At 40.5% G+C, this 60,970-nt stretch overlaps 4 protein-coding genes across 4 annotated transcripts in view; 2 read left to right on the top strand and 2 right to left on the bottom strand.

Moving 5' to 3' along the window:
• Positions 1–336: 336 nt before the first annotated feature.
• On the top strand, positions 337–7,098 carry ildr1a (immunoglobulin-like domain containing receptor 1a). Its single transcript, XM_084923679.1, has 9 exons — positions 337–618; positions 1,230–1,400; positions 1,859–2,008; positions 2,371–2,490; positions 2,649–2,795; positions 3,134–3,256; positions 3,370–3,551; positions 4,442–5,068; positions 5,213–7,098. Exons 1-9 carry the CDS (start codon positions 573–575, stop codon positions 5,249–5,251), a joined length of 1,605 nt encoding a protein of 534 aa, XP_084779805.1. The 5' UTR covers positions 337–572; the 3' UTR covers positions 5,252–7,098.
• A 1,612-nt stretch (positions 7,099–8,710) lies between these two features.
• Positions 8,711–26,650, top strand: tmem39a (transmembrane protein 39A). The gene is made up of 9 exons (XM_084923459.1): positions 8,711–9,014; positions 14,182–14,395; positions 16,096–16,318; positions 16,554–16,637; positions 16,766–16,920; positions 17,573–17,930; positions 18,053–18,240; positions 18,339–18,459; positions 23,847–26,650. Exons 2-9 carry the CDS (start codon positions 14,283–14,285, stop codon positions 24,084–24,086), a joined length of 1,482 nt encoding a protein of 493 aa, XP_084779585.1. The 5' UTR covers positions 8,711–9,014; positions 14,182–14,282; the 3' UTR covers positions 24,087–26,650.
• LOC146393939 (serine protease 23-like) lies at positions 23,847–30,014 on the bottom strand. The gene is made up of 2 exons (XM_084923562.1): positions 29,698–30,014; positions 23,847–28,970 (listed from the first exon to the last, which is right to left on the bottom strand). Exons 1-2 carry the CDS (start codon positions 29,724–29,726, stop codon positions 27,770–27,772), a joined length of 1,230 nt encoding a protein of 409 aa, XP_084779688.1. The 5' UTR covers positions 29,727–30,014; the 3' UTR covers positions 23,847–27,769.
• A 26,063-nt stretch (positions 30,015–56,077) lies between these two features.
• Positions 56,078–60,970, bottom strand: part of LOC146393938 (coiled-coil domain-containing protein 81-like) — a 12,910-nt gene continuing 8,017 nt past the window's right edge. The window contains exons 7-13 of the mRNA XM_084924703.1: positions 59,012–59,107; positions 58,595–58,764; positions 58,427–58,505; positions 57,975–58,085; positions 57,726–57,832; positions 57,490–57,615; positions 56,078–56,216 (exon numbers count right to left, since the gene is read on the bottom strand). Coding sequence (XP_084780829.1) covers positions 56,078–56,216; positions 57,490–57,615; positions 57,726–57,832; positions 57,975–58,085; positions 58,427–58,505; positions 58,595–58,764; positions 59,012–59,107 — 828 coding nt within the window. The remainder of the gene's footprint in view (positions 56,217–57,489; positions 57,616–57,725; positions 57,833–57,974; positions 58,086–58,426; positions 58,506–58,594; positions 58,765–59,011; positions 59,108–60,970) is intronic.

Genomic DNA, 60,970 nt, shown 5'->3' with positions numbered 1-60,970 from the left:
TTATTCATTCATGAGTCACACAGCTGTTTTGAAGGGATTTCGAAAAACATTTCCTAACACCTGGAAGAGCAAATATTTTCTTAATAGGAATAAGCTGAACATATTTTTTCCTAATCCAGTGATGGTTTCTCTCCAGCCCAGTCAAAAGATTGAATCTAGAGTTCAGAACACATTTGTCACAGTGTCATACAAACAAAATACTCCTACAGCCAGAGAAAATCAGATAAGACCAGTGAGGTGTTACAGGTAGTATCTGTTTATGCGCTTGCAAATAATCGTGGCATTTTCCTGCTTTACACCTGCCTACGCCACAGGAAAGCTCACCTGTTTCGGGGTGGAGCCACAGATGAGCTCAGTCTCAGGGATCAGCTACAAACATTGGCTACTCTTCAGTGGCACTCGTAGGCGGAAACAATGAGTAGTTTTGGTTAGGCCAAAGTGAAGATAGAAACTCGTGTTTTGTGGATTTTTTTGTGGTTAATTATTTATTTTTTTTAATCTTGGGAGTGTTGCCTCTCTGTTTGTATTTGGAGAAGGTTTTGGGGTGAGGGGGTTTGTACCCTTTGGTAATCATGGAGAGACTTCCTGTCGCTGTCGTACTGCTGTCGCTTCTGAAAGGTAATTTTTTTTTTACATGTTAGCTTCATGTTTGTGTAAAAACAAGTGTACTAAACCAGTTTATCAAGAAAATGTTAAAAAAAAAAAAAAAAAAAAAAAAAACACTTACAAAAATGAACATAAGTTTAAGTATCGGTCACATGACACAGGTGTTTACATGAAGCAATCAAACATGACCGTGTTACTCGTCTTTATAACCGATTTAAACATTTGTCTGTCGGAGATTATTAATATTTGGGTCACTTTAGAGATACTTGGGACCCTGACCATTGAGTCACTCTTTAAAGTTAAGCCAACGATTTTCTTTATTTCCACTCTGGAAAGAGTCACTGCGCTATGCCCACACTTAGATGAAGTCATCGGGTTTCATTCCACCTTTTCAGTGTTTGTTTGGTAGTTTCACAGTAGGCCACTTCCTGTGTCTTTGTCTGTGCCACCTGTTTTTCTGGTCCTGCTACTTTGACATTAACTCCTTGGCTCATAGTAGCTCTCACTCGTTGTCTCCTTTCCACTATTCTTCTTCCTGGACTTTTGCTGATAAATAATGTAACCTAATGGATCATTGTATAGTACTATATGTGGTTAACTCTCTGTCTGTTGTCTTTCTGCAGTGTCAGTATGCGTTCAGGTGATCGTTCCCTACACGCAGTACAGCACGCTTATGTTTGCCAAAGTGGTCCTCCGCTGCGACTACTCCACCTCTGCAAACCCCCAAAACGTTATTCTCACATGGACTTTCAAGTCTTTCTGCATGGACCCTGTACTGCAGTATTACTCCACAGGTACAAAAGCAACTGTCACCTGAGGGGTGGGGGGTGCCGCCACAGAGTGGGATTAAAATGCCAAAAAACTTTCGGCAATGGTGACAAAGATGGAAATCTATGTAGATGTAGATTTAAATGCATATACATTTCTTTGCATTTCTGCCCTCTGCATTAATTTGATCTAATTCTTGTTTTGTTTTTTTGTTTTTTGTTTTTTCAATCAGTTCTTTATTTTATTTTATTTTTTTTACTCTCACCTCACTTGGTGTGGTGCTTCCTACTGCACACATTTCATTTTTGCTATTCCCAAGGCTGCAATGATCAATAAGAATAATAATTTCATCTATGATCATTTGTGGGTTGTACCTGATGATCTTGTCTTTTGTGAACCACCAGTTTTATCCCAAACAGCCAGTAACATGTTTTGGCCAGTTGTCAGTCTTTGCACTATTAAGCTTTTACATCTGGTTTTGCAGCATACCAGGCTCAACTACAGTTAGGACAAGATCCATCAAATGACTGTCCAGACCGTGACCGGACAATACGCACTGTGGTCCAGAAAACAGGAAGCAACCAGCCTATACTGGGAACAGAGTACCAGGAACGGAAGATTTCCGTCCAAAACCGTGAGTTCACCCCAAGATGAGCCTAAATGTGATTTGGGTTTTTTTGTTTTGTTTTGGGTTTTGTTTGTTTTTTTAAGCTGAAGCACCTGTATAAATCTTTTAAATAGATGCTTGGTACAATATGAATTGGTAGTTTTGTTCAAATAACTGTGAGAACTTTTTTTTTGGTTGTTCTTCCTTCATTTTCATTATGTGATCATTTTTGCAGAAATAAAGGATTAATAGTATGTTATCCCGATGGCCTTTTAATTTGTAGAGATGGAAGTGAATTGACGAATGCTGTCCAGTTCTTTGAGCTTCTGAAATTAGGGCACAACAGAGGAAGTTGAATTTAATCATGTATGTTTGCATTGTCTGGACAGAGGCAGATCTGGTGATCAATGAGGTGATGTGGTGGGACAACGGGATGTATGTCTGCAATGTTAATGCTCCTGGAGACACCAGTGGGATCACTTCCAAAGAAGTCAAACTCATTGTATACAGTAAGAAAGAAAATATGAATGCATAAGATTAAACACAAATAATTGTGTGCGCTGCAGCTTCTGTTAATGTTATTAATGCTGTAACATACGCAAAAACCTAGTCTGCTTCTTAAGACACAGAACACAGAGCGTCTCCCTTTTTCTTCGTCTTCCTACAGACTGGTTGACTGCGTTGCTCATCATCATCGGTGCCCTCCTTCTCATCCTGCTCTTATGCATCTGCTGCTGCCAGTGCTGCCCTCAGATATGCTGCTGCTATGTCCGCTGTCCCTGCTGCCCACAGAGGTGCTGCTGTCCTGAGAAAGGTAAAAGCTTTCATTTAAGGGCGCTTCAACAACAGAAGTCAAGGAATAAGGCAGCTTGGGAGTTGAGGAGGAAAAAAAACCAAGCATGAAGGAAGGGAGAATATTTAATTGCCTGTATATCTAGTGAATGTTTGATTGCTGTTTCCATTGCTCCACTCAGTTTGGTCATTAACAGATCCTTTCTGCAGGCCTTCATTTGTGTTTGAAAGTACCTATTGCTAATAGCCTTAGTGAAATCAAACATGTGACCTTATCATGCTGCAAATAAAAAGCCCATATACTTTGAGATAGCCTCACTGGATCTGTACATACTAGAAATTGTTGTTCTCACGTTTTAGCTGTGATGCAGCATCGTATGGTGAAGCAGGCTCAGAAGGCCATGAATCCTTGGTTAGGAGGACAACCAATATATGCACCACTGAGCTCCGCCCCCAGCCAGATGAACCCAATGCTCTACGCTGGTACATGCACACATTAATCTGCACATATTAAAGTGACAGACTTAAATAGGTTTTAATTTGCTGTTTCCTTAAATTTTCTAAATGCTTTTCTTTCTTTTCTTTTTTGTCTTCAGGGTCTGTTGCAGGGAGCAGCATCCCTTTAAAGACTATGCCTCTCCCTCCTCCTCAGTCTTCAGCTTACAGCATGCCCCCTCCCAGTGTCCAAGGTAACCGCACACCAGCCAATAACAATCACATGCTCGACTACCTGGAGAACCAAGTGAGGGGGTTGGACATGACCAGTCCTCTTCTACAGGTATGTTCCCATGACTTTTAATGTAAACAAAAACACATTTGTTGGTTTACAGCAGGGGCCTGGAGTTGTCCTTGAACCAACACAGCTGATTTAAATGGCTAAACTAGCTCCTGCAGTTCTCCAGAGGCCTGGTAACGAACTAATCATGTGATTCAGGTGTGTTGACCCAAGGTGAGATCTAAAACCTGCAGGACACCGGCCCTCGGGGCCTGGAATTGCCCACCCCTGGTTTACAGGCAACAATCTGTGAATTGTAATGGCTCCTATGCTTCATGGGCGTTGCACTTGTCTGAATAATTTTGCTTTCTGTATCGTTTTTTGAGCTAACACAAGTCAGTTGCGACGACTTTTTATGACTTATGTCTGACTGATGTCATCAGAGAATTAAAGTGTGACCGTTTCAGACGGGCTCATCAAACCCACAGTGAAGAGAGAGCTTTTTGCTTAGTTTTAAACACGTCTTTCACTTTTTATGTCAAGAATGCATATAGTTAGAGACATCCAGACTTGACACAACACGTTAATCACAGCATTGTGTTAGAAAATTAAATATTACACTTTAGAAGGTCACAACTGACTTGGTGTCTTCAACCTCGTAATTTTAGTTTCCTCAGGAAACAAAAATTCTTAAAATGGTGGAATATTTTCTGCTTTTCTAAACCTGAAGTTCCCTGTAGTGGTTCACTTCATTTCTGAGGCTTATCATATTGACTGATTGACGATAAGTGCCTGATATATATTTTTTATTTATTTATTTATTTTAATGATGCAATTACCATAACAGTATATACTCTATTTGTAGCATTGAACCTGGGCACAGTTTTAGTTTTGTTTTTTGTTTTTTTTTAAGTTTTAGTTATATTTATTTCTTCTTATCTCTCCTCTTTCAGTCCCAGCCACCCCCCCCATCTCACGCCCAGCACTATGCACCTCCTGCCCAGCAATATGCGCCTCCTTCCCACCACATGCCCGTCAATGTCCCATTTTCACCAGGCCCCCCCAGCATGATCTCTGCCCTCAACGATGGCCCAGCAGAGCGTCGTGTCATTACGCTTCCGCCAATAAGGGAGTCGCAGTTAGGCAGAGTTCCACCTCCTGCGCCCAAGACCCGGCCACCGAGTTCCAGTGAGAGCAGCCGCAGTGGCTACACTCGTCGCGACGAGCAAGGGGGAGCGGGCAGACGTTACCCGTCACCTACCAGATCTAGAGGTATTCCCCGGAGCTACAGCGAGGAGTCACTGGATGGGCGGGGTCGCAGCCGGGCACGAGAAGGCATGGACCGCCCTCGATCCCGTTCCAGGGATGACTTGTTTGACAGCAGGTCCAGAGGGAATTACTCTCCCCCAGCAGCACGACACTCGAGGAGAGGGTCCTGGAGCTCAGATGAGGGAAGCAGCAGAAGAGGGGCGGTGGGAGGTGCAAGGAGAGGAGGTGGAGGCTGGTCCGATAAACCTCCCAGTTACACAGAGTACGAGCCGGGACAGAAACCAGGAGCACGAAGAAATGATTATTACTCTGTAAGAAATACTTTGCTTTAGTTTGCAAACTTGCAAGTACACCAATGCACTTGTATCACACATTTCTCAAACATGCAGTCACCATTATAAATAAAACCTCTGTTTGCTAGTGCAGTGAATCTAAAGTTAGTATGTCTCTCTCAGGACAAGGCATCCCGCAGTGGCAACAGCATCGTCATCTGAGCCCTCCATCTGCAAAACACACTGACTTCTGTTTCAGAGAGCAAGCCAACTCATCAGCCTGTTGTCTGGCTCTGGATAAACTCTTTATATGCCCATATATATTTTATTTTATTTCTTTTTTTAATCTATGAAATGACTAACTCTTTGTACATCTGATGAAGGACATAAACTCTGAGATTGAAAAATCCAGATATTCGTCATGCTTTCCCCTCTTACAGGTGGATAGAGGTCAAATGGCTCATGAGAGAAGGGAAACCTTTTAAATTAAATTAAACCAAATGATGTTTGTAACTCTGAAGAAATTGTGGTAATACTCCCCTCGGCTGGTTTGTTAGTCTAAAGAAATTATTCAGAAGGAAATTTGGACTAAAAGCTTGTTGCGTTTTTTTTTGTTTTTTTTTTGTGCTGAAGCTCTATTTATTTGGTAGTTAATTCTTATAAGGGATAAAGTCATGAAACAAACGCTACAAGGTGCAAAAGAAAAGTCTCTCAGGGTGAGTAAGCATTTTTGTTTTTGTTACATTATAATTTATAGTTTAAACCACATCAATATGATTACATTTTATGCTTTTGTTAAATCACAAAATATTGCTTTCACATCTCCATGTCTTTAGTGTCTTTTGTATTTGCTATATTTTAAAAGAAAATGCATACATTACTTGGCTATGGTTAGAAAATGCATGTGTACATAACTTGTATCTAGGAGATACTAGGAGTAAATTAGTCATACAGCCAATGGAGTGACGGACCTTTTTGATTCATTCACTGTTATTACAAGCTATTTTTTCTCTTTAAAAAACTGTACAGTCACTTTGTCATAGTACTTCAATAAGTCTTTGACATCTGGGGTACAACGTACCTGTGAGTTGCTCTTCTTCCTGTTTGAGCAACTTGATAGTCACACATGTTGTGTCGATAAGGGCTTCAAATCTTTGCAATGTTCCACATGTAGAGAGAAATCATCAAAGTAGGTTGCCATGTCTTATCACACTGCCACTGTTTTCTTGACAGCCATAGTTTTTAATATTCTGAACTATTTGCATATCTAAATATAGCCTAAAATGAAAAAGCAATATCAAAGTATGTATCCAAAACCTATAAATTATCAGACATCGACTATACACCCCAAACCCCAAAACGATTCACAGTAGAACTGTAAAATAAAGCCTAAATATGATGCAAATTAAAGCTGATGGCAGGACGGTTTATGTAAAGGTCAAGGTGTTGCAGGAGAATTAGTTTTGGGGTGGTTTTTGTTTGGGGGCTTTTCACATACTGGCAAAGCAAGTCAGTTGTTTTTGTGCTTTAATGTAGATTTTTTTTTTTTTTTGTCTTAATGTCATTTTCAGCAGGGTTTTTTCTTTTTCTGTTATATGGTGCTTTTATTTTTTTTTTAAAATGAAACTGTTTTCTGTAAAGTCATTGTACAAACATACTTCCCAAAAATTGGGAACCTGTGTAAAATGTAAATAAAAATGAGAATGTAACAATTTGGAAATCTCAAAAGTTTTATTTTATTCAAAACCGAACACAGAAAATGTGAAATGTTTAAACTAGGACACTTCACCATTTCATGGAAAACATGAGCTCATTGTCAATTTGATGGCAGCAGTTCATCTCAGAAGTCCTGGGACAGGGGCAACAAAAAACTGAAAGTAACTCGCACTAAAAAGAAACAACTGGAAGAACAGCTAATTAGGTTATTTGGCAAAAAGGACAGTAGCAAAGTTAAATGTAAAATAATATGTATTTTTCTCAGATTTAAAAGTGCATGAGGGTTTTTTTGTTGTTTTTTTTTGTTTTTTTTCCCTGTTTCCTGTTTACACTGTCTTTGTTGAAAGTGCACATGATGGAGCTGAACTGAGAAACCAGACGCTAATTATACCTGCTTCTGTTAATGAGGCAAACACAAACAGCACTTCTCAATGCACTATCATTATCACTGTTTCAGCAGCATGCCCTAATGCAGCCACACAGTGGTTTCTCAAATACTGTTTATCACTTGATGCTCTTGTTGTACACTTACCAGCCAATTTACCAGTTACATCTGGCTAGTAATGGGTTGAATCCCCTTGTGACTTCAGAGCTGACTTAATTCTTCATAGCATATATTCAGAAAGGAGCTGGAAACATTCCTCTGAGATTTTGCTCCATACTGACATGACAGGATCACACAGTTGCTGCAGATTTGTTAGCTGCCCATCTAAGATGAGACTCTTTTGTTCTACCCCCTCCAACAGGTGCTCTACTGGATTGGGATCTTTTGACTGTGAAGGAGTACAGATAACTCATTTTCATGTTCAGTAAACTCATTTCAGATGATTTGAACTTTGTGACATGACATGTTGTCCTGCTGCAAACAGCCATTAGAAGATGGGCACTGTGTGGTCATAAAAGAACGAACATGGTCACAAACAATACTCAGGCAAGCTGTAGTATTTAAACAATGCTGAGTCCAAGAGGTCCAAAGTGTGCCAAGAAAATATCCTACACCACTAGACCGTTATTAGCCTGAAGCACTGATGCAAGGCAGGATGGATTTATGTTTCATGTTGTTTATGCTAAATTCTCCTAACATTTAGTTGTCTATGCAGAAATTCAAAACAAAACAAAAACTTCAGACCAGGCAACAATTTTACAATCTTCTCTTGTCCAGTTTTGGTGAGCCTTAGTGAACTGTAGCCTGAATTACCTGTTCTTAGCTGACAGGGGTGGTACCAGGTGTGATCTTCTACTGCTGTGTACAGGCAGAAGACCACACCTGGTGATGCAGAGATGCTTTTCTGCATACCTTGGTTGGAACAACTGGCTCTTTCAACCATTGTTGCCTCCTCAAAGCAGTCTGGCCATTCTCCTCTGACATCAACAAAGCATTTTCACCCAGAGAACTGCTGGTCACTGGATATTTTCTCTTTTTTGAAACCACTCTCTGTAAACCCTTGAGATGTTTGTGTGGGCAAATCCCAGTAGATAAGCAGTTTCTGAAATACTGCGCTAAAGAAATTGCACACACATAATTATGCAAAAAACATTAAAAAGTAATGTGGTGCCAGCAAAAAGACGTATTGTTCAAAGTCACTTAAATTACTTTTATTATGGTGAATATGAATTACATTCTTAGAAAGATATGATATTTAATCTCGATTTTTTTTCTTTCTTTTTCTCTTTTGAAATTTTATCTTCAATCGCAATTCCATAATTTATTATTATTATTGTTATTTATGTATTTTACCATTGTAGGGCAGTAGGAGAGACTGCTGAATAGTTTGTCACTACAAACAACAGTATGGGCAGTAAAATCATGTGCATGCAAAATGTTCTGATAGTACAGTACATGAGTGAAGTGCAGCATTGAGATGATCACTAAGAATAAAAGATGAAAAAACGATGCACTGACTCCAGATCAGCTTTTTTGTAAGTTTTTTTTTAAAATCAAACTGCGACTGTGCAGCTTGCTTTAGTCGCGCGCTGATGACGACACGCGCAGAGGCGGTGCGGGTTTGCCACGTCGGTCTCTGTGCAACGCATTTACACTGTTGCTCTTCCAGCCCAGGGCTAACTTTTTGAGGCGTTTAGTGCTCTCACCCTGAGAAAAGGCGACCCCCCCAGTGTCGCCCTCGCCGCTGTAGCTCGTCGCCACAGCAGCTCAGTCCAGGGAATTGAAGCTGAAAGGCGGAGAAATGCTTGGTACTGCCCGGACTCGCCGCACAACTGACTGATGCATCCTCGTCCAGCTCAGCCGCCCGCATGTTGTCGATGTTTTGTGAGTAACGACGGCTTTTACACAGCTTTCAAACTGTCCACGTTTGCCACCGAGCTAAAAGCTATTGCGTGTGTCCGTTTTTAGCGCTCCTTTTAAAGTGCGCTCCCAAGTTTCCGCAGTCTTAAAAAAAAGACAACGCCGCCTGATGTCATGATCCAGACGAGCAGCTTTCAGTGCACGTCTTAGCAAGTCTAACACCCCCCCTTAACACCCCCCAAGAAGAACAAAAAAATAAAAACCCAAAACACCCTCTCACAAAATGTTCTGCAGAGTGCAACAAAAGCATTTCACAATGATAAGGAGTCGCGCTTAAAGTAAGAAACACGTTGCACTTCCACAAAATTGCTAAACACCATCCTGCAATCCCTTCATTGTAGTTCATTTCTGTACGCCTCAGTTCCCGTTTTCACTTTTGGCTTCTTTTTTTCCGAGTTGTCATCTTGCGTCCCTGCGCTCTGTTTGAGTCGCGTGTGCGTGAGTTAACGTCGGTTTCCTGTTTGTACAGTCAGCTCCAGTGCTCGATATTGATGCCGCACAGTGGCCTGTGAGCAAGCTGTTTTATCTTTTCCATCATGTTTCACAAGCTCCATCAGCATAAAGGAAATGTTGGTATACATAGAGGCTGCTGCTTATCTGGCTCTGGTTTATGTTTGGTTAAGAAGTCTGTCACTGGTTGATGAGAAACTACGTTCTTGGCGTGTGTGTGTGTGTGTTTTAAGTCACTGGGTAATCATAAGAATCTATGTAATGAGAGTGACAAGGATTTGAGTTGTAGCTACACTTCCTGGGGGTTTGTATGTTCTGTTGTTTGCAGCCCTGCAACAAGCAAACAAGAAAATAATGGGGAAAAAGTTTCAAGTGTCTCTTTTTATTGTAGGTTATCATTATTTTAGTTTTTAGTATGCGTTTCATGTTTTACAGTATATCTATAATGGTGAGTGAACAGGCTCACACATATGCCCAGCCTGTTTTCTACTCATAAATGCCACCATACCTTTGACAGAAGAAGGAAAAACAAAACGCTGAAACCCTCAGAATCATATGTATGCTCTCACTGGCCGCTTCATTAGGAACACCTGTTCAACTCCTTGTCAACAGAAATATCTAATCACTCAGATATTTAATCAAAAAATCTAAGCAGTCAGTCACAGGGTGGTAACTCTGTGCATTTAGTTGTGTAGATATGATCGAGACGACCTGCTGAAGTTCAAACCATCAGAATGAGGAACAAAGGTGATGATGAAAGTAGCATGGTTGTGCCAGACAGCAATGGAGAAACTGCTAATCTACTGGGATTTTTCCTCATAACCATCTCTATGGTTTACAGAAAATGGTCAGAAGAATAGAAACTTTCTAGTGAGTGGCAGTTTTCTTGTGAAAGATGCCAAGAGTGGAGAATGGCCAAACTGCTTTGAGCTGATAGGAAGGCAACAGTAACTTAAAACAACAGCTTGCTCCAACCAAGATGTACAGAAGAGCATCTCTGAACACCTCCAACCTTGAAGCAGATGGGCTATGGTGGCAGAATACCACACTAGGTGCTGTTTCTGTCAGCTAAAAATAGGAAACTGATGTGTAATGGTGTGTAGGGTATTTTCTTGCTGTACTTCGGGCCTTTTAGAACCAGCTGAGTATTGTTGCTGAACTTGTGTATGCCTTTATGATCACAGTTTAGCCATCTTCTGATCACATTGAGTTCACTGTGCACAAATGATCTCCACAGTCTCCAAATCTCAGTCCAGTTGAGCATCTTTGGAACGTAGTAGAAAGGAAGATTTGCATTATGGATGTTCAGCAGACAAATCTGGAGCAGCTATGTGATGCTGTCATGTCAGTATGGATCAAAATCTGAATCTCTCCAGCACCTTGTTCAATCTGTGCCATGAAGAATTATGTCAGTTGTGAAGGCAAAGGAGTGTCCAACCCAGTGCTAGTAAGGTGTACCTAATAAAGTGACTAGTAATCACGAGATAAAACAGCAGCAAATTCTTAAAAATCTGGAACTGACTACAAATTATTTCAATTATTGAGCTGTTAAAAGTGTCTTACATTGAATCCCCTTTTCTTTTATATAATATACATGATTTTATTGCACTTATTACACTTTACTACATATAAATTGCTACTGTTGGTTAGTGTGAACGTCTCCATTAAGAATAGGTGAGTCTGAAAAGTATTTGTAACACAGGACACATTTGCACAGATTTTATGCATCCGGTCTGTAAAAACCTGTCATCGTTTCAACTCTAAACTCCCATAGTTTGATATTTTCAGACGTCCGACTGAACTAAATTTACTTTATTCAACTGGCTGCTGTCCAAAAACTTGTACATGTAGGGCTGTGCGATATGACCAAAATCTCATATCCCGATATAAGAATTCTATCATCCCGATAACGATATAAATCACAAAAATGTAACATTTTCTGTAAATTCTGTGAATCTCGGGCAGCTCGACTTGCGTGAAGTGTTTCCAGCTGCGCGTCCTTTACCCGGAGTCGAGTGTTTTAACCGATGCATGAAACGATACATTTTTAGACATAAGTTGTAACGGCCACCGTTTTCTTTGTATTTATTACACGGCGTGCTGCGGGTTGCCTGTTCTAACGTTTGAGTCTAAGGTTTATTTTTTAGCACCTGGCGGCTCTTTTTTTACTTCTCATCCGTAAATAATCTGCTCTTTCACGTAATTCAGTTTATTTTGAAAAGTCTCAACAGGCTCTTGAGCTTTATTGTGAAAGGTTTATGTGGAACATAAACAAGCGGACACGCGAAGGTGTTACTGTAGCTGTTGCTAACGACAAAGCATAAAAACAGGCGCTTGTCCGTCAGTAGTGTGGTTATATTACATATAAGAGAAAGAGAGAAATTAATATAGCCACTACAGTGACCATCAGAACGATGAAAAAATATTGCCGTAAACAGTTTATTTTGCGACAACACGAAACAAACGATAGCGTAAAATGAAACGATAAGACGTTTTTATATCGTCATCCGATATATATCGTTATATCGAAGAGCCCTATGTACATGTGTCACATATCACTGTCAAGAGTTGCTATTAGAATCGTTTAGCTCAACCTCCAGCTCAGATAAAGACGTAATGTCCGATTAACACAATCAGTGTTAAAATCATGAAATAAAATGATCAGATTTTTAAAAATTGTCTCATTGCATCAGTTTTTTTGAGCAAGCACAGAAAGGCTAGAACAATTAATTTACAATGAAAATAAAGCACATTTGAGAAATCAAAGTTATTGTGTTTACCTGACCAGTAAGCTCAGCAATGCACTGATTTAAAACAACAACAACAAAAAAAAACCTCACTTATACTTGTTAATCATCCAGTCACCTAATTGCTAGTTAAACACAAGTGTATTCAAATATTTATTTAATATTTATAAAAATGAACCAGTTACAACTTTTTGTATGTGACCTGTTTACTGTTTTAAATGTGCCATAAACTGAATATCTGTAAGGCTACTACTCTTTGGTTGACATGACTTCAGAGGTCTTGGAGATTTGTGGAAAACAATTGTGAAATTGTTTTTAAAACACACACACTCGTGCAGACATGCACTTTAAAAAAAAAACAGACAAACAAAACAAAAAGTGACTCTTGCGTGCTCCCACTTAAGATTTTAATCCTTTAAATATGGAACCGTTTAAACTTTAAATTTAAAATAAGCTGTGTATCTGTGGACTTCTGTTTTATAAATGTGTGCTGCAGAGGATCAGCTAGCTGACCTATTACCACAGCTCATCGGGCACCTTGATAGAAAAAGCTCAGGTGTAATCAGTAACAGTCTGTGAATTAGGCCAGATATGAGTAAGCATGGGGACATTTGTTTGTGTTCTCTAAAGGAGCAGAGAGCAGGTTTTGTCTGGCAGGTTGTCATTTTCGGTGTATATCAGTCTCACTAAACACGTTTGCACACACCCTCAGAGGTGTGTTAGCATTTGAATTCTTTGGCATGAAGACACTTAAAAATCCCTCTGTAAACGCCTCTGGGCATTTGTTTCCCAAAATCAGCGTAAGCATGCCCAACTGCTTACGTTCAGGTTTTCTTGTCTGTGCAGTCGGAGAGCAATGACGGGTCTTTTTGCCTTGCTTAACAGGGAGTTTGACAGGAGAGTGTAGCCTCTGAAAAGATAAAGGGGATCTCTGTGTCTATTTCTATAGCCGCTTTTACATAGACTGGAGATGAAATGGGCAGCATCTCAAAATTCGAATCGAGAAGTCATCTAAAGTTTTTTTTGTTTTTTCCCACATCCTACACAAAGCATGTAAGTAGAACGTGCAGGAGGACACTTGCTGTGGATTCACAGGACTTTTACCTGCTCTGTCCTCACATGGATGATCAGTGGGACCTCACACAGACTTTGCACTAGTTAAACTCCCTTTGAAGGCTTATCCAGCTGAGTAAGACATTTACATTTTTACTACTAGGTAGTGCCGACAAGAGTTGCAGACTGCAGAGCATGTGTGCTGTTTTCTGTGCAGATGACTCTGTATGTGTGTATATTAGTATATTAGGCAAACCAAGGTTAAAGCAATTCAGCAGCCCTACTATAAGTCTTAACCTCTGTTTTACTTTTTTTTTTTTTTTTTTATCATTCAATAAAAAAATTGTGAGCTCATTTGAGTGGCTGCAGTTTGTGGTGGAACTTTCACTGTGTTGTAATCGAAAGTGTGTCAGATAATTTGTCTGTTCCATTTCTGTCATTTAAATAAGGTTGTGAGTTAAAAGAGCAGCTAGAAACTATCCTCACAACATTCCAAAGAAATTTCGCTTATTGTAGATAAGATGGCACAGAGGACCTGTGTTTTATATGTGAATGAAGACAACCTTGTTTATTATCCCTCTTAGGCTTTAACAGATTATTTCAAGTATAGTTCAAATATGATTGACATTACATAGTAATGTGCTAGTTGTATCAAACACAGCAGCTTTGATAAGCTTGTAAACTCTTGTTGAAGTTGCCTTTCATTCTGAAAACAGTTACATACAATTAAAATGATTTAACAAAAAAAATGACAAAGCTCCGTTCTCGCCGAGTAGAGGGCTTTGGGTTTTTGTCAGTTCAGTTTGAATGGTGTGCTGTGGGTTTTTCATAATCTGTCTTGTCTTATGAAACGTTGTCTTCTCTTTTGGTTTGGTTCACAGTGGCCTGGCAGTACATGGTGGCTCACTGAGGAGGAAGGGGGAAGTCCCAGTGGCTTTTGGTTGGTGGGCTCTGCCCTTGGTTGCCACAGTAATAGGCGACCATGCCAGGAGGTCGCAGGGGTCCCAGCAGACAGCAGCTAAGTCGCTCCGCTCTGCCGTCCCTGCAGACTCTGGTCGGAGGAAACGTCGGGAATGGTACAGGCCTCAGGAACAGGTATGTACACAGAGAGCCTCTCAGTGCTGTCAAGATGCAGTAATAAAGACGTTTTGATTCATTAAGGTATTTAAAGCAGGAATGGACTGATTGAGAAATTCTGAGCCAATTCACAATATAGAACTTCTTTTTCTTGTATTATGTCAACTTTCTGTGTGAGGTGACATTTATTATGAATCATCACACTGTCTTTTAACCTGTGATGCACATGAACATTGGCCACTGGCAGCTTCTTTACAAGGCCACTAAAGAATAATTTTGAAGGTCAAATTTAGATTCAGAAATTCACTGCAACTGTTATTTTTGTACGTTTGCTATTATTGTGCTTTGAGCAAAACATTTGTTGTAATGCAGACAAACCAATGATCAACTTAAAGGATCTTGGATTGTTTCCCCCCGACTAGGGATGGGTATTGATAAGATTTTCACGATTCCGATTCCATTTTCGATTCTGTTTAACAATTCGATTCTTTATCGATTCTCTTATCAATTCTTTTTAAAAAAGGAGAACACTAAGATCGATTAGCTTAGAACTTTGTTTTATATCTTCTCTTTGAACAAGATAGAAATTTAGGAGTAACATGGCCTTACAAACCCAGCAGTGAGATCTTAAGAGATCCAGCCTACGGCTCTTCGATGGGGTGTTACAGGGTCCCCAGGAAAAAAATTGTAAATGTAAAATAATAAAATAAATATTCTTCTGTAGCAATAACAAAGTATAACATAAATTATTCTGTAGCAATTACACAAGAATATCCAGTAATGTCCCTGCCTACAATTAAACACATTCACGTACTGAAAATTGGGGGCATCTGCTGTGGCAAATGGGTGCAAGCCTTTTACCACAAAGTTAGTCACTGCTCGGTGACATTCGTCTATCCTGGCCTGAAAGGAGACGCTACCGGTAGACTGCAGCGAGAACTGCCAGCATCTGAGCCAGCCAGACTCCGTCTGTCTCTCTCATCATGGTCACCTAAATGCACAGTAATGGCAGGTTTTGTAATAAGGCAGATCGCGCTAACATAATATGCACTGTTAGTTGATTATTTACCTGCCGCATTAACAGGAGAGGACGTGCAAACGTTACCGCTGCTGCTGGGTTGAGATTCACGAGTCCGGAGCGGAATTAAAAACATGACATTCATTTAAGGTCATCGTGTGTTTTGTGAGCAAATGCTTTTGCATATTCGTAGTGTCTCCTCCCTTAAATTAAATATCTACTTTGCAAGTATTGCAAGTTGCCCTGTTGTCATCCGTTATCGTAAAGTATAATCAAACTTTTGAGCGTTTGAGCCGCTTAGGCGCCGTGTTTCCTGCCAGGTAAATGACGCTCCGCAACGTGGTGATGTCATTCGGGGCGACTGGAATCGATAAGGGAATCGTTTGCAAAAATGGCAAACAATTCCAAGGAATTGAAACAGTGGGAACTGTTTTTTTTCGATACCCATCCCTACCCCCGACTAGTTGGTGATCAGAAGGAGGTTACAAGGAATGAGTTCACCTGGCTGCAGCCAAAAAAAGCAACCACTTGTTGCCAGGGTGTTGTAGACTAGTCTCCACATCCCACTTTGTTTGCATACACACCTTGCAGTAGGTGTCACATTTTTAATCACACACCCAGATGTGTTTGAGTATTTATATTTCTCTCTCTCTCTCTCTCCCTGTGTTGCGTGCTTTCTTTTTTCTCTTTTTCCCTCCAGGAGCAGTAACACGCTGGGTCTATCTGCTCCACCCATCTCAGCCCTCATTACTCCGGAGCCGGTGCGTCACTCGAGGATCCCCGAGCTGCCATTGGACAGCAGTCTGCTGTTTGAGTTCCTGCTTTTTCTCTATTTGCTGGTGGCCTTGTTTGTCCAATACATAAACATCTACAGGACCGTGTGGTGGTACCCATACAGCCACCCTGCTGCCTCTACCTCGCTCGTAAGAACACTTAACACACTCTTTTCCCACCAGTTCCCTCAGTAGTCCTAAAAAATAGGTCATCATTTCAGTTTTCGTTTATTACAGTTTTAAAACTGTAAGTAAAACTGCATCAATATGTTGCTGTCTTTCCCCAACTCATAACATACCACTTTCTTATTAAGAGGTTTAATTTAATAAGCAACAATTTCTCTGTGGAGAAACAAACCCCTATCTTTTTATCTTCCCACAACAGAACTTTCATTTAATGGACTACCACCTGGCTATCTTCATCACAGTAATGCTGGCCAGGAGGCTTGTTTGGACAATTGTTTCTGAGGTAAACACAGATTCTATCTCTGTAAGCAGTCAGCAAGCACACTGTAGGGACCTGATCCCTCATGATGTCAGTGTGGCTGCCGTGCTCTTTCTCATAACAGCGTGTTGTTCTGCTTCTGTCTCGCCCAGGTGTCTCAGTGCAGCGGGGGGTCTCTGCTGCGCTACGTGCTTCTAATCGCAGCTCGACTCAGCCTGCTGACCCTGTGCGGCTGGGTGCTGTGCTGGACGCTGGTCAACCTCTACAAGGAAAACTCTGTTCTTAACCTCCTCTTCCTGGGATATCCGTGAGTGTTTGGTCCACTTCACTCTCTAAAGGCCAGTCTACCACTGAATAATTTGTCTCAAAGCAAAGTATTTCTAAGTGTTTTGAATTATCTGGAGTGAAGCAGTTAAAGTCTGCTATCAGAGGCGCAATGCAAGCAAATTGTTAAAAATGGGGATAATTTTTATATTTGGAATAAGAGTCAGTTGCTTTATAAGAAATAACAGAAACTGGGCTGTGCAGCTCCTGAATGAAGTATTGTAAAAAATGTGCACAGGTTGTGTGGTGATCTGATAAGCGCTTTATCTGAAGTGCTTCCCACAAATGGTTGCCACAACTGTCAAATGAACATCTGTCAGCAGGACTTAAATTGTCTTTTTTTCCTGCTTGCTGTGGCATCAAATTCTAAAAGACATTTTTCTGATGGGACTGTGTAAAAGTAAAAACCTTGCTCGCATACACGGTTTATGGCTGCAGCAGTGGGAAAAATCCTGAACTTAAAAGCATTGGAAAAGGAATAATTTAGCTAGTACACATTTTCTAGCCATTAACCAGAAATGGTTCAGATAGCTGTAAGTTTATGTAGACATTGTATTTACCATCTCAATTTTCATTCCATCCTCATCTGAAGGTAAAAAATGCTTTTGTGTCGTTTATTTATTTTTCATCCCCAGATTCGGTGTTTATGTCCCACTCTGCTGTTTCCATCAAGAGGGAGGGAAAAGCCAGGCGGCACCAGCCGACTGCGATTACACAGCTGACCACCAGCAGACCGACCTAACAGAAACCCCCTTCTTCCGACCACGCGACTTCCTCTTCCTGTTACGAGAGAACCTCAGAGAGCAGTTTTCCAGCCCCCCACACATGCCCACACACACCTGCCCGCCACCCACACACTCTCACACACCAGAGCTGATTCGAGCAGAGGTGGAGGAGCTGAAGAGCGACTTCAACCGGCGAATCAAGGAAGTGCTTTTCAACTCGCTCTTCAGCGCTTACTACGTAGCCTTTCTGCCCCTCTGCTTTGTTGAGGTGGGTGTTTCACTTGCGTCTCTTTCTCTGTCATAAATTCCCGACCTTTCGCGGTGTGTAGGGTTGCTTCTGGTTGCTTCTGGTTGCTTCTGGTTTCTTACTCATTCTTCTTACTCCTACAGAGCACCCAGTACTATGACATGCGCTGGTCATGTGAGCATCTCATCATGGTGTGGATCAATGCATTCGTGATGCTGATGAGCCAGCTGCTGCCCCCCAGTTACTGCGACCTGCTTCATCGCTCGGCGGCTCACCTCGGCCGCTGGCAGAAGCTGGAGCACGGCTCATACAGTAACGCACCTCAACACATGTGAGTGGCCCAGTGTGCGCACACTCTGGTGTACTTAGAGAAGTTTAGAAATGTCTATTTAATAGGTTATGTATAACTGTGGTGTTAATGTTTTGCAGGTGGTCAGAAAGCACCATTTGGCCTCAGGGGGTGTTAGTACGACATAGTCGAAGTCTGTATAAGGCGGTCGGTCCCTATAATGTGGCTCTCCCCTCTGATGTTTCCCATGCAAGATTTTATGTGAGTATTATTATTATGTAGTCACTGCTCTGTGCAGTGTCCCTCTTGCAGCAGTATTTGATTACTTGCAAGCATTACAAGAGTACTAGCTTATCGCCACTGAAGGCAGGTTTAGGTACAGACTAGAGATGGACCGATCCGATATTACGTATCGGTATCGGTCCGATACTGACCCAAATTACTGGATCGGATATCGGCGAGAAATAAAAAATGTAATCCGATCCATTAAATATCAAAAAAGCACCTCACAAAACTTGCTACACGGCGTAACTCGGCTCATAACCTAGCACGTCGCAGCAGTATGCATCACGTGATAGAGCGGCTGTGTGTATTTGTAGCTTCCCTACCAAACCAGCATTTCATCTCCGAGGAAGTTTTCCCAGAGAGAAGTAAAGCAAGTGTGTAAGTTCATCTCTGAATGTTTGTAAAGCATTTTAGCGTTAAGCTTAACAACCGATATATGGAGGGACTGCCTCTCTCTCTCTCTCTCTCTCTCTCTCTCTCCTGCTGCTACTTCAATCGTGAAACTGCTTAATGATCAGCTGATCGGCTTTTCTGTCGTGAGTCCGTCTCTCTTCTTAGTTTTTGGCCCACTTCTCACCAGAAAGAGGAAACCAGTGGTTGAACAACAGCAGCACTATTAAGCTTGATAAGCTGTTGTTAGAATTTATTTAATATTACTTTCTACACCAGGATCTTTTTCTACGTAGCTGGTAACTGTGCAGGGGCGGATCTAGCAAAGTTTAGCCAGGGGGGCCGATAGGGCATGAACAGGGAAAAGGGGGCACAAAGACATACTTTTCTTTCTTATTCTCATTTAAAATGTCTAGCTTTTAATAAATAATTATCTGAATCTTACACCCAAAGCTTTAATCTGATGTAAAATATATAGTAGTCCATTACTGTATATAGTAACTGTTAAGTGTAATATACCCTAGTAAGCTATACTACTTTTTCCTTTGGGAAGATACCATCTGTGCAGTCTGCAATTCTGTTGAAGAAAGATGTTGAATCTATTTAATTATTCTTGAAAAATAATTTATTTCTGTGCATTTTTCCCCCTGCATCAAATTAAATTTGATTACATCGATTAAGCATCATGAGGTGGAGGGTGGCTCCCTATTTTTTTTTTGCTGGGAGTTTGCAACCCTATTATTTAGGTTGCTTAATATTTATGCTAAGTACTCTTTAAAATACCAGAATAGGGAGGATGGAGCAGGTTTAAGTTTATTAGATTGATTGGTTTTGCTGAACTATGAAATATTTTGGGCGCAGTGTATTTTTTACATACAGGTATAACAGAATAGCTTTAGTGTTGTTATTTATTTAAACTTGAGTGTAAACTTATACAAAATGCAGCAAGATATTAAAAAAACGTTTTATTGATTAAAAAATACACTATATCGGATTCATATCGGTATCGGCAGATATCCAAATTTATGATATCGGTATCGGACATAAAAAAAGTGGTATCGTGCCATCTCTAGTACAGACACACCCAAGCCTATTCATGATTCCTGGGAAACCTCCTCCCTCCTACTGGGGCGTGTTTACGTTTGATTATGAAAATTCAGTTGCAGAGTGTCACCAAGAGGTGGCGCTTTCCTCACAAAAACTTTGACTTGTGTTGATTTCTTGTACAAAACTTCATGTTATAGATCAAAGAGAAGATCTGAAATTGGTTCAACTCTAATTTTTCAGTTATTGTTTGCTTGGTGATTATTTTTTGCAGTCTTCTGTTTGATCTGTGATTATGATCAACATTCAGCAGGTTAGTCTAGTGTTAACTCAGTCAATGTCTTTTAGGAGAAACATAACTGGTATGTATAACGTTTTCAGCTCCAGTGAATTCAAGCACTTTATTTACATGTTGCCAAGGTAAATTACCGTATTGGAGCTATTTTCTGTGTATTTGTGTGAGCGTGAACTGACCTTAATTCTGATCAGCTGATTGGGCTTTGTGTTTTTGTGTGGGCAGTGATGATGTGTTTGGAACTAAGAGAAAGGATGGGTCACAGTACACATAAATTAAGCACAACCTCATGCTGCCTTTATTGAAACGGGACATTAGAGCTTTACCAATTAAAATGAGATTTTCCTACTTGTTTCTGCCGAGTGGACGAAATTAGAATTGTGTTTGTTTTTGCTGTTGAAACCAACAATTTCTCCTGAGGAGATGCCGTGTTCTCACAATTGTCCTGAATTTAAGAGCGATATTCTAAAAACTGTTTGTTTAATACAGTAGACCTGAATAAATTCTAATGACAAACTCTTTTAGTCAATCCATCAGGTAGAAATGACTTGTGCCACATTTTAAGTTGCACAAAACAAACAAACAATAGAGACGGTATTACATGTATTTTTATTTTTGGGGGTTTTAACAGACTTTTGCACTTAGTTGAAAAAAAAAAAGATCATTAACACAAAATACTGGATTCAAGGACAAAACAGGACGGGAAAACCGGAAAGCAGCAATCTCTCCTCTTTAAAGTCGTCCCACTGTTCCAGAAAATACAAATCACTGCTTTGGAGAAAATTATAAGATGTTATATAAGAGGCCCATATAGCGTGTTGGGATCATGGTATGAATCAGGGGTCTGCAACCTTTAACACCCAAAGAGCCATTTGGACCCAGTTTCCACGCAAAAGAAAACACTGGGAGCCGCAAATACTTTTTGACATCTAAAATGAAGATAACACTGTATATATTGTTTTTTTACCTTTATGCTTTGTGTGAACAACTAAGGTGTGTTGCTTATGAAATCCATGAAGTGCTACAGAGAAAATTACATCCTATTTATGTAATTAACACATTTTGAACTTTTACAGAAATATAACAAAAGGAAAACTGAACTAAAATGATCCAGCAAAGAAAAACTGTTGTGAGCCACCACCCTTATATATAAGGGTGGTGGCTCACAACAGATATATCGCCTTTGGGCTTTTCGAGGCTTGACCTGACTTTTAAAAAATAATTGGCAAAAAAAGCACTATGCTGCTAAAAAATGAAAAATAGATATTTGCAAAATTCTGATTAAATATGTATTTTACCTGGTTAATGTGTGTGGCAGGGCGTGGTCTGCAGCGCCGCTGCAGGGGAGGCAGACGCACCGGAGCGGCACCCGCAATCACGCCTCGCCGTCTTTACATCTGTGCTATCTGTGCTGTTGTGTTGGTGTGTGTCGGGCTGTGAGCTGAAAAGCTACAGCCGGCTGTAAGCGTCAGCAACCGTGTGTGAAAAGTGGTCAATAAAGAGATACTGAAAAGCATGTTCATGGAAACATCGTCGGGTCTGCCGTGACTTCTGGTCCCAAACCTCTGCGCACATCGTCTGCAAATCGGGGCTTTCATCTTTATGCAGGACTGTAAGCTGTCATCTGTGAGGCGTGAGCGGTGTTTCTTTTTAACCTAGTTCACGGTGGAGAATAGCTGCTGACATAATGTGGATCCGAAGATCCATAATTGGCCTACCTGGGGTTGAAAGTCTCGATAAATGCACGGCGTTTTGGCGGGTATACCGGCTTCCGCGAGTGTGACGCTTATTTTAAGCGATGAAAAAATAATAGAATGTAATTTTATTTTTTTATTTCAGTATCACAATCTTCCAATTTAGAACTACAAGTTAAAAAAGAACTAACATAAATAAAATACACTTCAGCTTAGGGCTGCTCGATTATGGCAAAAATGATAATCACGATTATTTTCACTGAAATTGAGATCTCGATTATTTGACGATATTTATTTAACAATAACAATGTGTTGAATAATGACTTTAAAGATTGTCAAAAAATAATATAAAATAGTGTGCAAATACTGATAACAGTGCAAATGTTTGCAATATAAAAAATAAATGAAAAATGTAAACATCTATGTTTAGTGAACTTTGCAGTGTTGCTCTGTGGTGCAGCTACGACACTGTAGCAAAGTTTACACACTATGTCTACTTGATCCACGTCTGACTCCGCGAACCCATAATGTTTCCACACCACTGAAGTTTTTTTTTTTACCTCTCTTTTCAACCAACAGCAGTCACTCTCCTCTCCAAATAACTTCTGCTTAGCTTTCCCAGCTTCCCTCGGGTCCTCTAATTGTTGTGACACGTGTTCGAAATGCAGAGAGGTGCGCTCGATTTGCCACACGGAGCAGCGCGAGAGTAAAGCACGAGGGAGGGGCTAATAATCGGCTCGGTCATTTTTAATGATCGTTGAAAGCCCAGATCGTAATCGTGATTAAAATTCGATTAATTGAGCAGCCCTACTTCAGCTAAATACTTCTAATTTATTTTCCCAAACCACGCGGAGCCGCAGTATAAGGACTAAAGAGCCGCAGGTTACCGAGCCCTGGTATGAATGTTTGGGCTGGGGTTTGAAAATCAAGCTGTTTGAATGGTTCGGACAGAAGGGTCCACAGTAACACTAATGATGGTTTGGGCTCTTACCTGTCAGCAAAAACAAGATTTGACATCACTGCTGCGTCCATCATGTAGCTCTTCACTGAGTCTGCACCCCAGATGTTTAGAACAGAGCTCCACGTGGCCCATTTCTAAACACAAACTACTGCAACAAGTGAATAAAGTGAGTAAAGTACGAGTTTCCTCAGAGGCTAATGCATGGTGTTCAGACTGCCGGTACAGAAGCGCTGATGTCTGGCACTTCTCACTCAGTGATAGAGTTGAGCTAGCATCTTTACTTTTCGCTGACTCTGAAGCCAAGCTTCAAAAAATCATCAGCCTGTGGTCAAGCACAGCGGCAAAATTTGTGTGGCTGCTCAACCACAGATATTGTCTTTAAACAGATATTGGAGAAGAAAAACATGCAGTAAGATGGGATCTTTAATGGGATTCCCTGAAACAGCTGGATTCACACAGCGGTGAAGTGATTAGGAAGCTGCTCGGCGGCTGGTTGTGCCCAACATTTCTGAGTATTTATTTACCGCCGCCCCCTCTGAGTGCCCTGGCTGTCTCCCACAGTCCACAGCAGGTCAAGTTGTCTGCCACCCTAACCTGCTAAGTGTCCATACATGTGTACTCTATTCAGTCTCTTTTTTTCTTTTCTTTTGTTTTTGCTTTCCCACCCCACAAAGCTATAGCCAATCCTGGACACTTTGACAGAAACCCACACTCTCTCACATTCACATGAGCAGCCAGTTTAAATTTAACAGTTAACCTTCCTGTCTTTGGAGTGTGGGAGGAAACCTGTGCAGGCACGGTGTTAACAGGGGAACTCCAACCAGAAAGGCTCCAGCCCATCAGCTGGTTCCCAGAACTTTCTTGCTGTGAGGCAGCAGCGCTAACCACTGCACATATTGAATTTTTTATTTTATTTTTTTAAAATCTGTGACACACTGTCATTTTTTCCCCCTGTTCTTTGTGTCTGTTTGGCTTCCAGTTCCTGTTCCACAAGCCGCTGCGGATCTTGAACCTGCTGATCTGGATCGAGTCCAGCGTGGTTTTGTACCAGTTATACTCTCTGCTGCGCTCTGAGCGCTGGAACCACACATTGTCTCTGGGCCTTATTCTCTTCTGCAACTACTATGTCCTCTTCAAACTACTCCGAGACCGCATCGTGCTGGGCAAAGCCTATTCCTACCCTCTGTCCTCCAACAGTTTGGGGCTCAAGTCGCAGTAAAGACTACACGGCGAGACCTCTCCTACAAACTCTGGACGCGGAGGCGAGACGGATGGAGGCCTGATGGAAGTGGAAGGCGCTTGGAGATTAAGGGACAGACTGTGAACTCATAATTGTGTTTTGATACGGTTCAATTTTTAATGCAGTGTTTATATATAGACCTATTTAAAAGAATATTTTTATTTTGTATACTATTTCGAGTTACACCGGGCATTACCACGCTCATGTCATTAGCATGTTGTGTTATGTTGTTGCTAGGTGACAGGGAAGTCAGGGAATGCCAGGAAGTGACTTTTCACCAAAGATATTTTAAGTGCAGGCGGCCAATGACGGCGCAGACTTTGCCTTTGACAGTCGGTTAAAACAGGCGTTCGATTCAGAGCAGAGGGAGGTTTCATGCTTGGGTCCTGATTGTCCTTTATTCTGCTTCAGTCTTAAATCTGGAACCAGTCGTTTTTGGGGGCATCAGCACGATTCCTTCATTTCAGTATTGGTGCACCTCTTCGTCTCTAAAAGGAATAATTTGGGGTTTTTGGGAAATGTGCTTATTGTCTTTTGATCAAAGTTAGACACTCAATCAGTTAACATTAGCAAATGCAAGAAAAATGGCTAGTCTGACAAATGATTACCGTACCTTTTCATACCTAGGAGTCAAATCCTGCTGTTCTGCTACAAGTCTCTGCCGTCACAAAGATGCACATTAGTAGACTGCTTGTGTTTTGTCCTCCCCCTTTTGTTTTTATTTACTTGGGGATTGGCCATTTTTCATGATTTGGGTTAAATGTCCCTTTGCAAAGTTAGCTCTCTAAAGAAAAGCAACACTTAAAGATTCCCAGTGTGTTTAAATTTAAATACCAAGGGCTCCTGTACAGGCGTCCGTGTTAGATATATCACTGTTTCCACTGCTGCAACCTCTGTAGTGACCCTAAAGGACATCTTTTTGTTTATATCTCTGAGATGGCTTTAACATAATGGCAGAATCTGATTCCCTGTGAGTGAAACTTTTTTTTTAAATATTTATTTATTTAATTGAAACAAAAGTAAAAGGGTAAAAATAAATCTGTCCAGTCGGTACATGTGAAACATGTTCATATTAATGAGCTTTAGGGGGTCGTTGTAGGTAATTTTAGTGATTTTTGGTTTGTGCAGGATTGGCTGTTCCACTGTATAAATACTTAAACCTACGTTAAAAAGTCAGCTGAAGCTACGATCGAGGCAAGAGTGTGATATGAATCTTATTATCTAAATGTAAAAGGATGAGAACATTTCCTAAGAGTAAGTATTCCTTTAAGCAAAGTCTCAGTCTGTTATTTTTTTACTCAAAGTCCAATAAACTGTTCATGCAAACTGACTCGAGAGCAGTCTGGAAGAAAAACACAGTTGGTACTCCAATCCGCGGCCTCCGCAGACAATGCCGTGTTCTTCTCATTCAGCTTCTAACCACGTTTTCACAGTTAGTATCTGCTTGCTTCGTATCACTGGCTAACTGGAGGGTGGAGTAACAGCACCAGTCTCAAAACAACCTCACAAGCGTCAGACAGAAAATCTTTTGTCTGGCATCCTTAAACTCACTGCGCACTCATGAAAGTCCAAGTACAGTACTTAAAGTGAGAAAGGCTGCTGCTGTGAGAGCGTGATGCCTGAGCACACTTTCACACACTGAAATCTGGCTACAATACACCATGTTACTTAATGTTCATCCAGTCACTTGAATGTTTCAAGTATGATGGGATATAGGACTGTATCACATCAGGTCTGTGTCTGTTGTGGACTGGAACATCCTTCATCCTCACCCTTGACCCACTGCAAATAAGTCACTGTCACCATGCTCTCATTTAGGTTTGAATGCAGAGGGTGTTTAATAGTGACACTTCAGTGGGGACTGAATGAGTAATCGCAGGGTGTGGAAAGACAGCCACCTCAGTGCCACTTCATGTATTCTCAGTTACCGGAATGGTGTTACAAACAGGTTGCCTTGCATTGTTGTTGCCTTTCTGTGTAGCTACACTTTGCGGTCATCACCTTACCCGTCAGTAGTTTTGCCTTTATGTTCCTCCACCTCTCCATCACCAGCGTCCGTCTGCAGCCAGTGTGCAACTTCAGGCAGTATTAAACTTTAGTTTGACAAAGTGGATTTTTTTTTTTCACATTGCTACCATCTGCTTTCAGGTTGAGTGTTAAATAGTTGAGGAAACTACCTTTGAGATGAACCAGTGTACATGTGGAGCACACAGGTTTGACAGATCCTCTAATTCACATGTCATACATGTTCTAGTTTGTCTGCAAACGTCTCCCCTTTCTTTGGTGCTTATACTTTGTGGTCACTTTACACTTGAATGTAGCAAAGTCTTGCAGCTGAATTGTGCTGTTGATGTGAATCGGTATTTTTTTTTTCTTTCTCCGTGCTGTTGCCTTCAGTTGAGCGCCATTGCTGAAATGAGTTTTGAATGGCTCTCATCTTTTAATTTGCCCAGGGTAATTCTGAAATGACACAATTTAACTCTGTAACTCCCGCTTCTGTGGAGAGTCTGCTTTGAATAAAAGCTGAAGAATTGAGATATGAATAGATTCTAAATTTATTACTGCTCTACCCTCTCGATTTTAGTCAACTTGTTGCTCATTTACTTCAAATAGTTTTAAAAAAACATGACATATCCACGTTTCCACATTCAGAGTCAGTGTTGAACCCGTTGAGTATGTCAGTGCTGGAGAAGTCAAAGGAGCTGGTCCTCATATTTCGGCTTTTTACAGTGTTCAGGTTCCCCACAGCATTTCTGAATTTTTTTTTTTTTTTTTTTTTGAAATTGGAAATAAAAACAACTTGTCAAACCAACATTGTGTTTGTTTTAATTTGTCTTGTGAGCGGACTGGGAAAAAAATAGAAGACACTTGCCTTATTTCAAAGCATATATTTCATTAAATCTGCCAGATTTCTGGTTTCTTCAGAAACGTCACAAATAAGTAAAAAGTGCTTATGTAGGCCTAAACTAACTTGGGTTGCCATCATGTTCATGTGGACACCTGCAGTGTTCTTATGTGGCCAGCAGATGGCGCTTGGCAATAAGAAACAACACTCCACAAACTGCTTCATTTACCAAGTAATCTGCAGACTTGCAAAAGTCCTGAAATATCAACCCCTGCAAAATGCTTCCACCCCGCCTCCCACTGTAAATAAAGCATGCTATGCTTGTAGATAACTACTGTTTCCACTGAGAGGTTTGGAAGGAAACAGTTGGCAACTTTGGTAGCTGACTTGTACATTCATTCACAAATATAAATTTCAGTAGAGAAAACAGTGCAATCTTTAGTATTAGCTCAGTTAAAATGCTGCAGTGTCTAGATAAACAGTTTCTCTGGTCCCACCCCATCAGTCCATGTTTCAGATTAAATGAGTCCAAATAAAACTTAGTTATCCTGATAAATGTTCTAAAAGGGAGAAAAAAACTTTCTTGATATCTTAGAAATGTTAGTGATGATCAAAAACTAAGCAAAGGCACAAATTAAAGTGGCCCGTTTGTCATGTCATTACTGGATCTGAGTCTCGTCTGCATGTAGATATTGGCATATTTATGTTAACATATCAGTGCTGCGGGCAGTGGGGTTGAAAAGTGTGGCTCCTGTTATGCCAAAAGGATTTGTGGCTGTGGTTTTACACCCCTTGTGTGGTCCTCATGTTTTTGTTTTCACCCCTCCCTACAGTCCATGAAGTTTCCTTTTATCCAGTAGCAGATCTGAGCATATTTCAGAGGTGTGATTCTCACCGCTACATTAAATTCCTGGGACGCACCTTGTCGCTCCACCCACTGATGCCCGGAAAACACACCTATCACCTTCCGCTCCCAGCGTCGGCGCCGACCATCCCACATCCGCGCGTAGACTCCCGAGCCGCTAGCCCCGGGTTGAGCGTCACAGTGCTGGTACAACAGGTCTGAGGTCTCCTCGCCGGCACGACAGAACCGATACACCAGCTGTCCTGGCCGGTCGTTATCGAATCCTGAGAAGTGGACTCGGCGACCAGGCAGTCCCTGAGCAGGGGGGCTGACTCCCAGCTTCATGTGGCGTCGTTTGTGGGGTTTCTTGAGTTCAAGCAAAGCATAGTCATAGTCCATTCCTATGTCATTAGCATTCCCTTTTATCCAGCCTTTGGGAACGTGGGTGCGCTTGGCTCTGATCCACTGGAACTTCATTATGTCACTGGTAGGTGGTGCGTAGGGACTCGGACCTCCTTCAACATGGTTGGTGAAGTTGGAGAGAAGGTGGAAGGAAGACTGTTGTGCGTCTCGTTGCTTAGGTTTTAAAAAGCCAACCCGGAGCCTCTGAGCTCCTTTCACATAGTTTTTACCATCGTGAACACAATGAGCAGCTGTGAGAACATGACGGTCTCCCACCAGTGTACCAGAACACCCAGTGGACAGTTTGACAGCCACTGAGAATGGATATTTAAGCAAGAAGTCCTGCCCAGCAATACTAAATCGCCCATCGTGGCCAAAGATCTGGCGCTTTCTTCTGACATGTGACCTCTCAGCCTTGCCTGAGGACCCAGTTAAGTAGGCTGGGCTGGTGTTAGAGTTGGGGTTGTAGCCATAGATCCTAATGGCAGTCTCAGTGAGCCGACCATTAGAGTGGAGAGTCTCATATGCCAGGAGACTCCGCAGGTCCCAGTAGCTTGGATGAGGGGCCTTCTTGTGGCATTCGGGGTCACAGGGGGAGGTGACATCCAAGCGGGCCTGAGACAGAAAATGAGGGGCCGGTCGAGCCTCCGTGTGCTGGGGGATGACCACAGGGATACGCTGGAGGACCCACTGAGGGTGAGAGGAGGAGGATGATGATGAGGAAAACGGGAAAACAGGTAGAAGAAAAAGGAGAACGAGGAGGCCGGTCAACCTGCGGATAAGAGGCAAGAGAGGTGAGTGAACAGCTGCAATGAAAAGATAAAATTGATCATACCGTGACCGGACGTTCGGACCCCTCAGCAAACATAACTAAAAACAACATCTAGAATGCATTTCAGATTACATCACTACAGCCGGGAGAGTTTCTTTTTTTTTCAACTTGAAGAATTTTTAACTCCACTGAAATCTGGCAGCCACAATCTCCCACTTAAAAAAATGCAGCCGATACCACGAACAAGGGCAAAGATCAGGCTGTACTATGCTCGGACGGAAAATTCCTAAAGTGGCCTGAGGGATTGGCTTAAGCCTGCCAGAGTGGTGGAATAACATTGTTACTGCACTAAATACAGGCTCTGTTACTTGTAAATAGGTTAGGGTGACAAAAGCCTCAATTTTGTATTTTAAACACGCTCAAACCTTTCTCTGCCCCCCCGTCAGATCATCTACTTGATACACTGCTGTCAGGAACGGTGATAGAAAAAAAAAATCCATATCTGACTCTTGGATTAAAAAAAAAAATCTTTTTTTTCAACTCATAAAATCAGAACTCTAAATATCTATTTTCAGCACTGGTTTTCTAATTGCCGGCGGCAATTCTTCTTCTTTACAGGTTTATTTCGTTATTTTACAACCTCGCCCTATGGAGATTCTTCACGGTTCACACCCAGCCCCCCTACCCTCCTATAAACTGGGTGAAACCTGCCATAAAGGTGGCTTACCGGGGGAGCTCCGCCCGGGAGCGAGGCATTGTCAGGAGTCTCTGCAGGTGAGCTGTTGGCTGAACACCGACAGAGGGGCAAAACGCCTCAAACCAGAGCAGACAGCGCCCTCGATGGAAGCTGTGAAGCGGTGAAGAACTCCTGCCGCGAAAGCAAACCAGCTCTTCTCTCAGCTCTTCACTCAGAAACTGCAGACCTCAGCTGCTGAGCCGTGAATCCAAAAAGGAGTCGACAGCGGACGCGTTGAATCATTGCGCGCTGCTGCTGCTGCAGGAGGAGGGGCAGGTCTCCTGCCTGCCTGTCTGGAGTCAAGCAGTCACATCCGATGCGGATGGAGTGTAACCACCCGGTCACGTGACTTTTTCTATCACAGGTGCGGGTTACCGTTACGAACTTTCTGCTGCGCGTAAAATCAAATCCAAAAAAGCGTGTGTGCTGTATTTTTGTATCACACGTCGTTTCTGCATCTGGATTCAATATAATCAATACCTCGATTTTATTCTGTAGAATTTCTGGCAGCGATGATCAAACAGAGAAAAAGACAGTCTGTGACACAATGACATTTTCAGAAAGTAACCCACCAACACGAAACACGCACGTGCTCCGAAAGAGAAAATCGTGGACCCTTTAAAACAAGATGCAAAGAATTAGCAATTAAAATGTTTCTGATCAATAATTGCTTATGAGGAAAACTATCTGGCAAATAAGTGCAATGCTGTTGAAATGATAAAGATCTCAAAATGCAAACTGCTGCTGAAGATGATCTGCTAAAGAGACTGTAGAGTTTTGCCTACTTCAGCAGGTGTGCAGTTGAGATCACCTCAAGAGTTTGAACTTTAATCACACTAAAGATTTTTTTTTTATTGCACTTTTAAAAAATGAATCTAGCTATCTACTTCCCTCATTGACCCATATTTTTTTTGTTTTTGGTGTTGAGACCATCTGTCTTGCAACATCTATCGTGGTGCCTACAAAGTAATGTCTGATATCCAAATGTAAAGTCATGTGCATGGTTGCAATTCTATCAAATCGGTAAAATCTGGCCACAGGCAAACTCACTACACTTAGGTTTATAATTTGTTCAACAAAGACACCATTTCTTTTTTTTAGTTTTGACGCAGACGTTAATTCAAAGTACTGAATTTAGAGCTATTTGCTGTCATTTTAAATTTGAGATCCAAAGTGATGAAAAATAAATCTGTAAGATAGCAGAAACTTTAGGAGTGGCTCGATCAACAATCTGGTGCATTGTTAAAAAGAAGGAATGCACTGACCAGCTCAGCAACACCAAAAATGCCTGAAAAGACACAGAAGACATCTGAAGTGCATAATGATAGAATTACTTCCTTGGCTAAGAAAAACAACTTCAAAACATCTAACAAAGTCAAGAGCACTATGTGGGAGGAAGGTGTGATTGTGAAGATCAAGAGATGCCTTTATGAATGGAAATGTGCAAAACCATTTAGAGTTTACCAGAAAGCATCTAAAAGAGCCAGCACAGTTCTGGAAAAGAAAAATAAACTTCCCCACAGATGAAACCAAGATGAAACTATCACATTACCTGTCAAACATGTGGAGGCAATTTCACGGCTGCCAGTGGACGTGAGTCAGTGGTTAATGATGATGTGGCCGCTGCTACAACCAGCAGATTGAATTGTGTGATGCAGTTGTTTAATCTCTGGTCTGGTTCAGCCACATGATGAAAACCTGATCACAGTGAAAATGGATAATGAACCAAAATATACCACAAAAGCAACCCAAGAGTTTCTTAAGGCGAAGAAATTATATTCTTCAGTTATTGACTGAAAATTACTTTCATCCAACTATCAAAAAACCCTATATTTTAAATGATGTTACATTACCTCATTAATTTTGAACCTCTAAAAAAGTATAAATGTATAAAAATGGCTTTAATTTTTAAACACTTAATGCAAAAGTTTTGTTAAATCTCTTAAAATCAAAACTGAAAGCCTGCACTTTCAGTAAAAACACATTGATTGTTTGGTTTAAAAGCAATCTGGGTGATGTACAGGGGCAAAACTACCCCACCAAAAAAGCAATTACGCAAACTTATCCACTTTGTAGAAGAAGTAGAACTTATATTTGTGCTAATACTCATCAAATACTACTAATGAAAACATTAAACTTGGCCCACCTGAACCAAGTCGCATGTCATAAAGAGACAGAGATGGAAAACTTGCAGAGAGGACTATGACAGAGGAAACTGAAGAGTGTATGTTTGTTGGTGTTTGAGAGAAAAAAACTGAGATACTGCGCATACCTCAACAGACTCACACAAACACTGACCCACATCCATTGTTTAGCTAGGACAACACGACCAGATTCCTTCTCCTCTCTTCTTTCCTGTATCAAACTCAAGTACATCCACAAACACTTGTCAAAAGCCTCATTAGATAACTATGTAACACGCATACATCAGTGTTTTGCCTAAACAAACTCTCAGATATGTTGAACTGCGGCGATCAATCTCGTGACTCTTGGCAACAGCCAGCTTCGGGGAAAGGTGTTTATTTCACAATAAAAGTCACGTTTCGCATCTTGCAGCTGTGATTTTTTTATTCTTTTTTCTCCGTGAAAAACTGACATGTACTGTATGTTTATAAGCCTCCTTCCATTGTCACTGATGACTCAGAGGAATGAATCTAGTGGGAAGAAACTGCTCCTGATGCAAATGTTGGAAGCCTGCTTGACATTTAAACCACCCATGCTGAATGTGCAAGCTGTTAGTACATGTTATGACTTCATTTGGAGCGAGAGCCACCAGAAAGACTTGGAGAAAGAAAGAACATAACTAGAGGGTAAATGGTGGGATTAGTGCTTCTCTAACCAACCTCCACCCATCCCTGTCTGTTGTGCAGAGCCTTCACTTTGTAATTAAAATCAGTCAAAACTCATTTTTGTTAGTCATGAGAGTGAGGTTAGTTTCTGTTTCTGGAGCCACAGGGGCAAAAAAAATGAGAACAACAAAAAAAGACCTCAGAACCTCACCTTTTATGTTCCATATAAACTCATCCTGTTTTTCTTCTTCATCATCTTCTTCCTCTTGTTCTGAATTAGGAGGTTTATAATGAAAAGTAAAGAAGGCAGATTGTATTGAAGCCTGTGGTAAAAAAAAAAAAGCTGCTCACTTGATCTATGACCTCAATAAACACTTTTCCCTTGAGTTTATGTTTCAAGTCGACAGTTTCAGGGCTTATTGAATACAGAATGTCTTTGATTTGCAAACTGTGTCTGAATGAGTTTTAAAAAAGTGAGAATAAAGCAGGTTATGCTTTGAGGGTTTACCTTATACCACATGCTACCATATGTTCAGCTGTTGACTGTAGTTGTGTGTTTGCTTTGCAGTTTGTGTTTGCTTTGCAGTTTGTGTTCATTTCTTACCCAATGCAAGAAAGGAAAGAAAATGCTGAGCCATTGTTGAAGATATCCTGCAGCTGATTAAAGCGCATCACCTTTGCCAAGAAACAGGGCGTGCTGGCTGGCTCATCATAAAACTTCTCTGAGTAACAATAACCGCGCCCATCCAACAACACAAATTTGCAAAGAAAAGGCACACACAGGCACACACATACAAACGAGGCAACAAGTTCAAGGGGGAAAAAAATCCAAAAGGGGGTCTTAGAAAGGCTGTTGGGCAACTATGTGGTATTAGACCAGCTTCAGAGAGTGTTGGCATCGATCTCCCAACTCTCTGAAACTCTAAAAACAGCATTCCTCCTTTGGTGATGAAAGCACGGTCTAACACACCAGTGCAAACCTCCCTTGTAGGAGTTTCAGTGGTCTGAGATCTGGTGACTGTGGCATAGAATCACATTATCATACTTGACCCATAGTGCACTATGGATGCGGATTCTTCTCATTAAGACAGAAAAGGCTATCACTCCAGACCAGATCCAGGCCAAGCCAGGGAAAGGCATTACAGACACACAGAATCCCCTCACTGTATGGATCAAGGGTTCAGGTTTTTCATTTTGGTTTCTCACCCTGCTGTACGTCTCCCTCCCTCTCTCCGTCTCTCTGTGGAACACTGTCTGGAACAGCGGGGTCTCATCCTCCTCCCACTTACCTCTAATCAGCTCCATAGCCTTTCTAGGCTCGGCTTGTTTCTCACACTTTCACATGAATGCAAGACTACATTTTCAAAACTGTGCAAATCCACCTTAAATGACTTGAAATAAGGAGCACGGGAGCTGAATTCAATTTGGCAAAATGTATGAATTCCGTCTCCAGGATGACAGAAAGGGACGCCTCTTTTTTTAAAAAAAAAACTAATGCGAGGTTGCTAATAAAGTTTCTGTTTGTTTTGAATGGTTATGAAAGGGCCCGTTTGTTTGGCTGTGCCTGCTGTTGTCAAGGAAACGAACATTCCCCAGAGTACTGTTCATATTAATTGTTTTATTCCTCCCACTGTCCTCCTCTCGCTTCTGACAGACACAATCAAGCAAGTGTGGACAGACTCGCAAGTCTGAATTCTGTCCCTTCATGTCCTCGTGTCTCTTTCTGTTTGCTCTGTACGCTCTTTGTATTTTCCCGTCTCCGAGCCTCTCGAGTTTGAATAATCTCTCCCTTCCTGGACCTCTTCTCTCACTCGTCCCTCGTGGCCACGGAACAGCTGTTTGGCAAAATGAGATAACCACAGAGGTTCTTTGAGAAATAATTCGCTGTGAAATCTTGGGGGTGAGTTTAAGACACATATAAAACTCAAGGCAAAGCCAAAAAGGAGGTAATGTGACTGTTGGCAAGAAGATTTGAAACATAATTTATAATTCCTTCTTATAAAAGATGATAAAAACTGGCTTGCTCAGCTGCAGCTAATAGACATCTCCACTGTTCACACCAAGTGCATTCCAGTTATTTTCTGATGAAGACTTCTAATTTCCTGTTTGGAGTCTTTGCTTTCAGAAAAACCACAATTATTGTGTTTGAAAAGCAGTGCCAATAGAGCAACTTTATTCCTAAAGTGGTCGCAGCCTGCTGGCCCTGAAATCATGGTGAACATTCCACATACTGAAAGCAAACTATATAAAATAGTGAACTCGCTCTCATGCACATTAATGTCGACACTGGGAAATCAACTGTGTAGACACAGCTGGGTTGATGGGATCCTGCCTGTAAGTAATTTAAAGGGGCCCTATATCCCCTTTTCTTGGACATTGCAATAATAGTTTTATATGTTTCCCAGTCACAGTCTTACTTGCTGTATACTGAGCTTTAGTGCAGCTCCCCAGTTCATCCATTCCAGTTCCTGTCCCACTCTCTTTAAGCCAGCTTTCTTCTGATTGGTTTTCCCTCACAAACAAAAGCTTTCCACAGCACAGAGTGTGGAGCTGCTGTGTTCCTAAGGTGACAAAATTAAGGATATCTGCTCTCAGTGACATCACATAGAGCCAATAATAGGAAAAAAAAAGCAGTTTGAAAATATTGCTCATCGTGATCACTGGTTCATATATAATCATGATGCATCCACCACTGTAACAGGACATATATGAGAAAAAGTAAGAACGAGCATAATAGGTTAAGTTAAAAATTAAATTTGTTCATACAACACGGTGCTGAAGTGATACTATAATGGAAAAGTGCTGGTGCTATTATTTCTCACTTCAAAACATATATAGTAAATATAACTAGTGACCATGTGGGTGTATTGTTTGGTCTATTTTTGCTTCGGCAAAAAGATTTAATCACACTGAAAACAATAAAAAGATGTTTTTTAGTGCAAAAAATGGGAATTTTAATCTACTGCTAGTTGATTGCTAGACAACACAATCATGCTGTAATAGTACATTATGCATAATTCAGCTTTTGTGAAGATAGATGAGATGTTATTATTGTGAAATCAAAAAAAGGATACATTTATAAAGTGCTATAGGGGCATACATTTAAAAAAAGAGTGAGTTGGTGCATAACTTCCACCAACTTTCAATCAACAGAATAACAAATAATTGTGCAGAATGCAGAGCACAAACTACAAATAATCTGGAGAGATGTGCTACAAAGTGAAATTAATGGCTCCCTTTTTACCTGGCTGAATCACTGTGGTAACTTATACTGAATACATAACCTGAGACATGAAATCGTTTTGGGGTTTTTTTGGATCAGAATCAAGTGGAATGGATTATAAATGACTGACTGAACAGGTATGCCAGTGACAATGCAGTGGTTTATTCAGTTGTTTTAGTCCGGCAGCTATGCCTTAACAAATTGTCCACAAAGCCTAGAACGTATTCCACCACTATAGAATCTATATTGCATTTTAAGCATGCTGTGAATTAAATAATCAGTGAAAATGTGGTGCTTCCACATGATTTTACACTAAAACTAAGAACATGACACAGAAAACTCTGACTTTAAGCTCGACATAGCTTGCTAACCCACCACTCTCGCTTCACAGCGCACCCCTCTGGTCAGGAGCCAGTTATAATGACAGTTTTTGTTTACAGTGGTCCCTCGCTACAGTGCGGTTCATTTTGTGTGCTTTTCTTTTCTTACTTACTTTCTTACTTCTTTGGTCTGCGTCCTGATCGGCTGTAGACCATTGTCAATCAATCCCCTCCATGTCTCCTGTACAGTACAGAATGCGTTCAGCTTGTCAAATTTACATAAATCTTTGATCGCTACCGGTGTGACTCTGAAGTGCTGTACTGTATGTTTGTATGTTTTCTCCCCAACAAACACAACAATGTCGACAAAACGTTTTGCACCGTCAAGGACACCCAAAAGGCAGAGGAAGATACTAACCATCGCACAAAAAGTTCTTCTGGACATGCTAAAGGAAGGTAGACGTTACCATATTTTTGGGACCATAAGGCACATTAAGCGAAACAAAGCAGTAGGATAAGTCAAACTTTACTCAACTCATTCTTCTTGCTTCCTCTACTTCTGTACCATTGATTCACTAATGTTGAATTGTCTCGCAGCTGCTCTATTCCCATGTTCTAGACCTGAAAACAGGGTTTGAGCTTTGGTTTCATTCTATAATACTGGACTTTTTTTCTACGAAGGTTTAACTTTGAGAGTGTTTAAACAAGAGACAAGAGTCTGAAAAAGTTCATGCCTGTCTGAGAAAAGTGCATAAAGTGTGTAGTGAGGGGTTTCCAGCCTTAAAACATCTATAATAACTGCACCAAATAAAGATGGCTACTTCGCGGATTGCACCTATCACGGGTTATTTTTAGAACTTAACTCCCACCATAAACGAGGGACCACAGTATTGCACTTTAAGCATGGTGTGAATGAAATAATCAGTGAAACTGTGGTGCTTCCACATGATTTTAAACTAAAACTAGGAAAATATTTTGATCATGACCAGAAGCAGGTTCTTATATCAGTAACTTATACTGAACACAGGTTATCATTACCACAATGATTTAACCAGGTAAGAAAAAGCCATTTGCATGACGCAGAAAACTCTGACTTTAAGCTTGCAAACCCATCAATCTGACTTCACAGCGCACCCCTCTGGTCAGGAGCCAGTTATAATCACAGTTTTCATTTATAATCATCTGGAAATGGAAAGATTTCACTTTTTTTTTTTTTTATTGAAGTATGTTTTAAGTGTAATCCACATAGCGTGTCTGTTGGGGGATACATTTTCTATGTGAATGTTGTTTTCTTTTACACTGCTGGAACTGCAGCTACTAGAACACAGAGCATACACGAATAGCTGTTTAATCAGTCAAATTCATTACTACAAACTGAAATGATTTCTCCATCTCTTTTATCAGGCTGTGGCACATAGTAGCATTTTATATTTAAATGTCTTCTGTTCACCTTAGAAATGAACAGCAGCACAGCAATAAAACAATTAACTAATTTTATAAAGATTTATTTTAGTGCTCTGTACATTAAATTCCAAGAGCTATGATTCTCTGCAGCATTAAAATCATCTCATTTGCAGCCATGTTGCATCTTACTTCTTTTTACTTATAGATTTTTGTCAACTTTTTATCATCATCATCAGATAAGTCTCTGATTGGAGAAGAGGCACTCATAATGGCATCACTTTGTGCAAAAGTCATGAATCAGAGCTGGACTTTTTTAATTTTAGTGAAGTTCCCCGTTACATCCATGAGGCTTCTTTAGTTTAGAACTGAAGAAGCCTCACGGATGAGTCTTTATGAAACTTAGAGCAGTCCAGTAGCTTTCTTTCTTAGACTACCATAACCTGGATGACTGATGATCTACATAGACAACTTTTTATGTGAGCACACATAGAACCTAAAGCAGAGCCGGCCGTCACACCGATGCCATACCTGTTAAAACTGACTGTTTTTTTCGGTTTCATAGAGGCAACTAACACAGAGAAAGCCTGGCTTCCTTTGTGTCATCTCTCTCAGGTATCCTCCCATCAAAGCTGTGCTTCCAAATAGCTGTTAGCAGTCAAAATGTAAACCTTTATTTTCACACTAAACTTTTTAAAGAGTTTCTTAACACCAGGCTGAAAATCAGTGCTTACTGCCTCTCCTACAGATATTTGTACCTGTAACCACACCTTAACACTGCGCAGTTCTGAAGTACAGCTGTGTATTACTGCAAGATGGGCGTGTCTTCATTTTCTCATGTTCTCTCAAGGGTCTGTCTACAGATAGCATGCTTACTTCAGCCGACTTCTCTACAGCACAGTACGCAGAACTCCTTTAGTACTCCACAGTACTCCTTTAAATAATGTGAAAACTGTAATTTATACCTTTTTTTGATAAGCTTTTAAAAATTTCTCTTTGAGTTACTTTGTTGTAAATAATACATATAATAAAAATTGCAAGTCAGAATTTAAGAATGCAGAATTTGAGATTTTATGGGAGTGGGTCATGCCCTGTTTCCACATCAATGCAACAGAGGACATTTCTGAACACAGCAAACTCGTTGTTTCTTGAGATTTGACCATAGAGGGCAGTGATCATCCTCCACAGGATTTTGAGTGTGGCTCACCTCATCGTGCTTTCAGCCTATACGCTAAACAGAATACAAACTGGGAAATGTGATGTGCCAGAAATGTGATGCAAGGGATTCTTTTTTTTCCAATAACAGCTTTGTGTTTTTTAAAGGGACACATTCAGTTTTGCACCGTTACTATGGATGAGCACAGTTATCTGGCAAGGCATGTGATAGTCTAGCTTTAGGAAAATGACTCATATCCTTGTGATAGGTATTTCAAACCATGTATGACATCCTTCAGGAGTTGTGGTTTTGTTTCTGGTTCTTCGGTTTTGTGTTTGATATGATTTGATGTCCTTGCAAACTTAATTTGGTTCATGTGGTAGGTAAAGTCTATGTTGAACTCTCCTTTCCTCTGAAGTCATTTTCACTCACAAGGCCAATGCTTGTAATCAGATCACAGGGTAACTTGATCAAAACATCCATTATATCCACATAATGCAAAAGATCTGTGGTATTTACCCTTCGGAAACAGGAATGCTGGTCATGGGTGCAGTTTAATCACTCGTCATCTGACAGCACAGACGCCGAAGGAATCACGAGAAGGAGCCGCTCAATGTTTTATTTTTCTAAATATATTGCCCTCTCCTGAGATTGCTTTGATCTCCCTTCTTTGCTGAGGTTTCATGCTCTTTCTCCTTTCCAGCCTTGTCATCTTGCTATCTGTAAAATGTCTGTAAGCTTTCTAGGTAATACAAATGTGAAAGCAAAAGTTGGATTCTGTTGCGATAGTTTCCCGCTTTGGACTAGTTCATTTTCAAGTTAATTATTTCATACCGTCATGTTTTATGCAATATACTTTGAAACTTGATTCCAACTAAATCATGAAGGATGCAGTTTTAGGAGGACACCTAAGGAGCTGCGGTGAGAGGTTACAGATGTGTTTAGAATAACTCATATGAAAAGATTTTTCATCGTGACTCAGTCATATACCTGTCAGTGTTAATCAAGGTTCAGTCAAATACAACCTGGATTCACTGAGTGAAAAAGGTGAGTAAACAAGAAACACTTCATTATGGAAAGCCTAAAGCAGCCTAGGCTTATTGCAGCACAACTAAGGGAGGATTCAGGGTCTCCTGATTCAGCCCTAACTATAAGTTTTATCATAAAGGAAAGTTTTAAGCCTAATATTAAAACCAGAGAGCATGTCTGTCTCCCAAATCACAAGCAAGCCAGCAGCTTAAGAGCAAAGTGCTCCACTTGGTTGATATGGTACTTTGAGATCTTTAAGATAAAATGGAGCCTAATTCAAATCTCCTGTTCCACCACATCCCACAGCTGCTGTATTGGAATAAGATCTGGTTACTCTGGAGGTCATTTGAGTACAATGAACACATTGCCATGTTTGAGATTATCCGAGTTTTGCGAAATGGTGTGTTATCCTGCTGGAAGCAGCCATCAGAAGATGTGTAGGTTGTGGTCATAACTGATTTTATATTGTTTACACCAAATTCTGACCAAATTCTCAAATATTGAGATTCATCAGATCGGGCAACATTTTTCTGATCTTCTGTTGTTTAAATCTGATCTGATCTGTAAATTGTAGCCTTGGTTTCCTGTTCTTAGCTGACAGGAATAGCAGGCAGTGAAGTCTTCATTTTGTCAGTGTGCATGCATTTAAATCGAACACACCGTCTCTCTATTGTTCTGTGTACCTGACCTGTCCTGCTGTCTTTGGTTGTTCTGCCCCCTCCTTCTTTCACTCGGATCCATACCATGGATCCGAGTCTGACTAGGATCTTATGCTAACTCTGTAGTGACGTCACTTCCGAGTTCAGAGGTATCTGGAATGCAGCAGAAAGTTTCTGCAGGGCTGAGCAAGAGTGGCTGAAGATTTGACTCTCCCCAAGAGGAGTCTGCTCTTGGGGAGAGTCGAGCTGCTACACTGCTGCTAGAACTGGCTCGTTCGCAAACGACACATCACCAACACTGAAACAAAACTGAAGAAGTAACTAGAAAAACACTAGAAGCAAGAGAAAATATAAAAATACCACCACAGCAGAAACAGAAAACATGTAATATCAATAATAATGTATATTTTATTGATTCCCGTGGGGAAATTCCTCTCTCCATTTAACTCATTCTCTCAGTGAAGCAGTGGGCAGCCATTGGGCGCCTGGGGAGCAGTGTGTAAGGACGGTACCTTGCTCAGGGGTACCTCAGAGTACGATGATTCGAACCCCTGACGGGGCCCCACTCTACCTACTGAGCTATCCCTTCCCCATTATAGGGAACTAAAACTAATTACCAGAGTAAGCAAGAAGCCAATACAGGAACCAAAACTCTGGCAGTTAGACTCCGATGGCCCAGCACAGGAAAAGAGAACCCAGCGGTGACAGGGATTAGAGCAGGACCAAACCGGAGTCTAGATGCTGGTGGTGGAAATGATAATTCATCAGATAGATGATTGGACTAGACCAGTGATATCACAATCAGCTTGACAGCGTGGGAAAGTGGAAATGATGTAAAGCTTAGATTTGCCACAAACACATTGGAAGCAAACAGATGTGCGACTACAGATCTTCCTCACTGAATTTATGCATCATGCTTCATTTTGAAAAGCAGTTAAAAAATGGTTGGATGGATGAGTGCAGCGGTGCACCACATATAATACCCCATTCTGTGGTGGAGTAGAGGTCCAGATGGAAGTGAGTACACTGCTGAGATGCTGGAACGTCAGGCTATTGACATCCCTTCCACTTCCTAATAGCAACTGGACAACTGGCCAACCTTAATGTGACTGTTCAACGCTTTAAAATGTATTTATTTTTTTTGTTGGCTCTCTGGCACAAAATATTATTTAGTGGCGATCAGATCTTCTGAGTCACACTGAGTATCCACCCATTCCTGAGAGAGAAATCCCATACTGAGGAAAAGTGGCAGCATGTAAACCATATGGACCCCCGCATATCAGGAATGCCTGTGAATCAAATCCTTCTTGGAACTCAAAGGACTTTCCAGGGCTTTTAACCAGAAATTGTCTCATTCTCAGAGCACCTAAATCTGCACATGTGTGAGCATGTGGACTTTTTTAGAGAGCAACAAGTGGTAGAGTATGAGGTACAATGCAAAATGAGGATCTGCTGTGCAGGAGGTGCTGTTAATCCCTGCAGAGCTGCAGGAACCGTTCATGTAAGTCACATAAACCTTTTACAGTGTGACTCAGATAACCCAAATACCATCAGAACAATAACATTTTCAGCATTAGCTTTCCTGTTATTCTAAAACCTCTTTTCCCTCAGGTCACTACTCTTTATTTCTGATTAAATGAGAGTAAACTCCTCCAGCCATGAGACATAATGTGAGCACATAACGCAAGTTATTATTTCAGTCAGCCTCCCAGTAAAGTCACTGCTGACCATAGAAAACATTCAGGAGATTGCGATTGGCTCCTTTTGCACTTTTGATGATGAAATAATCTCCATTTCTCTGCTCCAGACCCAGTTGTCCTCTCTGTGCTTCCATGTGGGAGGCCTTAGGAATGCTGATGATGGGGTTAGTGACTTCTCAGTCAGTTCCAGATCCTTGACCTGTAAACACTTCTGCTCTTTTGGTAAACTGACTGTGTACAAGGATGTGTTCATGTTTAAGTGGGCTTTTAGACTTGACGCAAAGCATACAGTTAGAGCTGAGCAGGTGACCCTGAATGCTTGCTTTACCTTGATGTGACTATTGTTGTCATTTGTCGCTATATAAATAAAACTGAATTGAATTATTGCTGCTTTCTCTCGACCTTTGTTTTCCCCAAAAAACAGAAGTTAGAAGAAAGGCAGTCAGCTGTCATATTACCAGCTCTAAAAGGCCTTACAGCTGAGTGCTTTAAGGTTAGTACCTCAACCAAGGTGGTGTAATTCAACTGCTGCTTGTCAGTAGGCGGCAGTTCTCTGGGTGCAAATCTTTTGTTGAAAATCTCACAGGTGATTTTTTATAAGCAAATGACGGAGTTGTTAAACTCTGGTCCAAATTATTAGTTGAATTTTCTTCTCCCTGTAGCCTCACAAAGCTCATTCTTTATGAAATCAATCAAATCTGAGAAGAGCTCCCATCTGACCTCCTCAGAATGAGCAGATTATTATAACTTTTTACAACAGCTTTAGTATATTTGAAGGAGTGCAATATTTTAGCTTTATGCTATGAAAGCTAGTTAACCAAGGACATGGGCCAAAATCAACAAACAGATCCCTTAAAAGTTTACATTTTTGCCAAAAGAAAATTGTCACAAGCTGAACAAGCAATGAAGCAACAAATTGCAAACTGATTTGTCCTGAGACCCTCTGTAATTCAGGCCCCTTCTGCATGCTTAGATGGCAGATTTAAAAAAAACATATTTAGTGCCTAAAGTTGTTAATTGATGTGATGTGTCCAAACTATTACATGAAGCACGTAAACACTAATCTCAAGCAACTTAAAGAAGTCCAGACGCTTTTCTTTCCAGGCTCCTTAGACTAAACACTAATCTAGTTTCTCCACTTGCAAGGTTATGATCCTCGCATAAAAATATAGGTAAACTTCGGCATTAAAACCTAGCACACCTGACAACACTGATGCTCAAACACTGTTACAGAAAAAAAAATGTGGCTTTAATGACACTTGAGTGCGAGTTAAATGTATTAACTGTACTTTAAGGGCCTTTAACTTGGACCCACGATGGTCAAGTAATAAATACGTTAAGCTAATGTATAAAAAATAACTGATTCTGAGGGTCTGAGGTCATCACTGAGTCACTGTTTCCCTGGAGTGACCCAAAAGCAGGCGTGCAAGTTTAGTGCGAGAGGCCCCAGAACAATATTGGGCCCGAGGGCTGGAAAACTACCACCACTCCCACAAACACTCTACAGCCTCTTACAAGAGTGTGGAAAGAAAGCCTTCTCTTACAGGGTTTGTTGAGTTGTAATAAGCATCATTCGACTGTTTTGTTATTCATTTATTTTTTTAAAGGTTTTATTGTAAATAAACCACTTAAAGAGCAAATAAAAAATCAAAAAATCAAAACAACAACAACAAAACAGGAAAAAGAAATACTGGATGCATGCTACATGAAGTGTCTGGTCCTTAAGAGTAGAAACGGTTACATAAGTGTAGTCCATGATGAGCTTAAATTCTTATATTTCATGCTTTGTACTTGGTAAACAGCAGAAGCTGCTTTTCGCTGGTTGCTGTTATGTATAGCAACACAGATAACGTCAATCTGATGACGTGTTTGCTGTGACAGTGCATTGGAAGTATTGTACTGCTTCCAGAAGACAATTGTTGTTGTTGTTTTTTTCAAAGTAAGGTCTGCAGGGAGCCTTCATGTAGCTTAATGTGCTAAAGCACAAAGATTAAGTGTGATGCGTTTTTAAGGACAGCTGTTTTCTACTGTGTTGCAGAAACCTGCTATACCCATCAGTACACTCATTTCTGTCCAGCAGAAAGCTTCCTGTTATGTTCCTGTGCATTACAAGTAGGCACATTATGTCTGTTTTTACAGATTTTCTTTTTTTTTACTGCAGCTTTTTTTTTTAGAATTTGTTAGAGGAACAGGTCAGTTACCTCACTGCACTTCAGTCTTTGTTTCTGCAGCCATCATTAAACCTCGCTCATTTGTCTCCACAAAAATAAGAAGAGTTTCCATAGTGAGCTGTTACCCAGGTCACAATTACCAACCAGCAGGAAGAGTGGTGCATTTTGGGTTAATGAGAGCTTCCGTGTGGGAAGAGGTGCACTCACAGCAGGAGGGAGTCCTCTGCGTCATTCCGCCAACAAAGGGGTTTTCCTTGTTTTTATGACAATGGGAATATTGTTCCAGTGTTACTCTGTTAGTTCCTACAGCCGGTTCGCTCCATCCGGCCCGTTTTATTCCGTCCATTGTGTGCGATAGCTGTGAAATATTTCCGCATATCAAAATGAGTCAGAACGAACTAAGTGTAATTTTCCCAGAGTTATTAGGAAATGGGTGACTGCAGCCCTATTTTATGGTCCTAACTTTACTTATTCACGCGATCGTTACCTGTCATGTCATCGGTATTTTGACATCTTCATTCTGTTAAAAAATAAATTTGTAAAAATAACTAGCTTGTAAAACTAATCCAGTTTTAAAAAGACAAGACGTTTTTGATTAAGATGGATGGACGTGTTGCAGTTTGTCTCAGTAGAATTTACGCGACCTCCAGCAGCTCCTCCTGGGATCCCTTCCTGTAATATTTATGAAACTGATTGCAGTTCTCTTGTTTTTCACTGTAATCTATCAAGCTGCAGTTCAAGTGTTGTAACACTGGACACACACACACAGAGTGAAATTTCACAGTAAAGTCAATATTACTCATTAGTCTGTTTCATTTCTGAGCTGGCAGTGAAACAATGTCTGACATGATAGGAGGCCAATGAGTCCACAGTGGAGGAAGCTGTTGCAGCTTATTACAATAAGTGTCTTACTTCATCCACTGTCATTATTGTAAACTGCTAGTGTATGCTTACTCCTTCATCACACAAAACCATGTATTTGAAAGATCCGATTGTCATGGTCATGGGTCTAACGACATGACGTTTTATGTTTAATGTTCTGTTATTCCTACCTGTGTCCTCCTCCAGTGCTCTGTTCGTGTCTCTGTGTTGGTAAAACAGTCTGTGAATTTCCTATTTTACATTGAATGTCTGTGTCTCATCTTGCTCATTAGTTTCAGCTGTGTTTTTCTCCTGCGTTGTTATTTCCTGATTACCTTGTGTGTGTGTATTTATAGTGTGCGTCTACCTCTGCTCCTCGTCGGTTCGTCTGCGTTTCATGATGTTCTCTTCATTCATCCTGCATCTCTCTGCTCTACATCCCGCTTTTTTATTATTTCAGGTCTCCTCATTAGTGTTCCCAGTTTAGGTTTTTAGTGGTTTCTTGTGCCTCATTTCCTGTTTTCCACTTTGTAAATAAACGCTCACCTGCATCTAGTCGTTTCCTGCATATTGGATCCTTTTTCTACAAACACCACACACTGCTACCCTGGCCGTGACACTGATGAATAATTCTGTGAACAAAATAGAAAAAAGCAGAAAAAATAGAAAGGGAGTTAGTCAGGGCTTGCCAGCATTACATTAAGTACTTTAAGTTTGTAGTGCAGTGAAAAATAACACATTTTGGGGTCAACTTGAAAGAAAGGCAGATGTGAAATGTAAAAGATCACAGGTCATGTTTGGATGCAAAATAATGTGATATTTAAAAGCCCCATGTACCAGTATCATTTCCTGATTGGAGAGAGCATGACATTATCACAATCTAACCAAATCGTATTTAGAACAGAATGACACACACACATGCAAACACTACCAAAAACATAACCTCCTTGGGAGAGGCAACTACGACTATTTCTTCTATTTTATTTTATTTTATTTTATTTTATTTTAGTTAGTTGTTCAAATTCTGTAGTTTTTGTTTTAATTTTCTGTGAGTCCACTTTTACTGTATATACTGCAAATATATAAACATAGTACATTGTTACACGTTTGTACATAGTCTCTAGGCTTTTGCCAGGCTCACTGCATTATGGTGAGAGGCCTGGCCTCTTTCCAATACAAAACAACCAATACTCCTTACAGTTGCATAAATGACATAGAACATAAACATAAAGATACTGTGATTCTCAGTCTTAATTGACAGTAACTACAGACAGGTACGTGTATAAATACAGCCTCATGAGGTCTGCAAGCAGCCTAGTCAATTAGCTCTAGCTGCTAATTGCTAGCTTCAAGGCTAATCTACACCGCTAACCGATAAGTACACAATAAACATACACAACGAGGATTAACAGCCAACTTTCCCACATTGTCTGCAAACCTGTGAACTATCCTTAGGCCAAAGTCAACTTATTTACTATTTTTTATCTGCTTACCTGCAAATATATAGACATAGTAACCGTTACACACTTGTACACAGTCTCTACGCTTTTGCTAGATTTGATAGATAGATGAAATTTTATTAATCCCTCGGGTGGGTTCCTCCGGGAAATTCAGTTTCCAGTAGCAAAGCACCGAAAGAAGTTGCATGTTACAGATACAGTTGCATGTTACAGATACAAGTGCTAGAGTGAGTGGCCTGGCAGGTTTACTCCCACTACAGCTGCTCATTTTAGGAGATGCTCCCTCTTGCGGTGTAATGGAGGAGGGATAAGTACTCTTCCAGTACTATATCTCTGTATCTTAGATAATGAGGCACACATTATTTTAAAACAACCACACAGAGAATTACACTGAATTCTCTGAAGGCTTCTTTTCTGCCGAAGTGATGCATTAAGGATTATTGTGTCAGACACGGCCTGTTACTGCAGCTCACTGGGAGCCTTTACGTCTAAATGTCAGGAGACGCTCAGTTATTAAAGAATACAGAGCAAGTGCAGAGAGACATGAGGACACGAACTGCAGCAGATTAACAGGTGATGACATGCAGTACCCGCGTGCAGTACCATGAAGTGTTTGTGTATGCAAGAAGGAGGGGTTAGGACATTATTTATCAGATCTAATATTACAGAGTCCCTTTTTTCAGGAAACATGTGAGGAATAGCTACTGGAAAATTCTGTCACATTGCAACCAGTCATCCCAGTAGAAAAGAATCACATTTTTTAGTGGACTACCCAATTTCTTCACTTATAGGGGTTTTTTTTTATGATGGGTTGATATTCATTTTGTCTTCATGTGCTCAGCGATGTGTCAGGTCACTTAACACAAGGTGTGAATGTGCTTACATTTATCAAAGTAATGTATCTGTCATGGTTATGGGTTATTTTTACGCAGCATTCTGAGTTTCTGGTATTTTGATGTCATTTTGTATTATGGTTTATTATTTAAGGTTCATTTACTAGTCCTGAGTTTATTCTATGTTGGTTTCTTGTAAATTTAGGCTCCCCTTGTGTCTTTGTCCTCTGTGTTCCTCTCTGTGTCTCTCTGTTTATTTACGTGGGGTTTTCCCCATTTAGGAATGTTCCTCTCCTCGCGTTTATTCCATGCCTCCCCTGTCTGTCATGTTTGCCCATGTTCCCCCAGCCTGTTATGCCTCTCTCTCCTGCTCTTTCATGTTCTCTCTCGCCCTCGCCTTCGTGTTCCCCTCTCGCTCGCCCTTACCCTCTCTGTTTCGTCTCCCTTACGTGTTCCCGTGTTTGTCTCCTTGTGCTCCATCTCGTCTCCCCAGTCTGTCATATGTGTTCATGCCTGCGTGTGCCATTGTCGAGCTCACATGTCTTTGTCTGGCTCTCACTGTGCATGTCACTTCCTGTCTTACTCTGAAGGTGTGTTATGTTCAGTTCTGTTTCCTGTCTCGTTGTGTCTGATTAGCCCCAGCTGTGTTTCCCTCCCGTTTCTCCTTCCCCCATGATTCCTTGTGTATTTAAGGCCTCTGTTTTCTTCTGGCTGTTGTCGGGATCTCTCTCATGACTGTGTCTCCTGCTATGTTTAGTAATTTCCCAGTTTAGTTTATATTTTCTCTGGACCAGCAATAAAGCTGAGTTTTGAGTTTATTTTTGCCTCCTTGAGTCTGTGTTTGCGTCCTATGCTGCCTGCGTCACACAGTTATTCGTGACACTATCAATCTATCTATCACCCATTCATCTAACTATCGATTAAATTTTGTGGATATCATGCCTGCTGCTGCTTTGTGTGTAAAATACTAAGTTGAACTTATGTCAGAACACAAAATTACTGTCAAATTTGTTAGTAAGGAGGGGGGGCTTCTTATTTAATTTTATACATATGTAAATCAAGTATCCTCTGTTCCTCCCTCTTTCTGTGTCTGCACACTCAGTTACTCTCTCTACTTGTTCCCATGCCCTCTGGCTGTGTTTTGAGCGACCCTCTTAGCATAGCTTGACCATAAACAGGCATGAGGAACAGCTGAATTCTGAGCAACAAGCAGATTTAACATGGATCTATGCATGTGTGAGAATGCAAGGTCACACTTAATAGAGTTTGAAGTGCGCCTTTCAGTGAGTAAAAACGCAGCACAACATGCTGTCTGCAAAGCCTCTGCAAAGCCTTGCAGCTAATTCATCCTCTGATGACAAATTATTAGTCTAAGTGGAGCTTTCTGCCCGAGCTGTTGAACGCTGTAAAACAACTGTTAGCTTGAGAAATTAGTTCTGAGGGCACTTTGTACCACAAACCACAACATGCACACATGCTTTGGCACATCCATGCTGATCCCGGTTTGTTGCCAAGATGGGCTCCTCGCTTGTCCCCTCCTCTCTTTGCTCCTCATTGTCTTTGTGCTTAAAACATAAAACGTGTGTTGTATTATGGTGGGTTAGCGTTGGGGTTAGGGAACCTCAGGTAATACACAGGCCAACATGAGGACATTCATGAAGGGAAGGTGAAGTGCTGGTCGGCGAATTGAAGTCTCAGAGGAGATCATTAATCAAAGTTTAAAAGCAAAGGAAGAAAAGGAGAAAAAAGGAAACAAGAGGAGGAGAAAAACCTCAAGGCGCCTGCACTCTTAGCTGGTCAGAGAAGCAGTGAAATGCAGATAAATTTGGGGAACTCTGAGGTTGGAAGCAAAGGAAGTGAGGAAGGGAATGAAAACTGAAAGCCCAAAATATGAGGTTGTTTTTGTCCAAGTTTTGTCACAGCAGCTCTTAGGCAACAAGACTGAGGTTAAGTGTGAAACATTAGGGGGTGTGTTACAGTTATGAGGGGAACAGGAAAGGAGGAGGCTTCATCAGAACAGCACATTCTATTTTTCTCAGGAAATGGCATTTCTTACAGTGCAGAGCGTGTGATATGTGATGCCCTCACTGTGTGTGTGTGTGTGTGACTTTGTGAGTTCATTGTTTGCGTGACATATGAAGATGGAGACTGTGTGTGCCTTTGAGTGCGAGCATTCTCACATGTTAACATGTAGGACGTGCTGTTCAGAGGCCGAGGGAGCAGGTGTGGTTTTGCTGGACTCCAGTTTTTGGTTCTCAGATGTCCTGCAAACGACTCTAATCAATAACAGAGCTCACTTTTGATGCTGATTACAGTTTTCTTCTCCAATCATCTTATATTACCCACTCGAGTGGGCCAGATGAATCTTAGATGAGTTATGCTTTATATCTGGGTCAGCCTCATTAATAACAACACTAATTGTGCACATTCTGGACTATACAGATAAAAGCTCTACTGTCAGATTAACATGACAAATTGCTTGATAACATTTGAAATGAATGTTAGATCTTTTGAGTATTTATCTGCATAGCAAACACAGAGCATCAGTTTTTACTGAGCTAAATGCTAAACTCAATTTGTGAACACCAGAGATCAACAATGCTGACAAAAATCACGTCACAAATGATCTTGAGACAATTTGTAGTGTTTAATAACAATGTTTCACACGGTTTCCCCCTGCAAACACTGATTCTATCCATTATTGCTCTGGCTGTCGCTCAGTCACACAGCAGTTCCCTCCACTCACGATTTGCTTGCTTTGTGGAAATTGTACTTGTGGTAAAAGTGGTTTGCAGGCAGGGTGGGAACTTCTGGATATGAAGTGGAGCTGGACACTTGCTGTCAGAAACCCAACTACTACATGCATGCCAGTAAAACTATAATGACTGACCATTAGCCATTTGATCTACTATCCCTTGGAATCTGGAAATGGCAAAATACACAAACACATGCGCACGCATGCACAGAAACACAGCTGGGAGAACAGAGAGTAGAGGGTCTTCATATGTTTTGTGTTTCTATAATTTCAGACATTTCACAGATTTGTTCCACAGGCACTGTGATCACATTTGAACCAGTTATGTTGCTTACATATTTGTGCTTGTGCAGAACAAAACTGCTCAGCCTCACATAACCCCTTCCACCCGCCATCAATCGTCACGTGGGAGGAAAAGTGCATTAAGTATGTCGTCACTTGCTCTCCTGCTGTGTTCTGACAAAGGGGAGGAAAGATGTCCCATGAGGCAGTGCCCTCCACAAAAGACGGCAATGAAAGATTTCCATATGGAAAAGTCCAGCGCACAAGTCCGGGTTGAAATCGGGATCATGGAAAGAACTATTGTGGAATCACAGGCTTTCTTTTTCTCTTTGAGAATGACCGTTTATCAAATGAGGGGAAGGCTGCTACGCTGTCACCCAGGTCAGCAGTGCAGATAATGGTTGGATAATTCCACTGGTTTCAAAAGAAAGATTTCCTGTTCCTGCTGCAAGCTTACAGGAACCCTTCAGGATGTGTGCACCTGCTAACCCCAGATAACACTTTGACCCAGAAAATTAGAGGTCATCCAGGTCTAAAGACATAAAGACCTGGATGATCTCTAATTTTCTGCTTCTAAATTCAGATAAAACTCAGGTTATTGTACTTGGCCCTAAAAATCCTAGAAATTTGGTATCTAACCAGATAGTGGATAGCATTGCCTTGTCCTCCAGTAACACTGTGAGGGTTCCTTGAGTCATTTATGACTTCAGTGCACATATTAATCAAATATGTAGGAGTGCTTATCTTCCATTTGCACAATGTCTCTAAAATTAGAAATGTCATGTCTCAGAGTGACGCATGTGAAGCATATATTTAGGGCTGGATCAAGTGACCCTGAATCATCCCTTAGTTATTCTGTAATAAGCGTAGGCTGCTAGAGGACTCCCATGATGCACTGAGTATTTCTTCTTCAGTCACCCTTCTCACTCAATACCTGTTAACAGACTTCTCTGCACTGAACCATACTTGTTATTAATCTCTGTCTCTCATCCACAGCATGTCTTTTATCCTGTCTTCCTTCTCTCACCCCAACCAGTCGCAGCAGATGGCCGCCCCTCCCCGAGCCTGGTTCTGCTGGAGGTTTCTTCCTGTTAAAAGGGAGTTTTTCCTTCTCACTGTTGCCAAAGGCCTTGCTCATAGGGGGTCATATGATTGTTTGGGTTTATCTCTCTATGTGTTATTGTAGGGTTACCTTACAATATAAAGCGCTTTGAGGCGACTGTTGTTGTGATCTGGTGCTGTATAAATAAAACTGAATTGAATAGAATAGATAACATGTCTGACTTCCTGTTCTGGGTCAAAGTGCATATTGTACTGACAAAAATGTACAAGGCCCAGTAGTATTAGGTACAAGGCAGAACAATCAAAATGAAGCAAACTTGTAGTTTACATTTCACAGAAAGCCACAAATGCAAACCCTAAGGTGACATTAGTGAACATCACTGAACAGGCTTCTATCTTCTGCATTGCTATCTGGTCTAAAAGTCATAAAAATATCCAATATGTGTCACCACGTTTCAATAAAACCAGAGAAAACAGAAATGAGGTCAGGAGAGTCAGTGCGATTTATTCTCTTCGAACCTTTTATCACTGTAAGAAAAGAGTCCGTGATAGTTACTGACATCAGTGGTAGACTTCAGGGGTTTCCAGCACACTTAACAGACTTAACTCACAAAAAGTCTCTGAGAGTGCAGCTAGTACAAACACTGAGAGATAAACACTTAGGGCAGAGGATAGATTAAGTACAAAAAACAAACAAAGAAACTTGCTTTTACAGCACGAGCTTGGGGACATTTTGTTTTCACAGTCTATATCCTAAAAAACGTCTTTTTTCCTATAACACAGCGCAGTTTGCTGTTTAGTAAACTCTCATGCAGAATGTGTAGCCAGTTTTTTACAGCTGTGTTTTAAACCTTTCAGAAACCCTTCATGAACTAATCAAGGGAGTTTTGGGTAATCGGAAAACTGCAACTCCAGCCAGAAGACTGTTGTTACAATCCTGCAACACAACATTTATCAGCTATAAAAACTCCCCACTGCCAGAACACATCCTCCCATCCTCCCGGTTTATCATCATCTTGCTCCATTTTCCTCGCTTTTATCTTTGCTTCAATTTGTTTTTACATTAATGACAGATTGAAAAAATCCATAGCTATTCCTAATGGTTTGTATTTTCTATTTCCATCCACACAGTCCTCACAAACTTGGGGCCTCTGGCTTTTCATCATTTTGTAACGTTTTCTGTGCATTTTGAGTCACACACCTGTGCTAAGGATCACATGTGGAATAGCTATATTAAAGTAGAAGGGACTTCCTCACAGACGGCTTCATTACTTATCTGACTGCTGAGCTGCACAGACAAACCCCACTTTCAGTGTCTAGATCTGCTTTTTTACGCCTCCTTTATTTACTTCCTTTTTTTTTTACAGTCAGTGTTATTCTACTTTGTTGCACTTACATAGCACCAAATCACAGCATGAGTCATATTTGGGAATTTTACATGGTGACGTAGTAACAAGTGTTTAAAAAAATAAAAAATAAAAAACTTTAAAAGATAAAAAATTTAAGAGAAAAACCTCCATGACCATCTGCTTCAAGTAGTTGGGGTTCAGGGAATGCAGAGAGAAAAGACTAGCACTGAGAAACAGCAAATATTGCCTATTATTTTTCTAGACTAGACATGAACACGAGTGCTGTTATGTATTCTGAATGCAGTGGAAGCTCTCTTATTAACAATGGGCTTCTGAACCAAACCAAAAGACACCCACTGAACATATATTTGTTAATTCATTTTCATGAACAGTGCAACATATTTTACAGCACATTGCTGGAAAATCTAAAACAAACAACAACAAAAAAGACAGCAGGACTACAATTTGGGAAAGGCTTAAAGTTTTGAACAAATCCACACGTGTTTTTGTTCTATGTGGGAAAATTGGTGATAAAAACTTTACAACATGTGCAGCGTCTAGTCTGTGCGCAGCGCAGAAGGCTGCAGTTTATTAAAACGTTGGGTGTTTGGATGTTTGAGTGACAACATTGTTCCACGAGATTTTCAGTAATAAGTATTAGTGATTAGAGTTTGCTCAGGCTCTAATCAAAAACTCACAAACACATGTTAGTCATTGTTTTTTGGGGGGTGCGCTGTAGCCTTTTGGCATGTGGATCGTCTGCTCAAGCCTGTGAGCTGTAACAGAAGTCACGTTATAAATATTTTAACATGAACAAACCAAATATGAAATGTAAACATTTTCTTACTCTGAAAATACTGAGGAAGTGTTTCTATTATGACCTCCATATGCAAAGACTGCATGCCATTGAAAGTAGAGCTGAACAAAATCATGCCTTTCACTTTTAAAGTGAGTGAAACAAGTGAGGTGGGGCAGGCCAGGTCTCTCCTGCTGTCGCTGCAAACTGCACCTTTTTACTGCTGCACCTTGAAGTTTGTCGGCTCTTGGAGGCCCTCCACTGGCCTGGAGCCCCGAGCAGTTGTCTGCGGTTATAAGGTATTGTAGGAAAATTCGGTAGGTGTCGCTGCATTTCAGCTGTATTCAAAATGATCTAACATTTAAAAAAGAAACTGGCTGCATGCATGCAAACACTAGACATGTTCAGTACATGTACAAGCAGCTCACCCTCAGCAGTGAATAACGGTCACGGTTAAGGTCAAATAAAAAAAACAAAACAAAGCAGCTGTAAATTCAGTTGGGATTTTCCGCTCTGGCACAAACAAAGCAGGATAACGTGCATCATTTTCTTTTCTTAAACCTTGTGATTGATGTCGTTAAAGATAATAGTTGACAGCGTGACCTTTAAGTTGTAAAATCTTGTCTGTGAGTAATGCAAACTTCCGTGCGATGTCTTGGGTCTGGTGAAGCTTAAAACAAACACCTGAAATGTCCCACTTTTTTTTTTTTTCTTTTCCTTTCTTTCTTTTCCTGCTGTTTTCAGTCTGAATCGCTGCTACTGTCAACTCGGGCCCAATGCTCATATAAAAAAAACAGCAACAAAAAAACAGCAATGTTAACAGAAATAAACAGAATATCAGGAATATAAGTTCCATCTCAAGTAAAAGCGACTAACCCAGTATAAAATGCTTTCCATGTCATCATAAATCTTTTAAGAATACAAAAAAAGCAACAATCAAGTTTACCACAAGCACTTTTTATGGAGTACTTGTGTTTATTACATGGAAGCATCGAAGCACATGAGGGAGAATAAAAATGAACATCCTGTCCCGCAGCTTTAGAATGTGGTACAAACAGGTAATTTTTATTTGCAGTCAGTGACTTCAGGGAGTTACTGAAAACAAAGGATTTACATTCCAGTATTAAAACAGTCCTTGTACTGTAGTTAGTTTGTGTAGTTATGGTAAGTTGTTGAGTTATGTTTGAGCCTCTGAAAATGAGGGAATAATAATAATTCCTACTAATGCAAAAGTTTTGTTAAACCCCTTAAATTAAAGCAGAAAGTCTGCACTTTTATCACATCCTGATTCATGGATTCATGGATTTAAATTCCAGTGTGGTGGATTTTAAATGCTGTCATTGTCCTCTTATGGACCTAACTGCTCGTGCCTTCTTCGTAAGACGATTATTGCCCAAACACAGACCATTTTCATAAAAATCTACCAGCCAGAAAAGAAGAGAGAGACATGTAGCTGCATGTATCTGTGTCTATTCAAGAAACAGTGGTACAGGACAGTCATCATGTGTAACATATCAGAGAAATGAAGAGATTATGGTTAGAGGTGAGTTTTCTAACATGCAAAAATAGGTAGCAAAAATAATTTAGAAAAACAACAGCACCCTGAACATCACACCATTAAAGTATCATATATACAGTGGTTTAAAAAAAGTGTTTGCCCTCTTCCTGATTTCCTAGTGTTTTTCGTATTTGTCCCTCTTACATGTTTCAGATCATGAAAAGGAAGGTTGGAGTCCTATTACATCTGGCATAAAACTAACACAGCATTTTAGAAAAGGAACAATGTATAAATATGATGACGTGATAAAAATGAAATGATCTGATAAAATGTGCCAGGGACATGCTGGGAGGAGGCGCCGGAGCAGAGCCAGGACACACTGGAGAGATAATATCTCTCGGCTGGCCTGGGAACGCCTTGATGTTTCCCCAGACAAGCTGGAGGAGGTGGCTGGGGAGATGGAGGTCTGGGCTTCTCTGCTTGGGCTGCTGCCCCCAAAACCCAGCCCCGGATAAGCGGAAGAAGATGGATGGATGATAAAAATGAAATGATCTGGTAAAATATGGTGGTGGCAGTTTGGTTGTCTGGGGTTGATCTGCTGCCTCAGGACCTGGAAGACCTGCTGTGGCAAATGGAAGCAGGAATTCTGGCTTTCTACCAAAACATCCAGAAGGAAAATGTCTGACCGTCTCTTCGTAACCTCAAGCTGAAGCGCACTTGGGTTGTGCAGCAGGACAATGATCCCAAACACACCAGCAAGTCCATCTCTGAATTTCTTAGGAAAAACTAAATAAAGATGTTGGAGTGGCCTAGTCAAATCACCTTTTGTGTTTACTTGTGTTATGTTTGTCTAATATTTAAATCTGTTTGATGATCTGAAACATTTAAGTGTGACAAACATACAAAAATAGGAAATCAGGAAGGGGGTGATGACTTTTTCACACCACTGTACATAACCTGGTAATTTTTGTTTAGGTGATCATCACACAATAAGTTGAGGTTTGGTTGTTTATTCACATTCATGTTCTCAGATCATGAACTGTGTACCAGACAGGTAATGAGAGTCTTTCCAGATGTTGGTCTCTCCATAGTTGGTGGTTCTCCTCTTACACTGGCTACATCGCTTGTACTCTGCAAGCTTATCAACCAGGAGGAGACCAGCAGACCTAACCACAGGGAGACAGAATTATTATGAGCTGTATTTTGAATGATGGACATGTTCAAGTTGAGACTGTGAGGGGAAAAAAATCAGAGAAACTAGTACATGTGTCCACTTGCTACCATTTTCCAGAATTTATTTTCCAGTCTGGGTGCGACATAATTAAAGGAGAAACAGTTAAAGCTTGAAATGTGAAAAGAAATGTAAAGGAGAATATGTGACATCTATTTTTTTCTATTGTAGAGATTTGTGATTTGTGTGTGGAATGATTATTTCAAAACTGGCGCAAAAAAGGTTGGGGACCGCTGATATAAATCAAAATAAATAGTTTGAAAATCCTAACTTTTACTCGATTCGTGCTATAATGTAATTCTCTGCCTCATCCCTTACCAGAATATGTCTGACTCCACTTCACAAATTCTGAAGATTCACAAAGTGATTAATGTTTTCCATCATTTGTTACTTTGACCGATTGCCTAATCTTGAAGAAGCTTAATTTATTGAACTTGCTATGAAAATGACCCAGTATGTCTGGTTACTAGGGTATCTGAGTCATGCCATGTACACAGATACATTGAGGAAAGCTTTCAGATTTTAACCTGCCTTCAGATACAAACACCTTACTGCAGTTTTTGAGCTCTAACATTTCCAAAAACCTGATTGCCTAATAACTGTTTTATGTAATAATTTGGCCACCAGCGTAAATATTATTTATTTAAATCAATGGCAGGGGAGCAGGGAGCCACAATCGACTGTGGGTGCCATCACGTATGGAGGTCTCACGCTTCTGTCCCCCGAGAATGAATTTCTTGGTTTTAGGAGGATATGTGCTGTTCATCTGAATATACTGAAATAATTTCATAACCTCCAGGACCAAATGTATTATGTGCTGATACATAAAACCTTAGAATTGAAAGAAGGTGTACTTTCTTTCTCATATGTGTATCATGAATCAGACATCAACTTTAATATATTTGTGTATATAGTGAAAAAGACTGGACAGAAATAGACAACAGACATAGATTTAGTGACTATCTGGCGAACAAAGAGGAGCATCAAGCAGCTAAAGAGGTAAATATGTCCCCCAGGACGCAGTAAGACTCAAAAATAGGGCTAAAAAAAGAGTAAATATTGGACTCTGATTCATTAGAGGTCCAGAGGCTCTTAGAAGATCAGTGTCAGTAATCACATCAATGTTCAAACAAGTGCTGTATTTTCTGTGCAGATTGTCCAAAATTTTGACTAACTATAAAAGTTAGAGTGATCCTGCCCCCGCACACCTCCGAAAGCGCCTCTCGTCTTCCTCATGCTGGTATTTGTGCTTCACACTGCGACTCCAGTCTTGCTCTAGTGACTTGCTGATGTCCTGCATCTTCTCAAAGCGTTTGATACGATCGTGCATTAGCCTGGACAGAAACGAAACCACGAGAAGAAGAAAGTACGTTTCACAGTTATTATGTCATCTTTTTCCTTACATGTTCTTTTTGGTCCATTTCTTTTATTTGCCTTTACTTACTCCATTTTATTGCGTCTCAACATCTCCTTTTCCTTCTCCAGCTGTGCCTGATGGTTGTGCAGTTCTTTCGTTCTCTTGGTAGCAGCACTAAAATTTACCTGGAAGATCTGTCAGTGTGAAACGCATCACACTTAGCAGTTTTAATACAACAATGGACCGAATACGCACAGAGCAAGTATGACTAATGTTGTTGTTGCAGTATGATGAGGCTAACAGTGAAATGTTAAACTGTTATGGAGGGATGGTGACCTTCTGTGCCTTTTCGCGGCTTTCTGCTTTGCACGCTGCTGTCTCACAGCGACTGAACGAGGAGCTGTCAGGGTGGCAATCTGGAGGTTCTGCACACTTCATTTCAGACATCTAAGGGCAAATTAACAGTCTGACTTTAGATTTTAGACTGAACGCAGATGGTCACATGACAAAAACGTGAAAACTACTTTTCTGGACAGTTTCCCTACATTCTCCCTATAATTTTTGCGTGCTGTGTTTAGAGGTCCAAAGCCTCACCCATGAGTTTTTGTAACTTTTTTTCTAACCGTTTATGGACTATGGAAAAAAAATTTAATATGGTACATTAGTTTAATACCGATAATTGCTTGCGCTGAATTCATTCCAAATTCGCTACCAAGACTATGCGACTGAACACAATTCTTAGCAAGAATTTGTGCCTTTGTGTCAAGTTTGAAAGTAACTTGACTTGCCTGGGTGTCCAGAGCTCTCTTGTATTGCTTAGCCTTTTCCCGTTTACGTTGGAGTTGCTGAGCTTGCTGCAAAGCTACTCTAAATCATACAGGTAAATATTACATGATATATTTGTGATCACAACATATGATTATTTGAAACATCTGGCTTGTGGCACCTTTACACACCCCTTAGTCAGATGTAGCTGGTCTAAACACTCCGTGACACGACGTTCCTGTTCTTCTTGAGCCTTGAATTTCTGTCGTCTGTCTATTTGAATCTGAAGCTCGTTCATGTAACGATGCTGCTGGATACTCCTGGGAGGCGTGAGTGGCCGAGCCAGGAAGATGAAGGAATTCTACAGAAAACCCAGAGTGTGGTCTAAATTTTAATACCATGCTTTGCTTGATGCACGTTTATATTGCTTACATGATCGAAATAAATTACATTTTATAAATGAGTCATGACGTCATCTGGTTAAAATCGCTAGTCACTGTTCACTGAGTCATTTCACACGAAACTTGAACAGTAACTGCGAATGACCAAAACTGTGATGTAAATGGTTATGGGAAAGTGGGAATAATCACAGTTTTCATTTATCTTACAGAATTCACAGGAAGCTGAGTCAGCTCCTTCTCTGACATTTGCAGGTTGAATGAAGCCACCTGCTTCGCTCTTTCACGCCGTTCTTTCAGTTTCACCTACCAGAAAAACCAAAACAAAAAAGCCTTATCAGAAAGTCCATAATGAAAAGAAAAACAACAAAACAGAATAATAATAAAAACATTATAAGCAAAACATATCAAACTCACCAAATTAACTTAAGATGACTTTTTGGATTCCTAAATATATTGTTAGCAACATTGTGATATGTTGTGTGTGTGTGTGTGTGTGTGTGTGTGTGTGTGTGTGTGTGTGTGTGTGTGTGTGTGTGTGTGTGTGTGTGTGTGATTCTTCTTAATTTTTCTTATTTGTTGTTCTTAAACAACAGTTCTCCATTATTTCTGAGTATGTAATTGTCTGCTTTTTCACTCATTTTTAGTCAGCCGTTGTGCCTAACCATTATCACAGGAATGTTTTGTCATTTGCTGAGTCCCTTATCACTGACCTTTGAATCGTTCAAGCATTAATCTATGAAAATACCAAAGAAAACAGGCATAAAATAGTGCTTGGGCAATGAAAAGGCTGGTTATAAGCTAACATTATGCTAGCTGCACAGCTGGCCAGTCCTTCATGGGGATCACACCAACACACATAGAGACAAGCAACCGCTGTCAGTCATATATCAAGAGTTCCCTCTCATAAACAGTATAACTAAATTCTCGCATAACAGTTTACGTCATGTGTCACAGTTCAATAAAGTTACGTTCACTTCAAAGAAGGTTTCATTAACACCAGTAAGCAACAGCTAACAGCAGCAAAAACAGCTGCAGTTACTGACGGTTCAACATGTCCTCAACATTTCATCTCAGTATGGCTGTCATTGATCAGAAGCAGTGTGGGATCATCTTGACAGAGAAGAGAACAAAAGCCAGCCAAGATCCAAAGGAGAATGTTGAGTGTTCTTCAGGAAGACTAGAGACTTCTTACAGAAATGACAACAAAGCTTGCCTACGAGAGTTCAAGCTGTGGGGAATAGAGAACAAATGTGGTCAATTGATCAAATATTGACTTTTAAGCTTGTTAGATTTGTATAAACTCTGTTTTTGCCTTATGTACTGTATTTTCATGTTTGTTTGTGCATGTGTCAATGAATCAGGCATACTAACAATCCATTATTTACACATAAAACAGAACCAGAGTTGCATAGTGATAAACTGGTCCAGTGCAGCTCTCTTTTCACTCCGTTTATTCTTGGTAACTTTTGAGGGAATATCTTCATAGAAATGATAATATCCAACTATGTGTTATTATTATTATGAATTAATCGTCTCTGTCTAAACAGGTAGTATTTATTATTTTTTTTAAATCTACTGCCTGAAAACGATGTCATGTGAGTAGTGAAAGTGGATGAAAACAATAAGGTTACTAACGGGAAAAAACACCAAAGCAGAAGCAGAAGTGTATCTAGAACAGTCAAGGTGAGACAGTGCTGAAGTCCATGGTTACACAAATGCAGTGTCATGTGCACATACTTGCATAATGTAGCTATTTTCCATTTTCCTATCAAAATATAAAGGAATGAGAAGTGGTTAGAGAATTCTGGTCAATTTTTCCAAAGGTACGACTGACGTTTTAACTTGCTGTGACATGTAACAGCGGCATAACATGACAAGTTTCAGCTCTCACATCCCATTTTTTGAATGGAGACATGGTTTTGTTTTTGACCACAAACAATGGTTCCTAAGATACTCTCAAGTGAACTACAACTTTAAAAAAAAGTCACAATATAAAATTCAAAAAGAGAATATCTATTTCTTTAAGTATATTAAAAACTTTAAATAACCTGGGACACTCTTAAAATAAAGGACTGCACTGATCAACTCATGTATGTCTATAAGTGCTGTATTCGGTACTGGTAGTGTATTGGTTTTGCATTAGTTAGATCCCATGTGTTGTTAATT

Source organism: Perissodus microlepis, chromosome 1 (assembly GCF_051167445.1).
Source record: "Perissodus microlepis isolate ML-2025 ecotype Zambia chromosome 1, ASM5116744v1, whole genome shotgun sequence".
Classification (NCBI taxonomy): domain Eukaryota; kingdom Metazoa; phylum Chordata; class Actinopteri; order Cichliformes; family Cichlidae; genus Perissodus; species Perissodus microlepis.
This window is presented reverse-complemented; position numbering and strand designations above follow the sequence as displayed.

What these genes read in the sequence shown, in the direction of transcription:
- tmem39a (XM_084923459.1), top strand. Translation starts at nt 14,283, where the DNA reads ATGCCAGGAGGTCGCAGGGGTCCCAGCAGACAGCAGCTAAGTCGCTCC. An exon ending in GGTACAGGCCTCAGGAACAG is followed by an intron (nt 14,396 to 16,095) that starts GTATGTACACAG and finishes TTTTCCCTCCAG; the next exon opens with GAGCAGTAACACGCTGGGTC. An exon ending in AGTAACGCACCTCAACACAT is followed by an intron (nt 18,241 to 18,338) that starts GTGAGTGGCCCA and finishes AATGTTTTGCAG; the next exon opens with GTGGTCAGAAAGCACCATTT.
- LOC146393939 (XM_084923562.1), bottom strand. Translation starts at nt 29,726, where the DNA reads ATGCCTCGCTCCCGGGCGGAGCTCCCCCG. An exon ending in TCCCGGGCGGAGCTCCCCCG is followed by an intron (nt 28,971 to 29,697) that starts GTAAGCCACCTT and finishes TCTTATCCGCAG; the next exon opens with GTTGACCGGCCTCCTCGTTC.
- ildr1a (XM_084923679.1), top strand. Translation starts at nt 573, where the DNA reads ATGGAGAGACTTCCTGTCGCTGTCGTACTGCTGTCGCTTCTGAAAG. An exon ending in ACTGCAGTATTACTCCACAG is followed by an intron (nt 1,401 to 1,858) that starts GTACAAAAGCAA and finishes CTGGTTTTGCAG; the next exon opens with CATACCAGGCTCAACTACAG. An exon ending in GAAGAAATGATTATTACTCT is followed by an intron (nt 5,069 to 5,212) that starts GTAAGAAATACT and finishes TGTCTCTCTCAG; the next exon opens with GACAAGGCATCCCGCAGTGG.